Below are 72,089 nucleotides of genomic sequence, written 5' to 3'. Positions count from 1 at the left end.
TGTTCTCTCTGGACATTGGGCTAAGATGCTTCTTCCTCCATGTAGAACCCCCTGAATTGACTGATGTTGAAGTCAAGCTCTGTTACATGGAGCACTTCCTTTCTGTGAAAAGATTTCTCTTTCAGATCTCCTGTTTCCTCTTCTGGGGAAGCTCATTCTCTGATCTACACTTGAATATGTGTTGACCTCTAGGTCTCATAGGTGGACCTACCTCCATTTGCTGTTAGTTTTCTTCTGGTATGATGTTGCTTTTATCACATTTTCAGAAAAAGATCAGTTTTTCATCTTCCTTTTCTCTACTGAATGTGTCAGATCCTAGAAATATTTCCCTGAAGCGGTGTTACTGAGACCTCTGGTGCCACCATCTCATCTTGAATGTCCATAGAAAGTAAATGTTTCTTTTTGTCTACAAGAGTTGAATTAAGTTACTTTAACAGTAACATATGAACTTGTTGAAAAATATTATGTCAACTGAAGAACAAGTAAAACAGAGAGCACACCATAAATATCTATGGTCAGAGAGAGCAACATATGGTCCTATAATTCTGGAGAAACAGCCAGAAATAACAGCCTCAGAACATTTAGATATATGCCAATAAGAGGTCTTCTATTTAGGGGGTATAGCAATGTCACCACGGATTAAATATACTGATGATATCTCATAAAACCTATCAATGAAACCACTTCTCCTCTTCTGAGCTATTTCCAGAAATCATTTGAAGAAGCCATTGTATCATATGAAAGATGTGTTTTTGCTTTTTACTTGTTCACAAAGTAAAATATTTCACTCATGATAAAACCAGTACAAGTAGCTTGACCAAAATTAGACAAAATAACCAAAAAGTCCTCTATGTTCCTTTGTTTTCTAACTTGGACCTCAGTTCTACTTCCTAAAAATTTCTTCCTCTGAATATTTTCTCCTTTACTTCCTTCATCCAATCAGTTGCAAGCATTGCTAATTTAATCTCCAAAATCTATTTCTTCTGTTCTCACTGCCTTTTTTTTTTTTTTTTTTAGAAAATTACCAATAAATCTGAAAAGCAGTTAGAAGATGTATTGGTATGGATTAACAATATTATCTGAAAGTTATGAAAGATATGATATATCATGCCATTTAGACAAAATTTAAAGTGTGAAAAGGAATAAGAAAACAATTTACCCAAAGCTTGTATCATAGAGGTTAAATTATCAGGTGATGATAAGAGTAGCTATATAAGCCTTCATTTTTCCCTTGTCTTTTCTGTCAGGGAGAATTATATTGAGGGGCACCTGGGTGGCTCAGTGGGCTAAGCCTCTTCCTTCAGTTTGGGTCATGATCTCGAGGTCCTGGAATCGAGCCCCACATTGGGCGCTTTGCTCAGTAGAGAGCCTGCTGCCCCCCCACCTGCCTCTCTGCCTACTTGTGATCTCTATCTGCCAAATAAATAAATAAGATCTTTAACAAAAAAAAAAAAAGAAAGAAAGAAAGAAAAAGAAAAAGAAAGAAAGAAAAAAGAAAAAGAAAAAGAATTATATTCAGTTAGAACTATCTTTCAAAAGGGAAGTGAAAGTAAACCTATGCGAGTCATAGAATGAGTGCACATAGCTTTTCTAAAGACAGCCTCCCCAGGCAAAATATGTCTTACTGTATGGAATTCATAGATTAGGTGAGCGATGCTTGGTCATTAACTTCTGAGGAATCTTTGAGAGTCAAAACATCTTCTCCCTGCAGTTCCTATTTGTCATTAACTTCACCATCTTACTCATCAGCCAAAGTCAAAAACCTGAGTATTATTCTGGGTACTATCCTCTACTTACCTATTTTCCTCTACATACCCAACCAAATTTAGTTGTTAAATTTGCTCTGATAATTCCACTACTTAACATTTTTTACACAAGTTTGTTTTCTGCTTTCTTTTAGTAACAATAGCCTTACTAGTCAGGAGCACAATATTGTGATACATATTTAAGTATTTATTATGTGTCTACTAATATGCCAGGCACTGTCCTAGTGCTGTACGTATAGTAACAAAAAAAAAAAAAAAAGAAGAAGAAGAATCAAGAATCTTTTAAAGAATTTCTTGTCTTAAGCTTCATATCTTTTAATATGCCTTACATTCTATAGGCAGTTATCATTGCCCACCTTAAAACCAACTTAGTATGTAGTTCAATAATCCTTTAGGACACTGACTCTTGGTTATGAGGATTCGAAATAATGTGAGAAACTCTATGTTCAAGTAAATACAAACGAACACCTTCCCCCAACCAAACAATTACAGTATTTGGCTCATACATAACCCTTAGGGTAAAAATGATGATCATGATGGAAACTACAATATGTTCTTTATTAATATCTTCAAATACATTTACTGCGAGGATTCTACAAACACTTTGATTAAACCTTTCTAGAAATATCATAAGAAGTTGTTTTCAGGTTCTTTATATTCTGCCATGTAATTGTCTATCACAATATTCCCTGCTAACTCCCAATAGACTCTCTCTGTGTTTCCACAGCTCCCTAGACATACGTTAATGCAGAATATATTATGCTTTAATATAATTTTTTAAAGATTTTATTTATTTGAGAGAGAGAGATGAGAGAGAAAGAAAGGAGGAAGGTCAGAGGGAGAAGCAGACTCCCTACTGAGCAGGAAGCCTGATGCGGGACTCCAGGATCATGATCTGAGCGGAAGGCAGGCACTCAACCAACTAAGCCACCCAGGCTCCTCATTTTAATATAAATTTTATTTATATCAGTCTTACTCAGAAATTTGTAGTCTTTGAATGGAGGAATAATATCTTCTTCATTAGTGCATGGTCAACCCTTAAGCTGTATAAATGTATGATATTGCATAGATGTATAATAAATTTTCGTTTAAGAAATGAATCAGTGAGTAAATTCAACCAGTAAATTCTCACTATATTTTTCTTTTGTCCTAGAAATAGACACTTCTTGTTAAATTTTTCAAGCTTGGGCGCCTGGGTGGCTCAGTGGGTTAAGCCGCTGCCTTCGGCTCAGGTCATGATCTCAGGGTCCTGGGATCGAGTTCCGCATCGGGCTCTCTGCTTGGCAGGGAGCCTGCTTCCTCCTCTTTCTCTCTGCCTTCCTCTCTGCCTACTTGTGATCTCTCTCTGTAAAATAAATAAATAATAAAAATCTTAAAAAAATTTTTTTTCAAGCTTACTGGGGTCAATTTATTAAGATGAATCATTTACAAACATACTACTTCTGAGTGCTTAATTCTAATTCCTAAGGGGGCACCTGGGTGGCTCAGTGGATTAAAGCCTCTGCTTTTGGCTCAGGTCATGATCCCAGGGTCCTGAGATCAAGCCCCACATTGGGTTCTCTGCTTAGCAGGGAGCCTGCTCCCCACCCGTCTCTGCCTGTCTCTCTGACTACTTGTGATCTCTGTCAAATAAATAAATAAAATCTTAAAAAAAAAAAAAAAACCTCTAATTCCTAAGCACAAAATACCATGTTGAATAAACACTTTCTTCAGTTCATATGGTGGCAATAGATAAGTAAAATAAAAACTATTTAGGTTAGAAAATGGCAAGATTCATTGATTCTTCCCACTTTACAAGAAGTTGTGGAATCTCAGAGTCAAAACTTCTTTTTCATATATATTAAAGACTTTAATAAGACAAGTTTAATAAGTTTAATAAGACAAATTCCTTGTCTTTTTAGATACCAATGTAAGAAAAGCAATCCACAGCACTTACTTAACATCTTGCTCACAATAAAAGATCAGAAATAATTTTGACTTACATGACAAATTCTTCAAGAAATTAGAGAAATAAAACCCTTTACAGTTTATTTTTATTACTGTATTTTAATGATAGGCTCATCTTTGAGGTGAACTCAATCATACATTTATTTCAGGTCTAACTATTCAAATTTTTGCCTCATATTATCCAAATTTTATTTAGAAATGCCATTTATAAAATGTATGTAAGAAGACTTTCCATTAAAGCATTATACTTCTCATTTAGAAATAATTAAAAATTGTTGTGAATATTCTACTTTGTTAAGAAAGTGGTTTCCTGTTTTAGCAATTTCAGGTTGTTAAGTGTTGTGAGGGTAGTTCAACTTAAAGCTGTTACTTATATAATTAATCACCACTGAAACTCAATTTGCTGTATAGTTAAATAACTTCTTTAAAGGCAAACAGTCTATAGAAAACAAAACAAATATCATTTAAAAAATAACCTAGGCATTAGGTTGTATTATATCAACATATGTATGTGTGGTTTCTCTAAGTAAATAGATAGATAGATAGATAGATAGATAGATAGATGATAGATAGATAAATAATGAAGGGAATGTGAGGAGTAATTACTTCAGTAAGATTCCTTACTTAACATGAGTTAAGGATGGCATTTTCAAATTCAAATTGTTTCCAAAGACTGAGCAAACTAAATCTGCAATAAGAGCATAATGATAACTGATATTTTTGGTTCAGTAATAAGCATGGGATTCACCTGAGTTATAGATAATCCTGGAGAGAATTAACTTTCATTCATTAAATTATGAAGTGATAGTGTAAAATACAGAAACTATCTCTACCCTTTGAGAAGGGTGAGGCTGTTCCTTTTTGGAGGCATATTAATTCATATAATCCACAAGGGACCCATGTAACTACTGTGAAATATAATAAGTACAGTTAAAATAGGATAGCTTGATCCATTATAACCTCCCTTCACTCCATTCCAATAATTACCTGAGGTATTTGGGGTTGGTACTTCATATGGAAATAATTCTCTACCAGTTACTTGTCCAAAGTGCTATGCTACAAAGCCCATTCGAATAAAATCATAGTAGAAATTTAAATGCAAAAACCATGTAGGGGAAAATATTTTTAGAGTCATAAATAAAAAGAGATGAGGGGTATGTGTGTGTGTGTGTGTGTGTCTGTGTGTGTGTGTCTGTGTGTGTGTGTGTGTGTGTAACCTGATAAAATGGTGGCCAAAGACATATAACAAGAGGTTTACCTTTACCATGGGTAAGGGTGATGTAAGAAGCCAGCAAGCAATATTCTGTCTTAAAATATCTATAATTGATATTTCTACTCTCTCAGTTAAATTTTATGTGCTCAGATTAGCAAAATAGTCCTGATTATTAAAGAAACATGTTGGGAGAAAGATGAGGATAGAGATCTTTCTAAAGTTTCAGAATCGAGCTTTAGACTCTGAAGATGGAAATGTATTACATTTCTAATATAAAACACAAAGAATAAGATTCTTTAGTCATAATAGTTTTCATGGGTACAGTTAAACATTAAGTATTGTTCTTGCCATTTTCTGCTTCCAGGCTTTGTATCTGCTGTTTTATATATAAAAATCTTTTTATTGCATTTCATTATGCAATTAAGAAAATGTTAGCCACTGAAATCAAATTTGTATTGTTCGGTGTTTCGATTTAAAGATATTGAAACTGACTTTGCTCAAACATTTCTGTAAAGGAAATTTGTAATCTTTTCTCTATATTTTGAAGTCCACAGACACCTGCACAAATGACACAGAATTGAGAACTTAATAAAATTTAATATGAATGCAGAAATTACTGATTCAATATAACAAAGGTTCTAAGTATAATTAATTGGTGGTAATAGTGACCCATAGATCTTACCTACTGAATCAAATGGTCAAGTTATGAATGTGTATGTGATTTCCTTAGGTCATTTTTTAATAATTCTACTCTATTAAAGATGGTCTTGATACTAACCAAGAATACCTGCTTTTTATATCAGTATTTAGCTTGATAATTTCATTTTTCGCAATAAGAGGTGGAGAAAGAGAATATACAGAAATCAAATTCCAGCTCAGATCCCATATTTATCTTTATGCTGTGATTATTTATTAAAGGCTATGCAAAAAATGAAAAGAATAAAGACAATGAAAAATTGAAAGGTAAAAATTATAAAATGAGCAAGACCTTCAGAAATCCTTTTTTTCAAAGTAAAAAAAGGTTAATTTTCATTCAGAAAATTAGAAAATCAAGGTAAACCAGTTAAGAGATTATGTTGCAAATTTAAACAACTAGAGAAAACACAAAAAGCTGAAAATGAGAAATATTCTCTGGCAGCATGATTTCAGTACTATAATTTCTTTTTTCATCTAAGTAAGATAATAGTGGTATTATATTTACCAGGTTAGTACTGGAATGACAAAATTCTATGAAAAAAATTATTCAGATCCGTCAAAAACACTAGATTTTAAATAATATGTCTTCCTTTTCCTTTCCTACCACTTTTTCTTTCTATGTTGAACACCTTTTCCCTATCATTTTTCCTTTGAACTTCTCCGATTTTGTCCTGATGGCTTACTTCACTTGCATAATCTCCACTTAACCTTTAATACTGCACATCCCAAATGAAATCAAATCACTCAATTTGTCCAAGAGAACAAAGGGAAGATGGAGCAGAAAACATGCTGAGGAAATGTGTGTTAAGAATATGATAATTGAACAGATGTTAAACTACATCAGAAAAGATCAAAATGTATTAATAAATCAACCAAACAGAAATCATCCAGACAGAAAGTTAAAAGGTGTTGTTTCTACTGAGTAAACATGTCTTTCCCCCCTCATTTTTCATTCCTACTCTTAAACATTAGCAGTTCCTTAAAATGTTGTATGAATTTCCTAAGCAATATATATAAAACTACAATCTGAGACTCTATTGCTGATATCTAAAGTGATGAATGCTAGAAATAACCAGCTGAATTTAAAAAAAAAAAAAAATACCTAAGCCTGTATAATCAGTGATTGTGATCAACAAAGTTTGCACCAATTCTTAAAACATTCAAATATTTCCATACTGATTGATTTGCATAGGGTTGGCCACTGTGGCAGTTACTGGGTCCTGGCAAAGAGGCTGTGAGTGGTCACCTAGTGGCACAGGTGAAAGAATGCATGTGCTGTGTTCACCCACGTTTCCAAAAGAGCTCAACTTCCTGGAGACAGTGAAGCAGGTGACAAAACAGGCAACATTTTTGTAAGCTTTATCAAGAGTCACAAAGGTCTTTCTGAGACCAGTTATTGTGGGAAGTACTGACGTAAAGTAGGTACCATCTAGGACAGGTGGCAGAGCAACTGAGTGCCCTCTGGCTGCACAAAGTGCCAGAAGCTGGAAAATGAGAGGATAAGTACTTATTATGCAATTCACAATTCCTTTTGTCAGACTAGAGACCAGATAAGAGCTTGCTTTACCTAGTGATGTTGCTTCATACAATTTTGAAAAATCAACAAATGATTTAGAAATTATTAGAAGGATTTGATGAGTGATTTTGACTGTAACGGGTATCTTGGATAATCAGATTTCCAATATATGTGGTTCAGTTTTTAAAAGTGTATTGTCTCATAGGGACGGTACCGATAACATATGGTGATTTCAATTCCAATTTAAATTAATTAAAGTGAAATAAAATTAAAATTCATTTCCTCAGACACACTAGCTACATTTCAAATGTTCAATAGCCCCCATGTGGTTAGTGGCTACCATATTGTACGGTGCAGAAACATTTTTATCATTGCAAACAATTCTCTCAGCAATGATTTAAAGATTAAAATGGAATATATTTGTATGTAATAACATATATCAATCTATATTATTGTCACAATTGTTAAAAATTTAGTATATCCTTGTTATATAATTAGCAAATCACTGCTGGAAATGATACTACTTCACAGTAAAGAATCTTCTAATATACATGATGTGATGAGCACTGAGTATTGCATGCAACTAATGAATCGTTGAACACTATATTAAAAACTAATGATGTACTATATGTTGGCTAACCGAATGTAATGAAAAAAAGAATCACCTAGATATTTTTAAAACAAAAATAAAGAGTGCCTGTGTGGCTCAGTGGGTTAAGCCTCTGACTTTGGCTCAGGTCATGATCTCAGGGTCCTGGGATCTAGATCCGCATCGGACTCTCTGCTCAGCAGGGAGCCTGCTTCCCTTCTCTCTCTCTCTGCCTGCCTCTTTGCCTACTTGTGATCTCTGTCTGTCAAATAAATTTTAAAAATCTTAAAAAAAAAAGCAATAATAAGAAGAAAACATTTTCAAAAGTTGCTTTGTTATGCTGTGTAAATATATCTACAAAATAACTGTATTCATTAGCAGAACTCAGAATCTATCACATCATACTTTGGAAATATTAAAAATTCTCTCTCTGAAAAACAGAAGTCCTCAAAAACTTCTCAAAAACTTTCTTTTTCACCGTTCAAATTACGGCCTCTGTGTTAAAAACTGTTGATCTTTATGACAGTCTAAATTAAAAAAAAATAAAGTCTTTTAGCTATTTCTACATGATAAAAGCCAGTTGAAGAATGTTTTAACCCTCACTAAAATACTTCGTAGCTTTATTAGAGAAATGTAACATCTGAGCTCTTTTCCTACTTCCCCACTATAGATTTATTTTCTAGTTCCCACTTACAAGCATAACAATATGCATGTATTGTTATTTGAACATTAGTTATTATCTTACATATACTAATAAGTGATATTGTATCTCCTAAAATCCTAATCATACGTTTTTTTAAAATATTTTGTTTATTTATTTGACAGACAGAGATCACAAGTAGGCAGAGAGGCAGGCAGAGAGAGAGAGGAAGGGAAGCAGGCTCCCTGCTGAGCAGAGAGCCCAATGCAGGGCTTGATCCCAGGACCCTGGGATCATGACCTGAGCTGAAGGCAGAGGCTTTAACCCACTGAACCACCCAGGCGCCCCCTAATCATACTATTTTTGATATAATAACAATAATCTATTAAATGTCACAGGGCTAATAATCATTATCCAGATAGCCAAACTTTCATTTCCATAAAAATTATTCTTTGAAGTAATCCTGATTATAAATAATTTTCCTTTTTAGAGTTTAAAGGTGTATTTGTTTTTGCCATTCCTGTGTTCAGCACAAAAGAAAATAGATATTTAATAAATTAACATTCTAACATGATATTTTTAAATCTTATTTTTAAAATCAGTGCTTTATTTTTATCAAATTCTGGTTTTGAAAATTTTCTATTTTCCCATGTATTTAATTTTTTTTCTTGATTCAATTTTTACCTCCTTTAGCCATAGATTATGAACCCTTTTATACAGAGTTTTTCAAAGTCATAATCACCAGGGATACAGGCAATAATGAATTACTCGTTGGAGAGATAATCTAGAAGGAGAAATATCCATTCCTTTTTATGTTCTCTTTTTCTCTCCACCTTGATTTTCACCTTTATTGGTTTTGCACTGAAAGATTAGCAGGGCAAAAATGGAGACAGAATTCTAACTACTTTTTGCAACCTATATCAGAATTTCAATTTGGTGGGAAACATTAGTAGCAAAATATGCAATATTTTATATGCTTCCACGTGCCAGACTCTGTCAACTTTACATAAATTGTGTGGAATTCTTACAAAGGCACTGTAAAATAGTTTCATTCCAGCTATATATATTAGAACACTGAAACTCAAAAAAAGATGTTAGGTCCTGTACCCAGGTTGACACAGCAAGTATAGAAGAACCAAATATTCACTTGAAAACCTGTCTTCATTTCTATAAGAGGGAATCCTTAACATATATCTACAAATTTCATTTTTAATATAAAATTCTTCAAATGCATTTGAAATGATTGCCGGATTTGTCCACAGACAACTGTTCGTTTTCATCAGAAAATCCAGCATATTGTGTTGTCAAAAAAAATAAAACATACAAGCGCTAATTACTATATTTGAGGACCCTATAGTATAATAGCAGGAAGTTAAATAGGACACATCCTTGGCTTAGTTCAGGCTGAAAGAATAAGGACAGTGCAGTCTATATTTTAAAGAAGACTACCTTTCATTGGGATGCCTGGGCAGCTCCATTAGTTAAGCATCTGTCTTCAGCTCAGGTCATGATCCCAGGGTCCTGAGATTGAGCCCTGCATTGAGCTTCCTGCTCAGTGGGGAGCCTGCTTCTCCCTCTCCCTCTGCCTGACACTCTGCCTACTTATACTCTTGTCAAATAAATATATAAAATCTTTTAAAAAAATAAATAAAACTACCTTTCAAAATGCACTAATGGGTGTCCGGGTGGCTCGGTCAGTTGAGCGCCTGCCTTGGCTCAGGTCATGATCCTGGTATATCCTGCATCTAAATCCCTGCTCAGTGGAGAGCCTGTTTCTCCCTCTCACCCTTCCCCCTTTCTTGCTCACGCTCTCTCTCTCTCTGTCTCTCTCACTCTCCCTCAAATAAATAAATATTTTTTTTTAAAATGCACTAATGGAAGGAGCTGAGAGTCAGTCTTAATCCCCTTCCTCATATTGAAGCCAAAGAGGAGATGGGATGTTGTAAAACAGAGGATTTGTAAGGATTCCTTTGCAGAAAGTTCCTGTGATTCCACTCCACTATGTGGGAGAGAAGATAAGTGTTTTTCCTTCACCTCATGTTAGAAGAGAAAGGCCTTAAGGAGAGGACAGGGTTTAGTATGTTCCCCATTGAGTTTCAGAAGCAGAGGCACCTGGTTTCTATCTTTTGCTTGAGAAATCTAAGGAGAAGATGTGCTGCTGGGTCGATGTTGGGAGAGGAGTCAAGGAGAAGTGGCCCAGTGGGATCTGCTTGTATCCTGAAACTTGGCTACATCAAAGGTTTTGTGACTGTTCATCAATCAAACATGTGCTACACTTAAGAACATCCCAGCATGGGTTCACCTTAGGAACTGTATAACAGAACTAACTGAAACGGTTATACAACTCATAGAAGTTAAAGTCAATTTCAACTTTTCTAGTTGCTGTAGGAGGAGAAAAGCAACCTGTTGAATTAAGAGGGCATTTTCTATGGATGCAGCTAAGACATCTCTAGAAATGATGTATCTATGAAAAATTCCCCATCCTCATACACAGGAAAGTGCCACTCAAGATAAATTCAGCTTTAACTACTCGTAGGACCTGGCAATTATGAAACTGCTGATAAAGCAAAATATTTGCTGCTTCTCTTACTTTGTTTTTTCTCCCCCCAGCTTCAACTTTGGAGAAATAAAGCAGTTGAAAATTTTAGAAGTGAATAACACAAAAAGCAGTAAGTAACTATTTCCCTTTTCTGGACATCATTTGGCTATGTTCAGTGTTTTTTACATGAGGGGAGGATATGTACGTATAAAGTTGGACACACAGACTGTTACAGAAGACTGAATATTTCAAATAGGGGACTCAAATTGTCGTTTGTAACCTCATGCTTATTTTTATTAATTCTTATTAACCTTAAGATTTTGGCCTAATGATAGGGGAAGGAAAAAAAATTGAATTCCTAAGTTTTTAATCCAGAGGCAAAGGGATATTGGAAGACAAAGTGAAATTGCTTTATGGTTGAATTCTATGAGCCATATTTTTTCAAAATATGTTACAGTAGAGTTGGGTGAAAAGAGCATAGTCTAATCTGTTATATTCTATATTTCAATATTATCTACTTCTAAAACAACGTTGGATTAAAAGAGAGGTAATAAAAACATAGAGCTCATTCCTATCCTCTAACAGCTTATTTGGTTTTCTTTCTTTGTTTTTCCCCTGGCATGTGAACCAACCCATTTCAAATCAGGCTGCCAAGCAAATTCTCATTGTTTTGAAACAACTCTACTTTCTGTAAATATTTTCATGTTTCTGCCTGGTCAGGACTGAATGATTAAATTGTAAGCATGATTTGGAAGTTAGAGATCCGTGTTGCTCTGGAGTCATTTGCTAACATTTCAGGGAAGAGACATTTTCTATCCTCAGAGAGGATCTGTTTACATTCCAGAGCAAATCTCTCTTTCAATCTCTCTCTCTCTCTCTCTCTTTCTCTCTGGGAGACGGGCAAGAGTCGCTGTGCCAGCCACCCTGTATATGCTCTGAGTCTCCCGATGTTATGATTCCTCTCCAGTGGTACAACTCCCATTTGCTCATAGAGGTGACATCTAGGTCTCATTGTCTGGCCCCTTGAGAAACTGGATCATGAGGATTCAGTGCTATAAGATTAGTCTGTCAGCAAACACAAAGTCTGTTCTCTGATGCAGAGGTCTGGGGTTCTTCTACATGTACGTGTACAAGTGTGAGAATGTGTGTGTTTGAGAGAGAGATAAAAAGAAAGAGGGAGAGATAGAGACAGAGAAGAGATGACAGGCTAACTGGTTAGCTTGAAAATAGGATAATATCTCAAACTCTTCACAGCTTTGCACTTAATACTCTTACTCTAATATTTATAGCCGTCTCTTTCAGTCAGTTTTCCAGGCAAACCTAGCTAAGTACTTATTTTGATTCTATCTGTTATAAACCTGAAACCATTTAATCTGTTATATTCACTCCCTTAATCCTCAAACTACTTTTTGCTTTCCTGTAATTTCAACCCATGCTGTGTCCAAGTGTACCAGCCCCTACATGTTGAATGTTCTCCCGGTATCTACCATCTATAAAAAAGATGAACACAGTTCAAAATGGTGGCTGCCATTTTAAGGGATAAACATATCACCTTGAGTGTTGCATGAGAAAAGAGAAGTAGATTTGATTTCCTTCTAAAGGAGATGAGGGGGATAAGAGTTGATTACATGCATCACAATTTGAGCATAATTTTAAATGCTGGCTATTTCTCCCATATTTCAGTTCCCCTTTTGATGGTAATCCTGAAACAGCTTGGATACCAAGGCACAGGGGCTGGATAAATGGTAAAATCAGCTCAGTCTGCACAGACTTCAGGACATTCAGTTCTAATCCACTCATGGATTAGTTTACATTGTTTTATATTCTGAGCATTAGTCAGATTGAGAATCTTCAGCAGGGTGCCTGCTTTTTTGCTTCTACTTGTAAAAGCTACAGCATGAGAATCAACCACTTCTATTTTGCTTTTGTTTCTACATTCCCCCAATAATGTAGCTCTTGCTGCATGGCATGTACCATAAATCCAGTCAGAGGGAGGGCTCATAAATGGCCACTTCAATAAGCAGTTACTTTGGCCATTGCTTCGCCACTTATTAATAAGGCAGAATTCTAACACCACATACTCTGATGCCAAACATTCTTCACAGGGCTTATCTTTTTTTTTTTTTTTTTTTTTTTTTTTTTTTAAGATTTTATCTATTTATTTGACAGAGAGAGAGATCACAAGTAGGCAGAGGCAGGCAGAGAGAGAGGGAATCAGGCTCCCTGCTGAGCAGAGAGCCTGATGCAGGGCTCGATCCCATGACCCTGAGATCATGACCTGAGCTGAAGGCAGAGGTCACCCAGGTTCCCCAGGGCTTATCTTTTTGAAAGCAAAAGGGAATACTAATAATATTTCTTAAATTACTTCATGTTGACCTTGAAACACCTTACGTTTCAAAGATTGGTGAATCACACAAGTTGTCATTTGGCCCAGTTTTGCTACTTTGCTGCCAACTCACAATGGCTGTTTCCATCAGCAACTTCGCAGTTCTGTTTCTTTGTTTATCAAAGGAGGTGTTTGGAGATGATGAGGCTGTTCCATAATCTAACTTAATACGACCATGTTTTTAGCTTTTTTTAGTTTTCTATTTAAGAAAAAAAACATGTATCTATACTACCCAAGATTAGATACTTGCAGATTTTGGGGTTTTGTGTATTATTCTTGTGGTTTTTACTCTGACATTACTCCTGAGAATTATATTAATCAACTTGTGAAGAATCATGCTATTTTCTCTAGAAGATCTATAGGGTCTTAGTTGGTTACTGATCTTTTATGCTATCCTTTTTTTTTTTTTTAAATCATGTCATGGATTGTTAATGAGTTTCTTATTTGTCACTCTAAGAACTCAGTAATAAGGAGAAAAAACAGATCTAGGAACATTAAACACAATTCCTTCAGTGAACAAATTCATAACACTCCTCCAACTTGGTCTATATCTTAATTCTTAATTTTTAATTCTGTGTTCTCCAGGCTATATCTTTCCCACAATTGCAGAGATGATCAGCTTATCGACATTGTTCTGTTATCTGTGAAGCAAAATACTGCTTTCTGTACTTCTCATTTAGAGAGATCAGAAGCTGACGTGCAGCAAATGCCTGACATGTGATCTTTCCTACTCCATTTACATATACCCATCTGTGTCTCTTAAGCCACGTAAGTATTAATGCAGATTTTCCAGATGCTTACAGTGGATGAAAGGTTAGTGAAGCAGCAAAGCAGAAGGCGTTGTAAGCTGATTCCTCTCTAGGCAGCAGCCTCAGGATACTTCTGCTTTGGGACTTTCATACAGGGCGAAAAATACCAAAAGAAAAAGAAATTAGAGAAATAAGGAAGAAAAAAAAAATAATCCCACCTGTCTGTAGTCAGCACGGATTCTATACATATAGAGCCATTCTTTTTTTTTTTTTTTTTAAGTTTATATTTTCTTATTTAAATTATAAAAAAAAAACTTCTATAATTTCTAGGAATTTATTGTGTAATTGTATAGTCCAGAAATATTCCACTCCCACTCTTTCCCCTATGCTGTTAAGCAAACACAATTGGTCTGATATGTCTCTTGTGCCGATGGCTTTCCAATCCAATGTGGTAGGTCAAGCCTACAATGCCTCCTTCTCTCTATGCACAGCACAGAGTTTAGGCTAGGACCAAGTTGAGAGCTCCAAAAAATAGAAAACAAAATTATTGTTCTAGAAAACAAAATTATTTTTAAAGTATTATTATGTCATAAAAATACAGTTCTGTCTTTAACTTCTTTCAAAGCATTTCCATAATTCTCAAAAAAAAAAAAAAAGAGAGAGAGAGAGACTGGATTTCTTCAAAATCACTGCTGGTTAAAGCGAAGGAGGCTTAAAGTAGCTGCCATTATCCTTGCAGTAGGAGACAGACTAACCCTATGTTCACTTGGATTAGGTTACTGGGTAGATTAGCAAAGAAGATAAACTTCAAACACCAAACTGTGTTTTTTTTTGCAAAGAATGAACAAGTAAGTTATTCTTTTTATTTTTTAGAATTTCAAATGGGTCTGAAAATGAGTCTTTAGGCAATACAAACTGAATATCAAGTTTACACTTTAGTTACAAAGACACAGTTTATGAACTCTGGCAAAATGCATACAAATAACTGATATATAAATAAATATATATAAATATATAAATGAATGCAAACCTGTTTGGTAACAATTCAAATGAGCTTAATCTATTTTTTGGTAAAGATGTGATAGTGAAGATATGTTTTCAGCAATTGTTATAGAAAAATGTGTACAGTTTAATGTTTTACTATTCAGTCCTTTAATTATATAATTTTAAGTGGTATCTATAGCTTTAAAATAATAATGGCTTGTGAATTTTATTTTTAAAAGCATATTTATGTTATATTTTGCTATTCAGTTGCTATTCTGTTCTATATATATATATATATATATATATATATATATATATATCAATATAAATATGTTAGGGAAAATATCTCTTTCTAGTTAGATTCTCTAAATGTCACACTGCATATGGCATATTGCTTACCTAACTTTCGTTTAGACATTGAAATGAAATTGTTAGTATCTATGCAAAATGGCAAAAATAATTTGTGAACATCAAATATCAAAAATCAAAACCTGAATATGTGAATATTCAAAACCTGAATTGTGAATATCAAATATCAAAACCTCAAATATCGTTGTTTTTTAAAGATTTATTTATTTATTTATTTGTTTGTTTGTTTATTTATTTATCTGTTTATTTGAGAGAGAGCATGAGAGAGAGAGAGACAGGAGAGGCAGGCAGAGGAGAGAGAGAAGCAGACACCCTCTGAGAAGAGAGCCTGTCAAGCGGCTCAATCTCAGGACCCCGAGATCATGGCCTGAGCTGAACGCGGACACTTAACTCACTGAGCCACCCAGGCACCCCTCAAATGTCATTGCTAATTAAAAGTAAATTATATAAGCAAGCTAGAAAAGTTATCTGCCAGGAAATTTAAGAAAGCTGGATTGTTTATACTTACTTTAAAAGTGAATGTTAAATTTTAAACTGTGGAGTTTTTGCCTGTACTTATAAAAAAATAAAAGACCAGGGACACTGACAGACACTGAGATGGAATTAAATATTCTATTCTGTGATTCAGTCTTTATATCTGTAAAATTTAGACTATATTACTTGAACACTAAAATTCTTTTAAGATGTAGATATTTAAGGATCTCTATACTTAGGATATATCTTGATTAGACTTCATTGAATCATCACTATAAAACAAAGAATATTCTCCTAATCAGATACAACAAATGTTACATCATTTTCATTATAAATTAGTGCTCAGGATGAATAAGTTATGTAAAGACATTTCTCTAGGATTATGCCATGGGTCCAAGTTACCATAAGAAGCAGTAAAGTGTAAGGGGTATACTAAAGTCTCACCAACTCAGTGCTCACATTCTCAGTTTTCAATCCCAGGTCTGAGCTTCCAGGCTGAGTTATAAGAGGATTAAACTAGAGTTCAGAAGTAAAATGCTAAACATGGCATCAACACTTAGGGTTTAAAACAAACAAACAAACAACAACAACAACAACAACAAAAAACAGGAAGGAAGGAAGGAATAGAATAAAAGTTTAATTTCCCCCTTTTTCTGTTTCTCTGCCCCTGCACATTATTTCCTAGTTTTCACCATGAGATTATCTTCTATGACCAACTATAATTACAGCTCTTGATGTAATGGTTTTTTTTTTTATTTTTCTCTCCTTGTCAGCATTTGCTTTAAGGAATGAGTCAGTTGAAACAACAATTATTGACCTGATGATAACAACCTCAGTCTGGCCACTATGTCCACATTTTTAATCCTGTCGATATTCTCAAGATCTGGAATTTATTAACAAAATATTAGACAGTTAATACTGAATAGAGTTGGAATAAGAGAGAAAGAGAGGATGAATTAACCCACATATTGACATCTTCATGGATTGCAACCTAATCATCTCTTAAGGATATTTCTCAAAACAAAATCAACACTATGATGTGCCATATTATTCTAAAATTTTCATCTAACATTAGTCCAATTTATTTTCTCATATTTTGAAAGCATATTTATCATAAACTAGTGCTATAATTTTAGTGTTGTAATTTTCTTATAAATATCATTTTACTATAATTTAATTTACAAATATTTATGCTTTGTTGAAGACAAGCTCTTTATAATTGTTTCCCTTTTTTGGACTACATCAAATAATATTGCCACAAATATTTTTCAAATAGTTTCTGATTATGCCCTTTATATGTAGCAATAGGAAAAAAAAATCAAGTGGAAGGGTATGGACATTTCTAAATCTCTTTACAAATATAGACAAATGGCTATCCATAACTTATATACTGGTATAAAGTCACCTACAGATTAGTACAAGTAGTTTTATCATTTTCTCCTGTGAGTGTATATTATGTTGCCATTTCTTAATTCAGGTGGGGCATAAATTTTAAGTAACTCTACAAAACCTTTGCATTTCTTATGTAATTTGTTAAGTGGGAAATCTCTTTACCTTTCTCTCAATTTTGCTGAGAACCCAAAACTTTCAATTCCATCACAGAATTTTCCCTGTCTTAGTGATTAGAGTTTATGTACTTTTATTTATGTATGTTTCAAATATCTATTTCTAATTTACCATTAGTGATTTAGATTAATTTTAATGTTTAATATTTAATATTAAGACAAGTGAAATACAGTATTTAGGCAAATACTTTTCAAGCCTTTATGTATCTTTCTTTTGTGTTTTTGCCTCATATTAATACTTCAATCTGAAACTCTGCAAAACAAATACCCCAAGTCACTATAGCAAATTAAATTTGTCTTGGTCACCACAAATTTAGTGATCATATCTTCAATATTAAAATTCAAAGATAAGATAGAAATTTATTTCATTTTGACTTTGAAATTTTTTGCTTCTTAAGTTTATTAACAAAAATGTTTTTTTAAAGTACCAAGGTCAGCTTTAGATAATATAGAGGTAACTTCTTACACTCTTCTTCACTTTCCCTCTTCAGTATCTTTCTTGACATCTCCTAAACTGATACCGACTACTCATTTTTTCAGAATTTATTATTTTATTTTAAGATTTTATTAGCCTATTTGTCAGAGAGAGAGACAGAGCACAAGTGGGGGGAGCAGACTTCCTGTTGAGCAGGAAGCCTCAACTGGGACTCAATCTCAGGACTCTGGGACCATGAACAGAGCCAAAGGTAGAGGGTTAACCAACTGAGCCACACAGGTGCCCCAAGAATTTATTATTTTAGGAAAAGTTTTGGGTTCTCAGCAAAATTGAGAGAAAGGTAAAGAGATTTCCCACGCACCCTGGCTCTAGGACATGCTTACCTCTCTTTTACCATCATTCCTACCAGGTGGTATGATTATTACAATTGATGAAACCTACACTGACAGATCGTAATCACCAGAGTCCATAGTTTATGTAAGAGTTCACTTTTAGTATTGTACATTCTATGGGTTTAGACAAATGTACAATGGTGTGTATCCATTATTATGATATACAGAGTATGTTCCCTGCTCTAAAAATCTTCAGTGTTCTATCTATCCATGCCTTCTCTGCCTATCCCCAAAGTCTTGTCAACTTTTTTATCTTTTATTATCTTATAGAATATTGCCCAGAGTGTTCATGCAGTTGGACTCAGATACTGTGTAGCCTTTTCAGATTGTCTTCTTTCACTTTCTAGTGTGCATTTCTGTAGTTTGAAAGTTATATGCCTAGATGTAGGATTTATGTCTCTTTCTTTCTTCCTTCTTTCTTTCTTTTTTTGGGTTTTTTTTTTTATAGTTTTTTGATATTATCCTGGTTAGTGTTCTCTGAGTTTCTTTGATCTATAGATTGGTATCTGATATAATATGGCAAAATTTTCAGTCACAATTGCTTCTAATATTTCTTCTGTGCTTTCTTTTTATTTCCCTTCAATTATTCCCATTATGTGTGGTACACCTTTTATAATTGTCCCTTAGATGATCTCTCTCTCTTTCTTTTTTTGTTTTTGTTTTTGTTTTGGTCTTTCTTTTTATTACTTTTTTTAATTTTTATTTTTTTAAGATTTTATTATTTATTTGACAGACAGAGACCACAAGCAGGCAGAGAGAGAGAGAGGAGGAAGCAGGCTCCCCGCCGAGCAGAGAACACAACGCAGGGCTCGATCCCAGGACCCTGGGATCATGACCTGAGCTGAAGGCAGAGGCCCAACCCACTGAACCCCCCAGGTGCCCCTCTCTTCATTACTTTTAAGTTTGGGAGGTTTCTTTCCATATATCCTCAAGCTCAAAGATTCTTTCTTCAGCCATATCTAATCCACTAATAAACCCATCAAAACCATACATCATTTCTGCCATAGTGTTTTGATCACTACCGTTTATTTTTTCTTAGAATTTCTAAATCTCTGCTTACATATTCCATATTCATATATGCTTTCTACTTTTTTCCCCCAATTAGATCACTTAAGATATTAATCATAGTTGTTTTATACACCCAGTCTGTATTTCCAACATTTCTGAGGTGTTTAATTCTGATTCTAGCTCTGTCTCTTCAAACTATGTTATCATTTACCATGCTCGCTGATTTTTTTTTCTTGATAGCTAGACAAGGTGTACTGAGTAAAAGGAACTGCTGTGAATAGTCTTTTGTAAGGTGGTAGTGACATGTGGGACATGTGGAAATGTTCTACAGTCCTATGATTAAGTCTCAGTATTTTAGTGAGCTTATGAATTCACTGGACTATGAACTTCACAAACGTTTCTCAGTTTTTTCTGTTTTGTTTTGTTTTGGTTTAGTTTTCCCCCCAACTTATATGGGACAGGATGACTACAATGGGTTAGAGTTGGGTATTTCTCTCTCCCTCTATCAGTTAGGCTGTGAAAATACCCCAGCAAATTAGGCTTTGGTTAACTAATTTCCCCTGAGGGCAGGTTTTGTTAGGATGATCAGAGTGTTCTTTCATACTTCACTGTGGTTTTTTTTTTTTTTTTTTTTTCCCCTTCCCTTGCTGGAAGCCGGAAGGGATTTTTTTCCAATATTGATTGTGAGAACCTGGTTGAGCTCCTAGACATAAAACACACAAAAGTTTGAAGGCAGCCCTATGATCTGATCCCCTTAGAGTTCTTAACTCTCAGATTTGCCTGCACTGAGCCTCCATCAGTTTGTCTATTACAGTTCAGGTTTTCCCCTGACACTGGTTCCCCTGGTGACTTCTGCTTATGAGCCTCTGCTCAAGTTTAGCCTTGACTCCCTATAGTCGCCTGCTTGTCTCTCCAGTCTCAAGGGCAGCAGATTGTCTTGTATCCTCACCCTTCTTATGGACTCAAAAATAGTTGTTTACTTTTCTGTCTGTTCAGCTTTTTACTCGTTCGGAAGGAGTAGTTATTTCCAAGCCACTTTTATGTGGAAATAAGAACTAGAAGTCTATATTGTCCCTTTGTGAGCACAGAGTCAGTCAAAATCTTCATGTCCTGGGACAAATGGAGTGTATAGTTAGCTTACATCTTGTGTCTTTTGACTAATACATGTCTTTGCAAAATCATCTGAAACCACTTTCTACCTATGGAATTGAATGTTCAAATTGAATAAATTTGTATTTATTTACAAATAAATACATACCATATTTTCTTTAATTATAGAAATAAAATACATATATAGATTTGGGGAAAATATATACTTAACAATGCAAAAATAATATCTGTATAGCTGTACACTTAGACAATTTCTTCTCAAAACCAAGAGTAGTCACATAATCACTTAGAGATTTTTTTCCTTTGTTCTTTTTTCCTTCCCAAAATCCATCTTTCTATTTGAAAAAGTAATAATAATTTGTATTTATTTTTGCACATGATATTTTTAGAGATTTTGTTCATTTATATCCAAGTGGTCAAAAAAATGTACCCTGGCACCTTTTATTCAAAAGTTGTCTGTCGAGAGTGGTTTAATTCTAAATCTTATCACATAATATGAGCTATATCTAATATCCCTTTTCAGAGATTTTTACTTGTGAAACTTATCCTTTTTTAAAAAATTAATTTCAGGTGTGCAACACGGTGATTTGATAAGTCTGTATGCTATACTATGCTCATCACAAATGTAACTACCATGTGCCAATTTATAATGCTATTATAATACCACCGATTTGGGGGCTCCTGGGTGGCTTACCATTAAGTGTCTGCTTTCGGCTCAGGCCATGATCCCAGGGTCCTGAATTTGAGACCTACATTGGGCTCCCTGCTCAGTGGGGAATCTCCTTCTCCTTTTCCCACTCCCCCTACTCGTGCTCCCTCTCTTGCTATCTCTCTGTCAAATGAATAAATAAAATCTTTTTTCTAAAAGTACCATTGATTTTATTCCTTATGCTGTACTTTTTATCCCCATGATTTACTTATTCCACAACTTAAAGCTTATAATTCCCATTCTCCCTTCATCCCTTTTTGCCCCATCCCCTTCATCCTTTTCTGTTTCTTTTTTTAAAATTTTAATTCAAGTATAGTTAACATGGAGTGTTGTACTAGTTTCAGGTGTACAATATAATGATTAAGTGCATCACAAGTGCACTTGCTAATCAACATCACCTATATCACTCACCTCCTCCTTTTCTTTAAAAAAAAATTATTATTTTTAAAAATTTTTTAATTTATTATTTTTTTAATGAACATATAATGTATTCTTATCCCCAGGGGTACAGGTCTGTGAATCGCCAGGTTTACACACCACAGCACTCACCATAGCACATACCCTCCCCAATGTCCATAACCCCACCCCCCTCCCCCCAGCAACCCTCAATTTGTTTTGTGAGATTGAGAGTCACTTATGGTTTGTCTTCCTCCCGGTTCCCATCTTGTTTCATTTATTTTTTTTTAAGATTTTATTTATTTATTTGACAGAGAGAGATCACAAGTAGGAAGAGCAGCAGGCTGAGAGAGCAGGGGAAGCAGGCTCCCCACTGAGCAGAGAGCCAGACGTGGGGCTCTATCCCAGGACCCTGAGATCATGACCTGAGCTGAAGGCAGAGGCTTAACCCACTGAGTCACCCAGGTGCCCTGACCTCATCCTTTTCTTATAGAAGTTCATAAGTCAGTCATCTTTAAATGAGTTATATATCAATTATATAGAACAAGTGTCTCATGTCTTCAATTTTTTTAGCTGTTTCTCCCTATTAACTTTAGATTACTATTTTTTAGTTAAAATATATTGCTATATTTTTCAAAGTATTCATTTATTTTGTTGAAGGATTTTTATGTTATCCGTTTGTTGAATTCTGGTTAGAAATTTATCCACACAATTCTGGTTGGTAAAATAATTGGCAAATTTTCACTTTATTGTGTTCATTATGAGGGTTTCTAAATATTGCATTGATTCTTGGGTGTTGATTCATTGTTAGGTCTTACATTATAAAATTTAGTTTGCTTTATCATTATTTTTCCCCAAGATTCAAGAATTGTATTAAAATTATATTCTGTGCTATTTCTCTTTCCTTCATTCCTTAAAATTATTTTTTATTAGCCTGGTAGTTTTATTCAGTATTAAGCTTTATAAAATATTTTCTTTAGAACTATGTCTATTTCACTATATTAAAATATTTTTGTGTTCTGCAACAATTTTTGTTTTAAATTCCTCTAGTATTACTCTTTCATCTTTAACTTTATGCCTGTATGTATTTGTTTTACTTTTGACTTTTTTTTTAAATTTTTTATTTTTTATAAAGATGTATTTTTATCCCCAGGGGTACAGGTCTGTGAATCAGCACTCACCAAAGCATATACCCTCCCCAATGTCCATAACGCCACCCCCCTTCTCCCCCCCCAACAACCCCCTCCCCCCAGCAACCCTCAGTTTGTTTTGTAAGATTAAGAGTCACTTATGGTTTGTCTCTCTCCCAATCCCATCTTGTTTTATTGATTCTTCTCCTGAATGGATCAAGAAGATGTGGTATATTTACTTTCGACTTTTAAAAACTTTCTGTGCCCCTTCAGTTTAGATCTATCTTTTGATAGCATCATATTTTCCTATTTTTTTTATTTTCTTGGTCAATAAATAGTAGAACATTGAAAATGGGCTTTCAGGAATTCTGGAAAACCACAGGCATAGATATTTTTGAAAAACAACTAGTCATGGATTCTATTTCTTCCTGTGGGAAGATAATGTGAACTTATTATGTCTGAAATTCTTTCAGGGAATAGGACATAACCATATTTATAAGCAATCCCTTAAAGGAAAGCATTTAGGTGTTTAGTATAAATTCTTCCAGAATCATAATTTAAGTACCAAGCGGTATGATAACAATGAAGATTTCTAGGAGTGTGAAAACTACAGGTCGTTGGTCACACTTAGGGACTACAAACCAAAGGAAACCACCCAGATTATGTTACATCTACTCTTACTGTTTGTGAGCAAACTGTTTCTCAACTGATACTATATTATTATATTATATCATTTTTGAATTGGAAACTATATGAACATGCAATGGTTGGATATAAATGGTTTCTTCCTGCAAATCAGGAAACTGCAAACATTTTGAATTATTTGCATTTACTCAGATTACTTATATGATTTGGTTTTATTTTATCATGTTATCCTTTCTTGATATTTCTTGGACTGTATAGATATTTTTATTTGGCCTTGTCTTCTTCTTCTCCTTTCCTCCTCCTCCCACTCCCCTTCCCATCCCCTTCCTTCTCCTTCATGTCTTCTGCTTCTACAATTCCAGGAGACACTACTACCATTTTAATTTTAATAGCAGGCATGTGTAATTATTTGTATTAAAATTATGAATCAATAATAGTATTGGGTCCCATAAGGGCATTACATTACTAAGAAGTCTAAAATTATAGACTCCAATAAGGCAAGAACTCATATTGTAACTTCCACTATAACAACTAAAATAAATAAACAACAACAAAAATAAATAACCCAATTAAAAAATGGACAAAGGACTTGCATAGACATTTCTCCAAAAAGATACATAAATAAATGGCCATTGAGCACATGGAAAGAAGGTCCACCTAACTTATCATTAGAAAAATGTAAATCAAACTATAATGATATATCAGTTCATACTCATTATGATGGCTATTCTCAAAAACAAAACAAAACAAACAAAATCCAGGAAACAACAGGTGTTGTTGGAGATGTGGAGAAATCGGAATCCTCTACATACTGCACGTAGGAATAGATAATGGTGCAGCTGCTGTAGAAAATGGCACGGTGGTTCCCAAAAATATAAACATAGAATTGCCACATAACCCAACAATTCCATTTCTAGATATGTACTCAAAAAAACTGAAAGCAGAGAATCAAAGAGATATCTGTGCATCATTGTTCATTGCTGCATTACTCACAATAGCTCAAAGGCAGAAGCAATCCGGGTGTCTGTCTCTGACAAATGTGTATGTGAAATATAGTATATATACATACAGCAGAATATTATTCAGGCTTGGAATGAAAACATTCTAATATATGCAATAGTATAGATGAACCTGTTATGTTATCTGATTACACTTATATTGATACACTTATATGATAAACTTATATAATACACTTATATTTGATTTTAGAGAGACAAGGCTGAGTGAAGGTGGCCAGGGAGGAGGGGAGAATGGGCGTTATTATTTCATGGATAGAGTTTCAGTTTGGAGAGATGAAAAAGTAAAGATGGATGGCGGTGATAGTTGTACAAATGTGAATGTATTTAATGCCACAAAACTGTACACTCAAAAATAGTTTAAAAGATACATTTTATGTTATGTATATGTTTTCATTATGTTATGTGTATATATATATATATATGTTTTCACAATAATATATAAATATATATAACATACATAAATATATGTTATATAACATATATTTATGTATGTTATATATTTAAGAATGTATATATATATATCACTTGGTATTTAGGTAGAATTAAATATATGATCATAGGCTCTAGTCAAATTTCTGGTTTCTGACAAAAAACCTGTTTATTCTGACTTATGGACAGAAGAAGGAATTCTTGGTACTTCCTTATTCTCTTGAGAAAATACGGTGGAAAAATCAATATTTAAGTAGTCTTTAATCAATTCCTTATTGAAAAAAAATCATGACTAAAATGTGTCAACCACACAATGCTTGATTTCTGTGGCTTTTCCTGACCCAACCAATTCCTTTTCCTAACTTTGCAACAATGGATGCTTTGTGCTCTTATTTTTTCCTGCTGCTAAAAGGTATGTGGCATTTATGATAATTATAGTGGTAAAATGAATATTTAAAAGGAAAAATGGAGGGCATTGGGGGTCAAAATGCTCTTAGCCACCTTAAAAGTAGTTTTCAGTTTTTTATTGGTAAAGACTGTATCAGAAGTAAATGTGAATATGATTTTATTGTTCCCCTTAGTGTCCTTCCAGCCGTAGTTCTAGCTCTTCATCAAGGCTAAAGGGTGAATCCTTATCAGCTACAATGGACTTATAAGATAATAGCTTAATTTAGGGCAAAGTTACGGTATTTTTCTAACACATTGTATTTCACAGTGGGAAGTTGTGAAGAGCTGAGCTAGAAAGCTTATATAAATTTATTTCTTTCCTGATGCATTTTATCTGAATAGATCCTTATTTTAAAATAAAACTAGAAGGAACTACCTGCTTGACATGATTTTTAAAATAACAAAAAATCAACAGTATTTTGCTATAATAACTTATTCTTAGAACTTTTGATATTTACCAATTATTTACCTTTAATCTTGTTTTCAAAATTCATGTTATATGTCAGTATATTGGGAAGGATTGTTGAAAGTAAGTCAATTCCTGGGCTTAGAAAAAGATGAACACTTTGTATCTGTATATAGAGGTACTGCATTTATGGCATAATCTTCCAACTTGACTATTGACCCTTGAAAAAAACTCTGAGCTAAGATTTTCTGTAGGGACACCCTCACATTTGGAATTTTTAAGCCATATTTAAAGATTAATGATTTTCTAAAAACAGAATAAGGTTCTATATACCCAAATAATTAAGGTGGGACTGCCACATATATAATTTATCCATGAAAATATGCCTTCTTCACATCACTCCTCTTGTCACCAATATGACGCTGTATGTGGGACATGAACTGATCCTTCTCTCTATTCATATATGCATACTTTGCCTTCTTTTCCTTTTGAACAGGCATTGTAATACACTAATCCATGGCTAAACTGAAAAATGTAACAATAGATTATTTGCTATCCTTTAGTGGGTCACATTTTAATCAATCCTGTAGCAGGATTCATCAGTTCATGCGTTCATCAGTTAAGGCATCAGTTCATGCGTTCATCAGTTAAGGCAAAACCCCTTGTCCTGTAGAACTGGGAGAATGGGCATCCCTTGATTCATAGCACATGGGGAGCTGCCACAGTCTAGCTTCCCACTCTGAAGCTGCCTTTTGAAAAGGAGAAACATTAATATTCTCGTGGAACAATAATTATCACCTTCTGCCAATACAAATACAAATGTGCTGTCCTGCTATTCTGAGTCTGTAACAATACCTTGGACACTTGTAAGACAGCTCACCTTCCCACACGGAGGAATGAATCAGATTCACTGTATAGAGGTGATTATCCTTTTCTATATTTTGCTCTACTATCATTTAAGTCTAAGGTTATCACATATCCTCCCTGTCATTTTTATGTAGGAAATCCTCAGTGATAAGTTGACAAAGTTTGACAACACATTTACCTCCGTGGTTACTATCATTCATTCTACTGAATGCTCTGTCTTTATTGTGGAGATATATAGGTAATTGCCTCCTTCTGGAAGATTTTGCAAGATAATCTTGCAGATATTGGACAAAAAATCACAAATGAGATTTCCTCGTCCGAACCACCTGCTCTCTCAATGTTACTTTAGAATCATCCCTTATATAAATATGACACTTTTTTAATATGTTACAGAATACAAACTGGTAGATGAAATCTTCACAAAAATTGGAAGCAGCATATTTGAAACAGTTGTAGTTATAGATTTTTAAAAATACACATAAAATAATCATTAGGTTGAAAAAGAACACAAAATATTAATTTCATCCTTATCATTTCTGAATATGTTTACTTTATTAACAAACTTATAAGTTTTTAATAAAGCAGTAATTTTGAAAACTTCCTTAACTTCTCTTACTGTTAAAGCATTTAGCAACATAAGAGTTGAATGAAATGTAGTTACTCTAAATAGCACATCATTTCAAATATGGCTATTTGTTATCTAAACAGACTTCTTCAAGTAGCTTCAAGGTAAATGTTAGAACATATGTATTTCTAACCTTAGCTCTTTATTTTATTTCACACATTGTATTTTACCTACTATAAAACAATCATAACATATATTCTAGCTCTTGGAATCTCAGAGTTGCATTTTAAACTCAGACTAATATTTCTATCCTTTGTGATCAAAATAATTAGATGGACCAGTTCTTTGTTTGCCTGAATTTTTTGATGATTTAGGATAATTGAGTGTCAAAATAATTAAGTCAGTTGTGTTAAAAGCTAAATCCCATTATTAATGTAACTGGTAAATAAACTGAGAAAAAAATTTCTCACTTGTTGAGAGAAACTGAGTTCATAAGGTTCATTTTGGGCATTAGATCTCAAAAAGTTTTTTTGTCTTTCTTTCTCAGCATGGAAAAAAACTAAATAGCACATCATTTCAAATATGGCTATTTATACATACATATGTGTATATATATATATATATACACATATATATATACACATATGTATGTATATTTATAAACATATGTATATATATATTTATAATATTGGTGGGAGTATGTGTGTTTTATTATATTTTTTAGTTCAGTTTCATGAATGGAATGTTATTATAAAGTTATAATAAACTTCTCTTAGCTTTCTCACTCAAATGACATCCCCTTGAGACTTGTCTGCCACCTGATAAAATTGGCCCTAATCTCCATATTTATAGAATAAACACAACCATTTGTTTTTTTCCACCCCACACCTATCACCCAACCAGAACTGATAGGGTAGGGACCAAAATCAATATAAGCCAATCAGATTGTCTTTCCAAGTAAATCAGAATTAGAATCCTGCTACTTAATGCCAAGTCCCATGACTGAGAGATCAGAAGGTAAAAGTAATCTGGGTTAAAATGATATTGAAAAGAGAGTCAAAAGTTAAGCAGAAGTAAATTGAGAACCGTCACTATGAGACCATGTGATGGAAAAGAAAAAGTAATTGGATCCAGATTCTCTGGCTCCTGTTTCCTAGATGTATTTCCATCCCTTTTCATTTCCTCTTGTTCTCTCTTGTGCAAAAATGTAAGTTTATTTATTGCTTTATAATAATTGAACTGCTCATATTTTTTTAATAATGGCACAGATCATAGTCATGACAATTGTGATATATTTTATCACTTTTTGCTTAAATTTCCATTTTTGTTGAGTAACCATTCAGAAGAATTTTTTTCTTTCATATTTCTCAACCTTCTACCTGACAGTGATTAAATGTCAAAGGTTCCTGACATGTTGCTTGGTATTGAAAATGAAGCCTATGAAGCTGATGGTTATTCCAGTTATTTAAAAGATTTCCACTTGTGAGATTTTCACATAATCCAGTCAGGTAACTTGTCTTACAAATTTCTGCATTTTTTTTTTCTCACTAGAAAGTTCCTGGGTTAATCTTGACATCCAGGTTTAGGGCTGTTGGTCATCCATACAATGCTTTGGGACTTTTCTCACAGAGTCTGGATATTACAAATCCAAAGTAGTTTGGCTTTCAAGGCTCTTAATTCTGCTATGATTTTCAAAAGATTATCTGACATTTTATCCCTACCAACACCAGTCTCCTCTTGAAAGCAATGCTTAGAGAATTCTGTGGTTACTCTCAGAAGCATTGATGAAGTGTTGGTGTTGTGGAAGGACTCAGGGAATGGAGAATAAATATCATCTCAAGAAGTTATCTTCAGGGCGCCTGGGTGGCTCAGTGGGTTAAGCCTCTGCCTTCCGCTCATGCCATGATCTCAGGGTCCTGGGATCGAGTCCAGCATCGGGCTCTCTGCTCGGCAGGGAACCTGCTTCCTCTTCTCTCTCTCTCAGCTTGCCTCTCTGCCTACTTGTGATCTCTGTCAAATAAATAAATAAAATATTAAAAAAAAAAAAAAAGAAGTTGTCCTCAAGTATCTTCTAGTGGATGTATATCATTATAAATTTGTTCAGACCCATAGAATGTACAACATCAAGAGTGAATTATGTAAACTGTGGACTCTGGGTGATAACGATGTGCCAGTGTAGGTTCACATGCGAGTCTGGTGGGATATGTTGATAATGTGAGATGCTAAGCATGTGTGGAGGCAAGCGTTATTTATATGTGAGTTTCACTACTTTCCATTCGATTTTGCTATGAATCAAAACTGCTTTAAAAGTAAAGTATAGTAAAAATTTAATAGACTTAATCTTATCACTAAAATTAAATGCACTCATCATAAAGCACAGAGCCTGGCACACAGTAGTTATTCATTCAATGTCTGGTGGTAGGCTAGAGGCATAAACAAATTGATGGATAAATTAAAGTATAAATAAAGATCAGACAAACACAGGAATAGGTTCAAGAAACAGTCAATATTTTAGTAATGAAATAAAAAATTAAGTATTTTATTTGTAAAAAGTAAATGGACAGACCACAATAAAAAAAGAAAAGAAAAAATGATAGGGTGAAGTAGAAGGAAGATGATTCAGTATAGCATCTTTCCTGGTGAAGATGTTTAAATCTGTTTCCCAAAGCCAAAAAATAGTAGGTGACATTAATCTGTATAGATGTATTCCACTCAAATAATTTATATCATTAAATCTAATTCCCAAATTGCATGAGTTCAGAGATTTTCATTTTATATTTAACACAAAGTAGAACATTCTGAACACAAACACACACACAAAAAGTAAATGGACAGAGTAGAAAAAAAGCGCTCTCAATAATTTCTAAAACATTATTTCATTTAAAAATGTGTTATTTGATCCAAATGGTCTTCAAGTCCCTTTCCAACTTCAACAGTTTGTTATCGAATTATACTTAAGTTTGGGTAAACAGCAGAAAATTGTAAAACAGATGTAAGTCTTACTCTCTTGAATTTTTAATTTTGTAAAATATTTTAATTTTTTAATGCATTCAGTATTACAGAATTAAGTTTTACTCAGTGGATATAGAATACATGAAGATGAGTATGGAGAGAACTAGTGCTGGCAATGAAGATGGGACAGAGAGCTGAGTTACATCATTGTTTCCTTTTGACATACCTTGGTAACTTGCTATAAAAAGAACAAATAAACTATTACCTTCTTTTCATAAAATCACCATTGAGGAAGCCCTTTCCATAACGCATTTCTTCTTCCCTATCATCCCAGCAGCATGATGCTTTAGAAGATCCAAAAGCAATTATGTCACGTTGGCAAGAGTATCAAGACCATTCCACCTTTAAGGAGAGGAGGACAAACACATTGTGAACCTATGGTTGAGCAACCAGTGGTCATTGCCACTGGAAACAGCAATGAAAATGTTGTTAACAGCCAGTATCAAACACTGTGAAGCCGGTGTTGTTTTATATGCATACACTAGTATTGAGTTCAAGTCTTTTTTTTTTTTAATTTGTTTATTTCTTATATTTAGAAATATGCCTTACAAACTTCTACATGACTGGATAAGGAATACTCTATCTGCAACTTGTAATATACCTCAGGGCTTTTTCTGATTTTCAATCACAAAATATTGTTTTCTTAGAATTTTTTATATTGAGATTAATGCATTCTGAGACTGAATTGACAAACAAAAAATTGACCATTATAGTTCCAAAGGGTAACTATTAATTTAACTATTATTGTTCATCAACTGAAGCCAAATTGAAGCATTTGCTCTTCAGTAAAAAAAGGCATCCACGTCCTAGTTTGCCACACTATACCTCAAAATTCAGGAAGGTTTGTTTATCTCTTAATTTTATAGCTTTACCCTGAATATTCTACCCCATTTTCAACTCTTTTTATTCATCAGCTTTTCTCAGAATATTTTGGTGTATCACATTCTTTACAAACATTTATTTTTAGATCCTAATTTTTTCAGAGCTTGTCTATTTTCACATAACTCCTAAATTTATCTTTCTTCTGTCATATTTTTGGCCTTTTCTATTCAGTTCAAAATATTGAGCTGCAATACAACATGTCAGTAAGGCAATAGCTTGAACATCTTTTCTCTTTTCTATCATTTATTATCTTTCTTCCTAAAAAAATTAATTTTACTCTATCCTTAACCTTAAAATCTACTCCTTTATAAAGCAAATTTAAAAATATATGACTTTTTCCTTATCTCCCAATATATAATTTCCTTCAGTAATTTGGACAGTTTCAACTCTGCTTGCCATCTGGCTGTCTTTCCTCTGTATTTTGGAATAGTTAAACAAAGTTTGTAGGATGTAGATTGCAGTATAATGAGCAACCATATTCTACAGTTCAGGATAATACAATTCTGTATTCAACTATTTTATAAAGAAATTTAGTTACTGAAAAAACTCTGCCCATACATTAATAGACACAAGAATCTTGTGATTCTAGAATGAATCAGAAGATGATTTTATGAGTGGACATGGTGTTTATCCCCAATCATTAAATAAGAAACTTTTGTCCTTTTATCTTTCTCTTAATTAGATTATGTTTACCCCACTAACCGTAGCTATAAATATGTATATAAATAGAATATCTACTTCTTTGTGATAAAGCATTAAATTAGCATATTCTTATAAAAAGAAATAAAATTACAGTGCTTAGAACTGCTACAATAGTCTCAGACTCCCACTCAGCTCCTCCAAGCTAATAAATGATAATATTCTTTTTTAAGTTGGTTCAAGCTACTGCTACGACTTTCAAAGTGTGATATATCATATTTTAGAGGTAATAGGAATTTTTTTGTTATTACAAACTTAAAGCATTTATAAAGAATGTCATTCTGTCCCTCTGCAAAGCTTATTGGTTACATTCTTGCTATTATTGAAAAACAATGGTTATACTCTTTTACATTTATTTTGATCCCACTGAGCTACCTGTTTGAACAATAATGCTTTCTTGAATCTCATTATTAGATGATGTGATTGTGATACTGGATTTCACTGAGATAATCAACATAAACATTGCTGGAATTTATGCATAGTTTATACTCCTGCTGTTTTTAAAATGTCATAAAAATAAAAATTTTGCTTATAGTATGATGTTATATCTAAAAATAAGCCAATACCAAGCACTTTTAAAACTTTTATTAAATAATTTAAGAATATTTTTTTCTTCTCTTCACAATCCCTAGATAAGGTGTCTAGATAAACAAAATTATATGAGATATACTATGCTCTATATTACTGTTCGTTAAATTCATGTATAAATCATGATAGCAAATCCCAGGTAAAAATTAACTAAATATGTCATTTTATTTTTCTCATGTGTCAAGTTAAGCATTTATATATTTAGACATGTGTATGCTCTTGACTTCTATTTCCCTCTTCTCAGCTATTTCTTACAGAAAGTGCAAAGATGTATAGGTTATAAAATCATAGGTGTCTGTCCATTAAATTTAACATTTTTTTCCATTTTGAATTTCCTCTATCCTAATGAAGGGCATCAAGCAAACAATCTGAAGTAACTTCATACTTCTAAATTTGTTGTCTAGGCATCTAGAAATAATCTCTAGAATTTTTAATAGGAATGTGCTTTGCACTCCCTTGAAAAAAATGGTGGAACATGCTTAACATGGTAGTCATGTTCATTTTCATGCCACAGGTTTACCCTACAAGTATATAGTTTGATTGTAAAGAAAGGACATTAGGAAACTTTCCTCTACTGGCTTGCAGAGTTCCTTCTCTTGCTGAGAGAGGGAAAAGGGGAAGGGAAAGAGAAGGAGTGGTAAGCACAGCATGAAACTGGTGTCAGAAAGGTTAGAACTGTACAACATCCAGTTATAAGTGCCCACTAGAAAAACCTGTAAATATTCTGTTATTAACAATGGAGCCACAAGTGTGGATAGCCATATGGGATTTGTATGGGATTTGGTGGTGAGCAGTCTGTCAAAGTGACTAATGAACTCAGTTCACTGAGTGTTCCTTAAGTTTCTAATAACCCCAGGACTGCAGGAGGCCTTCCCACTGTTTTGTCCCTGATGCTGCCTAGCTATATCCCTGTGTCAACCTAGTTTTGAAACAGCTGCCTCTCCACAAGAAATTCAATTACCTCAAGACTTTTGTAGGAACACTGAAGATTTTGGAAACAGTGGGGAGGAATCCCTGGTGTAGCAATCAGCATTATATCATCTGGCTGCCCCTCCAATGCTCTTTCTTAAACCCCTACCGGCCCCATGCCCCAGGTCCTAATTCTTCTCATTGTATTATGCAGAGTTCCTTCTATCTTGCCTGGCATCCTGGCAGTCAGCCACTCTTAGTTCTATATTTCAACCTACAGGCCAAGGAAGGTTATTAAGGCTTAGTCTCCATATTGGCAGGTGCCTCCGTAAGAGAAATTATCAGGGCAGCTCATCAGAAAAATAACGTTGTTCAATTCTTTATATAAATAAACATTTGATTCAAAATATATCTAGAATCTGATCTCTTCTTACAATTTCCACATCGCATTTGTAATATTGTGATTTATAACAGGAAATATGTATTTGGTCTTCCTACGTGTTCCTGGCACAGAGCTCATAAAACTCTTGAAATTTCCTAAGTGATAAGAGAAATAAAGGCACCTTTGTTGGATTAACAAGGTGACTCAGGAAGTTCCTGAGTAACCTAAATGGGGCTGGCTGACAAAGAGAAACAAATTGATGAATAGAGGGTTGGAACTTTCAGTTTTACCCCTTCCTAAGGTAGGAGAGAGGTTGTGGAGGGCCTGAGGTTCAGTTCAAACATCAACGGCCAACAATTTAATTCATCATGCCTAGGTGATGAAGCCTCCATAATCACCCAAAAGATGAGGTCTGGAGAGCTTCTGAGTTGGTTAACACATAGAGATTTGGGGAGAGGAGCATGCTGAGAGGGCATAGAAATTCTCCTACCTTGTTGTATACATCTCTTTGATCTGGCTACTCTTGAGTTATAACCTTTCATAATCCTCCAGAAATCTACTAAGTAAAATGTTTCTCTAACTTGCAAGCTGCTCTATTAAAGTAATCCAACCCAAGGACGACATTGTTGGAATCTCTAATCTATAGCCAGATGGTCAGAAGCACAAATAGTAATGTGGACTTGCAATTGATTTCTGAAGTGGGAGTAGAGAGTGGGAGCATCTTGCAGGACTGAGTCCTAAATCTATGGGATCTGATGCTATCACCAGGTAGACAGTGTCAAAACTGAGTTGAATTGTAACACTTAACTGATGTTTGAGAACTGTTTGGGGTGGGGGGAAAAATATCACACAACAGAACTGGTGTCAGAATCCTAACACTGATCCAAGCTGCCATCTATCTTTCCTGAAAAGTGATAAGCATCTTCTGATTGCTTTGCTTGCTTCTACTTTTGCCCCTGAACCACACACAGCAACCTGAGAGTCCCTTATAAAGCAGAAGACAGGCTATGTCCCTGCTGTGTTCAAAATGTCACTTATCGTCCATCTCACATAGAATAAAAGAAACTGTCTTCACTGTTCTCATTCTCTTCACCCTAGCTCATGCCTATGTAGCAACTTTTAGCACCATCAAACATATCAACCCATCAGGGTCTTTGGATTGCCTAGAATGTTTTTCTTCAACACATCTGCATAAGTCACACACTCACTCTTTAACTTGTTTCATGCCTCAGCTCTGTGTCACCTTAACAAAGAGAACTCCAAAAAACAGCAAGCAATTTCTCACCCCTTATCAGCAAATACACTTAAGAGTACACACACATGCTCATATTCCAATCTCCCTTAATGTTTTCTTTTTCTCCATAACATTTATCATCTATCCATTATTTCTGGCATCTTAACATTGTACTGACTTAAATCTCAGATTTATTTCTTTTGCATATAGGACATAAAACATTCTGCAAAGCATGCAACTTATATTTTATTTATTCCTTTACTTTTCCAATTTCTTAATTTCTGTTTGCCTCAGTTTATTCAAATGTAAAATAGTAAAAAAATTAGCAACTGCCAATTATAGTGTTCTAGATGATATAAATTCAGAAGGTATATTTATGTAATTGGCTTAGTGCGTAGAATTGAGATAATTACTAATCAATATTACCTATTGATATTATAATTTTCTTAAGAACAGTTAATTATATAAAGACTAAAATATAGAAATAATAATATATTTCGCTGCTTCTATTAGTAGGTATTTTTAGGTCTTAAGAAGCAGAGACCGAGATGGGTATTCCTATTGAGGAAATTAACTGGAGGAAATCTCTCAGGAGAAAGAGTGAGGAAAGTAGGACAAAGTATATGTGGGTGTGTGTTGGAGGGGTTGTTAAGTAATGTGTTATCTGCTCAGCTATAGCTGAGTTCCCACAGGAACCTCTGATCTAAAAATTACACCACAGAGTTCTATCTAGATGCAAGGTGGCCAAATATTTTTACCTCATGACAGGCAAGCATGACCAGAGGAGACACAGGGTGGGATGGGGTTGGGGGTGCAGGGGAGCTCAAAGGGAATGTTTCTTGGCAAGGAGGCCCACCTTCACAACACTTGTGAGTTTTTAGTGACCAACATTCACAACTCCTAAGGGATGGATGTACCCCTGTTAATGGGGTCTCGGTAAGGTTTTTTTTGGGGGGGGGACAGTAACTGTAATATTTAATTGAAAAACAAACATACGATTTTGGATTTGATGCAAATTGTGCCATAAGCAGACTTTCTTTAAGTGGCTAAACAAAGTTTAAAAAACAAGAAACAATGAAAGAGAATGTTTCTGGTATCAGAGCAACATACAAAAAATAGTATCTAGTGGATAGTATACCCATTTTGCAATAGTGTAGCTTATAAGTAAATATTGTTGACTGTCTATAGTGCACAACGTTATACTTCAATCCCATGCTGATCGTCCGTAAGGAAGCTACTTAAAACTTAGATGTTCCCTCATTTAACTAACTCAGTCTTGGTCTGGTGAAGTAGGGTTTAGATATGTCCATCGCAAGCCACAGGCAACATGTTATTTGACCAATTTTCTAAAATAAGTTTTCAGGACAATCCCAGTAAGATAAGGAAAGAAACATCCACTGCAACGTCCAAAAACTTATCATAATTTCAGATATTCAAAATAACTGGCTGCAGAGTTTGAAATTCACTCACAAATGGGACTCCATATATGTTTCAGTAGTGATAATGCATGTCCTTTCTATTCTCTTCCTACCTTGTAATTGAACTCCAATTTTAGATTGGTGATCACACTCAATTTTGTGGCCTCCCAGGAATCCCTGAAACTCATAGAGCATGCTGTGGGATGGTGATTGATTTCTTTCAGTTTGTTTATCTGAAATTTCAAGGAGATTAACAGATGGAATGTCAGATTCAAATGAAGCTTTATTGCTTCAAGCAAAGGAGCAGCAATTAGATTGTTGTCTAAGTAGATTAACACTCTGAACCCCTACCTGCTCCAAATACTTACCACTAGGACAGCAACTATAGATTCTAGGCAGCCGAAACAGCAGCCAAAACATCTTCAGTCATTGATAAAACTTTTTATCCTTGAATTATACTTTCTGTTGAATCCACCTGCCAATAATAATAGCTCTTCTTATACTTATTGCCCAAATAGATGCTGAATAGAATAAATTTTAAAGATTTTGATGCCCCATGTTAAAATATGATAAACTAAGAAACATTTAATGATTAAAGTGCCAACAAATGCAATGCAGACCATAAAGCACCTGATGTAGCAAATAAATAATAGGAATAGTCCCTGGGTTATTGAGAGCTCAGACTATTTTTTAAAAAGGTACATCTTAAATAATTAAAAATCCACTAGATTTAGTATCTCATGAACCTCTTCCTGACTCAAGCTTAGTTCTTCAGTCTTACAGAAATGGATGTAGTGAAAAGGGTTTTAACAGCCAAACATACAATAGTTTGTAGTCCTGTGTATTTTAAATCACTTCTACATAGACAACCATTCTTTCTGTGATATACAGACCAGCAATTCACGCTGAAGAAACCTATGACACCTTCCTCTCAGACAGGCATACTCAAGCACTAGGAGAAGAGGAAACAACATAAAATACCTGAGAATAATTATTTTTATACACTTGATAGAATTATATACTTGCTAAGTACTGAATTCAAAGTGGCTAACAATATACAGTGTATTTTAGCACTGTTTCTCAACCTTGGCACTATTGATATTTTTGGTCAGATAATTCTTTGTTGTGGGAGGTTGTACTGTCTGTGCATTTTAGGGTATTTTGCAACATATCTGACCTCTACCCTCTAGATACTAATGGGAGAACCCATCTTTCCAAGTTGTGACAACAGAAAGCACCTCCAGATATTGCTAAATGTCCCATGGGGGCAAAATCTCCATTTGAGGACAATTGCCTTATAATGTGCTGTATTTGACAACAGATATAAAATCATGTTAATTATTGAGGACACAAAAGAGACAAATCACGAACTCATCAGTACTCAGCCATATTAGTGTTACCACAAGGCTACGCGAGACTCTTTGCAGCTGAAAGTGTAGTATTAGGCAAACCGAACAAAGAAAACTGGGTTGTAGAGAAGGCACATGATAAGAAGGTTAAGCTATTTTCCGGTCATGAATACATGAAAATACCCATATTCATATATTTGCTGTGAGTAAGAGAGTCCTTTATCTCTGACCCAGGAATGGTATGTATTTCTTTCAGCATACAACCTTAATGCTGCTTTTCTACACACGTTCTTTCTCAGGTATTCAAGTGAAGTGACCACTGTCCCAGACTTTCCATTTTAGCTCTGAAAATTCCACATGTAAGGAGGTTCTAGAGAAAACAGAACAGTTATTCACACTACAACACATATGAAAATGTATTTTTTTGTTTGTTTTCTTTCTTGTCCTTCTCTCTGCTTTCCTTTCCTTTCTCTTCTTTCTTTCTTTCTTTCTTTCTTTCTTTCTTTCTTTCTTTCTTTCTTCCTTTTTTCTTCCTTTTTTCCCTTTTCTATCCTTTCTACTCTTTCATCTATCTCTCTATTTTTATATCTTTCTTTCCTACTTTCCTTTCTTTCTTTCATTCTACCATTGTTCAATTAGGACTTTAAAGATTATAAAAAGAAGGCACCAAAGAATCAGTTTCAAATGTCAGGCATCAATAGGACATGTTTTTAGAATGATAACAGCAGGTTTCATAATTAATTAGAAAACTGATAGAAGCAAATTACTGATATTTTAATTATTTTAATGTTTATTACATGACTATATGCACATAATTTTTTCATATATGTTCATTATAGGTTCTAAAATTGATTCTGTAACTCTTCTCAAATATTTTGCTACCCAAATTTGTAGAAGGGTCCAATCCCTTATGCCAGTCATCAAGTCTAGACATGATATTTGGATGCTTCTTTCTGTGGGGGATTTTACTTCCTACTTCATTAAAATCAGAAATATCTCTGTTGTTTACTTCAGACAAGTAAATGTAAGAAGAATATCACACAGCCCTTCCAAGGAGAACTTTTAAGAACCAGAAAATAATTCCATCATTGCCATTTGTTCCCAGATTGGCAATGTGTCCCATAGGACCATCCAAAATCTGAATCAGGTTCTCTGTCTTTCCTGTGCATTGGTGCAATCACACAGGCCAATAAAGCCATCTTCTCTTTTTGCTAATGTCTTTCTCATTTTCTGGCCATTTCAGCTTAGGAAAGAAAATGATTAGCCACAAGGAAAAGTTAGAACTATTGGTGATTAGTTGCCATAGGTCACTAACATAAAACCAGGAAAGTCTCTAAACTGATAAAAATGTATTTCTATATAGAATCCATATATATATATATATATTTTTTTTCAGGACTACTCTATGAATTTAAGGAAACGTAGTCTCTCAGTCATACAGAAAATAAAAAAAAAAACAGAGAAGTGTGAAATTTTAAATGAAACTATTAAAAAAGAATCTTGGCAGGACTATTATCTATAAGAAATTATGATTATTTATGAAGAAAATAACATAATGGTGGGGAACTATATATACACAAAGAGGGCATAAATTACTAATATCAGAAATGAGAGGGGACATCATTACAGATCTCATGAACATTTAAAGGATAATAAAGGAATGCTATGAACAACTTTATGCTCATAAATTTTATAACCTCAGTGAAATGGAAGGATTCCATGAAAGAAATAATCTGCCAAAGCTAACATAGGAATAAGTAGACAATCTGAATAGACCTATATTTATTAAAGAAATTGAACTGACAATTAATAACCTTATAAAAGAGCAAGTACCCAGCCCAGGTGGGCTCACTGGTGAATTCTAACAAATACTTAAAAAAAATTATATCAATTCCCTACATTTTCTTTCAGAATATAAAAGCAGATGGATTACTTCTTAACTCATTCTATGAACCAGTATTACCCTATCCTAAAACCAAACAAAAACTTTATAAGTAAAAGCATCTACATATCAATATCTCCCATGAACATAGATGCAAACATTCTTGACAAATATTATCAAATCAAATCCAACAATATGGAAAAAGAACTATATACCACCACCACATAAGATTTAGTCCAGTCATGTATCACTCATTCAACATTTGAAAATCAATTAATATAATCTATAACATCAGCATGCTAAAAAAGAAAAAATAATAATCATAACAATAGATGTAGAAAAGCATTTGGCAAAAACCCAAAATCCATTTGTAAAATAAACTCTCAGTAAACTCAGGAGAGAACTTCAGCTTGGTAAGAATATTTCTACAAAACAAACAGTGCTCTCCCTTCAGAATATTAGCTTTTGTGAAGTAACTTTCCTCTTTTATGAGGAAAATATATATTTTACAACATCATATTCTGATAAATACGGGTTATGCCACTTTTCTCTAAAATCTTTGAATGTTTTCATTTACTTAATATATATTGCAATTGCTCAGTGCATTTATGCAAATATACAGTTTTAGGGCTGTTTTTAATAACATTACTGTTTGACCAGTGTAGAAAGATTAAGTACAGACCGAATATTGTTCCTTATAGATAAGTGTGGACATGCTTCCATGCAGAGTTCAAACTCTCTTTTGCCATTGTTTAGAATCAAGTGAAAAGGTAAGAATTCAATAGTATGCATCATTTGTCATTTCTGAAGGAACATAGTTGTCATGAGTCACCATTTGAGTCAATACTAAGTAAGTCTCAAATTACCAGCTTTTTAAATGGCATGCTGGCTCTCCATGGGGCATAAAAATAGGCTATATAAATGTGAAGTCAATTCAACTTGTACTTCATATGCTGTGAATCATTCTCATTGTAAAAGAAATTTGCATATAAATCAGGGTACCTTTAGTTCCTTCTCCAGATCATAGATGGCTAAAGACTCCAAATGAGGTGTTTCTCCAAAGATTCACTAGTAGGAGAATTTCATTCTGATATTGAAGCTGGAAAGATTCAACATAAATTAATGAGATTGGCCATCTGCAGAAGTGACCCATTCTAACAGATGGTTCCTAAATGTGAGAATAATTACACAAGGGTGCTTCTCAAATCTCATTAAAAAGACTAAAATAAAGCCAATGTAGAATAAACTATGACCTAATTAATTGTAACTTCTTCTAGTAATGTCAGCAGAAGGCTAAGCCATGCCTGAAGTCTAGGGGAAGAAAAGGAGAGAGCCAAAAGGCCACAATTTGTTACTCGCATCCATTTAGGCAACATTTATTGAGTGCCTACTTATGGGCTAAACATTATGTAATATGTTGGCTCTTACTTTGAAAATAGGAATCACAACACTGAAGATAAATATTTGTATTTGATTGGCAAGCATTTCTTTTGGTGTAGACAGTTGGATTAAATTACTAGATTTTAGTAATGCTACTAATTAAAATTCTCCAAATTCCTCCAGTCAAATCTTTTAATAAATTTGTGAACTGATTAACTGGTATAACTATTTTGTTTGCCTGTTTGTTTGTTTTTTTTTTTTTAATGTCAGCATATGTAATAAAATTATTTTACTGAGAATATATTAAGTGTAAGAAATTTTGAATAAAACTATGAAGGATATGATAATAAATATGGCTTGATGCTTTATTTACTCTCTTTAAAGTATATAATCATAGGGTAAATAAAATGTGAAATAAAATAAGAGCTACAATACTAAGTAAAAGGATCTAGAAAAGAGATAATTCTGGGATGCCCAGGTGACTCAACTGGTTAAGCTGCTGCTTTAGGCTCAGTTCATGATCCCAGGGTCCTGGGATCAAGCCCCACATCGGGCTCCTTGTTCAGTGGGGAGCCTGCTTCTCTCTTTGCCTCTGCCTGCCACTCTGTCTGCTTGTGCTCTCGCTCTCGCTCTTGCTCTCACTCTTGCTCCCTCTCTCTTTCTCTCTGACAAATAAATAAATAAATAAAATCTTAAAAAAAAAAAAAAAAGAAAAGAGGTAATTCTTCATTTGGCATTTGGAAGCTGTGGGTAGAATAGGAGAAACTTTTGTAAAGGAGATACCATGAGCTGAATTTGAAAAGATTTGAAAAGCTCTAGAAAGGACAAATAGTGCAAATACCTTTTGGAGGGTATAGTTAACATACAAAATCAGGAAAAGGTAAAGCTGGTACCAGGTAAGAGGAAGCGTAATAGCAGATGAGGTTAGAAATACATTTGGAATAAAGTCCCTGAGTCCTATGTGCCAAGATAAATATAATAAACTAACTCTATAATGCAGGAAACTACTGAGATATTGTTAGGATATAAGTGGAGATCATGGTTAAACATTTTAATGACTCCATGAACAATTATAAAATTGTTTTCTGACTTCTAAGTTAATTTATTGTTATTTGGATGAATAAGATAGCCCGTGAACCTTCCCTAGATAGACTGATTAGATCAATATCCAGATTATAAAACACTGAGAACCAGAGTCTGGTTCCATGAAATAAATATTTCATGAAGTCATAAGATAACAAAAAAAAAAAAAAAGAGAGAGAGAGAGAGAGAGAGATTTCTATTCATTCTCTTTCCTCCAGACTATGATAAAGTCCAAATTTTAAAAGCTGAATTATCACTGAATGAGAAGCTAGTCAAACTATGATTCATTTAGCAAAATAATAAGTCTTTATTAAAAGAAAAACTTTTCCCCTCAAATCTACTAATATTAGATAATTACATTGTTGCACATGTATTCTCCTTAGAACTTGAAATTTCACGTACTTTGAGATTGGAACATTGTTTCAGCTATCTTCTAATGAAAAACCCAGAGGTTGAGAATAAGTTTTTAAAGTATATTTTAATGTAGAGTTTTTATGTCGGGGATAATAGTTTTAAAGCACTTTTCTATTTAAGTTTTCATCAATGAAGATTTATGAACAATGTTGACATTAGTAATTTCTACTTAGCTGCTTCTCTTTTTCAATGTACCCCTGAATTAGAGACCAAAGTGTCAAGATATGTGCTCCTAGAGACCATTTTTAAAAAGACTATCATAAATATTGAAAAAAGAAAAATGACCACTTTTTTTTAAGTAACTTTGATGTAAATGGAATCTTTATTCTCTTCAGTTCCTTTAATTACTTGAGTCAATAAGAAATTCCTGCTTAATATCACAGATTTCAATAAAATGAAACAGAAAATAATTCATTCTTACATATTTCTTTGTTCTACATATTATCAAAAATATATTTGTATAGAAGTACTTTTTAATTTTAAATTTCCTAATGAAAGGATATAAGTGTATTACTCTTTTCTCCTAGATAAGCTCTAGCACCATAGAGATTCTCATAGAATAAATAATAAGAAGCAAAAATAGAAAATTAAAAATCAAAAAGTACTTCCATACCACCAAAGAAATGGGAGAAATAGGATTTCATCATAAATCATGTATTAGTATGTTGCCAGATGGTGCTAATCCTAGATTTTGGTTAACTCTTACCCATATCAGATTTAGGATTAATTCAGTATTTATGTCCTCCAGTGATCCATTGTGATACCTTCGGTTGAGCTACATGTATAGACTTAAGTGGCTCTCTCCCATTTCTTTCTTTCTTTCCTTTTTTTTTATGGTTTTATTTATTTATTTGTCAGACAGAGTGAGAGCGCGCACATACAAGCAGGCAGAGGGAGAAACAGGTTCCCTGTTAAATAACGAGCCCTATGTGGAACTCGATCCCAAGACCCTAGGATCATGACCATGATGTTTAACTGACTGAGCCACCCAGGCATTCCTCTCCCATTTAATTCTGACCATGCTGCCACCACCCTTCTGCAATACCCAAAAGCAATGGGGTAGTAGTAGACATCTTTTACCCTATTTGTGGCCCATCATTAGCATCAAGGGCAATTATGCCACATCTTCTGCAAGCTCCTGGGCAGACATTAGCCAGTCTTCCAAGCATAGTATTCTAGGTTGAATTGTGTTCCCCCAAAAGATGGTGAAGTCCTAATGCCTGGTATCTGTGCTCATGACTTATTTGGAAACAGAAGCTTTGCAGATAATCAAATCAAGATCAAATCATTAGGATGGAGACCAATCCAATAAGCTTGTGTTCTTCTAATAAGGCAAAACTGAAGACAGAGACAAAGAGACAGAGACACTGAAAAAATGCCATGTGAAAAATTGGTATTATTCTGTCACAAGCTCAGGAACACCAAAGACTGCCTGAAAACTACCAGGAAGCAGGAAACAGGCATGGGTTTCTCTTTACCATTCTTGGAAAGAAAAAATCCCAGTCTCTACAATGGTAAGAAATAATGGTTCATTGTTTAAGCTACATAGTCTGCTCAAAGATGAAACATTCTCTACCTCTGAGGAGTTTTTGTTTGTTTTCTTGGGGATTTTCCTGTTTTATTTTGTTTGGTGGGTCAAATGGTAGTGGAGCACATCCTTCTAAGTTAATGTGTTTTCACAGAACATTAGGTTGTTGCCTCTAGCACCCTAGGGTTTCACAGACTTCTCCTTTAAAATTCAGTGGTTTCATGATATATTTTTGCAGATCTGTATCACAATTCTTTAATTCAGCAGTTGAAGTCCCTCATAAATAATGACTGGCATGGGCTGGAGAATATCTGTTCCATATTAAAATGATCTCAATTTCAGTTCTTTGAAAAATTGCTGATTACTTGGTGATCTTGACTAGAATCTGAAGGTTCATTTCTCCAGCATACTTCCTATAAATGGTCTGGTTATAATGACAAGACTTTTTTTCATTATAAATCAATGCATACATGGGATGTTTTCCTGTGTCAATAGTCAGTAGCTATTAGGCATACTTTACCTTTAAGAACTTCAGAGAACAGTCATTCTGTCTTGTCTTTATCCTCTAAGAGAAAACTGTGACCAAAACTAACTCTCAACAACTTAAGGTTTTTCATGGTGCAGAGAGGCCATTTGCAGGAGTCACAGAGATATAAACTGCTCTGATATCATTGAATCCTGTAAGAAACTAGCCCTAGAGCCTGAGATGGACATTCTCACATATATCTTCCCAATGATTTTTTTAAAGATTGTATATATCTACGTATGTATGTATAGCACGTGCAAGTAGATGGGAGGGGCAGAGGGAGAGAGAGACTCTTAAGCAGGATCCACACCTAGTGTGAAGCCAGCTATAGGGGTCAATCTCATTACCCTGAGATCATGAACTGAGCTGAAATCATGAGTCAGGCAGTTAACTGACTATGCCACTTGGGAGCCGCATCTTCCCAATATTTCTTTTTTCTGCTTCTGAGAATTCAACTAATCTATTAGACAAGTGCTAATTGAGCTCCAGCAAATGCAAAACTGGGTTTAGCAATGTAGGGAATACAAGAGAAAGATCAGGTTCAACTCTAGCCTTTACAGAGTCTATGAGAGTTCTCTCAGCTGATTCCCTCACTCTTTTACCATTTGTTTAGACAAGATTATTTCAGGGAAACACAAGACTACATGTTTAGATTATTATTTCTCTCCTAAATTTGCAAATCCTGAAGTTCCAGTTTCAGGCAGATACTCATAACAAATTTAGGTGCATTCTTAATTTTTAAAGTTGAGAGCAGTTTGCAGAATGTATCTGAATACTGCCAAGTTTCTGGTCACAGATACTTGCTTTTAATCACTTTGTTACCACTATACAATCTAACCTTACAATTTAAAATAATGGATCTCATCATAAATATCCAAGAAACATAAGAGACTATGATTTCCAAAGTTGCTTAAAGAATAAGACTTTATAGGTACAGTCTTGTGGAATTTTTACCAGTCAAAGAGAACAAACATTGAAAGTAATTGACACATTTTTAATGAAATGTACATTATCCAGGGAATTTAAGGGTTTTAATTAATTAATTTCTTTTCAAGGATTTTCTTTCTTTCTTTCTTTCTTTCTTTCTTTCTTTCTTTCTTTCTTTCTTGAGATAGAAAGAGTAAGAGAGAGAGTGAGAGAATAGGAACACTGGGGAGGGGAAAAGGGAGAGGGAGAAACAGGCTTTCCACTGAGTAGGGAGCCCAACATGCAGGTGACCAGGATCCAAGGATCATGACCTGAGTCAAAGGCCAGATGTTTAACTGACTGAGCCACCCAGACACCACAAGGAATTTAGGTTTTATGTCTGCTTTTACAGTAATTGATTGTGGAGTTCTACAATTTTCTTGGAACTCTTTTCTCCATGATGAGGTATTAAATTAGATAACATTTCAGATTTCTTACTGATTTTATATATATAGCATTTGGTTGGGGGCAGATAGTAGTTTATGTCTAAAGTGATGGAAGCTCAGTCAGCCAAGAAGATCTCAAATAATAACAGAAACCACTGGAAATGGTCATAATTAAGCAGCTATAGTTCAGCCTTGGCTTTTCTAAACATTTTCCTTATTTTCAGCTATTATTTGAAATAATTCCCATTTATATTTTTATCCCCAATTAGATAAAAGTTATGCCACAACAGACACATTTGTTGATTATTTATGATACCTAATTGAAGGAATATCCCATAGTGATTAGTTATGATGTCCCTGGATACTGAATGATGACATCAAACCAGGTACATGATTATAGGGCAGAATAATGACCATAGAATTATTCCCCTATTCTAATCCCTGGAAACTACTGTTACCTTGCATGACAGAAGGGACTTTGCATATGTGATTAAAGAGCTTTGAAGAAAAAAATCCTGGAGCCTGAATTATTCATGTGGTCCCAATGTAATCACAAGAATCCCTCTAAGGTAAAGAAGGGGCCACTAGACTCAGAAAAGGAAATGTGACAGGCAAGCAGATGTTGGGTGGATATACCATGAACCAAGGAAGGTAAGAAGCCTCTAGAAACTGGAAAGGCAAGAAATAGATTATTCTCTAGCATCTCCAGGAAGAAATTAGTGATGCTGAGACTCTGATTTTAGCTCCATAAGACTCATTCTCAGATTTCTAACCTCCAAACTATAAGCCAGTATTTGTGCTGTAAACCATAAGTCTGTGGTGATTTCTTGTAGCAATAACAGGAAACTAATGCAATCTTGGAGTTTAAAAATCATGCTAGAAAATTTAGTTCAAGATGGCAGAAAAAACAACTTTATCTGCCTTCCAGTTCCACCTAACTCTTACTGCAATGAAGTACAAATTGTTAAAATTTGTAATAGTGAGGAGTACAGCATTCATAACAGAAATGGGTCAGAAACAGACAAACAGATTTAAAATATTTTCAGCAGGTTGAAAATTGAGACATATATATTAAGAAATTACTCAGAATAGAAGAAACTACAGTCTAGCATATAAACATAAGAAGTCAAGAAGAGAGATGGGAGGAAATTTTTTAAAAGCCTGAGACTTTGGGACAAATAAGCTTTGAGAATGGAAGTAGTGAGACAAAAAACAAGTTGATCAATTTAAAGGTCTTCTGTATTCAAAGTTGCTAGGTCATCTGGCCCTACTTATTCTCCATCCTCCAACTAATCTTATGCGGGGATTTAGCCCCTGGTATTTTTGTCAAGGGAAAAAACTGGAGCTCTGTTTCTAGAAATTGCATGCCTAGGAGAAAATGAAGTTTTCTAATACAATGTTAAGACTTCAGAGTGTTTCATCTCATCTAAGATTTGCAAGGGAGGGGTGGGAGCAACAGTGTGCCTCTGTCTGGTCTCCACATAAATTTACCAAAACTTGCCTGTAAAGTCTCATAGCTCTCCCACAAACCTTCAACAGTCAGTCAGCTTTATGATCAAGGAAAGAAGACCTTTGAGAAAGTGAACCTCATTCCATATTGACAGGGGAAACCCAAGACATCTACATATATTGATGAACATGCAAATGCTATTAAAGTATTTCTGACTGATAGAAAAGCAAGGCATACATATTGAGAAACTAATCTAAATTAAAGAAGCTGTGATCCCAACTAACTCTGTTCGTCGGTATTTTTTTTTAATTTTTTTTTTTAAGGATTTTATTTATTTATTTGACAGAGATCACAAGTAGGCAGAGAGGCAGGCAGAGAGAGAGGAAGGGAAGCAGGCTCCCCGTTGAGTAGAGAGCCCGACGTGGGGCTCGATCCCAGGACCCTGGGATCATGACCTGAGCTGAAGGCAGAGGCTTTAACCCACTGAGCCACCCAGGCACCCCTCGTCGGTATTTTTTTTTTAAGAGAAAGTCAAGGTCACTGGAATTTTGAGAAAGTAATATTTCAGATAATAAGGAGAAAATTGGAGAAATTTTTACATATCTTAAATTTATGACTTAGAGTTGTTTAATAAGTTATTGAGCTCATAAAATATAAAAAAGAAAAGTTTGCTGAAGAAAAGAATTGCAGAGAGCACAAAAGAAATTTGCAAATTTTGAAAATATAATTTATAACTTTAATAATGCAATGCAGTCCTTTGGAGATGGCAAAGAAAAAAGCTTGTGAAAAAAAAATAGTTTAAAAAAAAAAAAAAAAGAGGGGACTTGGTGGGGGAGATAATATTAAACTACTGGAAGAATCTTCCAAATTGAACAGGAATACCAAATGCCCAGAGAGGTGAAGAAAAGACTTAAGCCTGGATACAGTCTTAATGATACATCATAAAACCAAAGAGAAGACCCTAAAAGCTCTTAGATCGAGAACAACAAAAAAGAAGAGATTCTAACTTGTATCCAATATTTCCGTAACTTGCTGACAAGAAATTTTAAAATGGTTATTTATAAAAATTATGAACTTATAGTTGGAAATAACTTTTGGTAACACTTAAATAAGTTCATTTTCTAAGCAATTATTAGTATACTGCAGCTAAACACCTCTCCCTCACACTTGGCTCTGTCTTTCCTCACTTCTTTGCAATTTGTCTCAGCTGCAGGCTTGTTCTCAACTAAAATGCTGCTCTTGTTTACCATCTAGCTCTGTCCTCTGGACTTGGCATGCAGGTTGGTTTACTCAGCAGGTTCTTGGTTCCCCTCAAGGATTCTGGCTCAGTTTCACACACTGACCTTCCCTACAGTGAATCACTACTGAGAGCACACGGCCTCTCATATCCTGCCAACCCAATAACCAACCAGAAAATCCTCTATAAGGAGAACACAAAAGTCTTATGTTTTTTGCTTGAAATGGCCAAACTCATTTTAATCCATCAGGTGGATGTGACAATTTTTTTGTTGTTGTTGTTGGGAAGCAGGTTCTTATTGTTCCTGTTGTTTTTATTTTAATTTATTCCCTCAGTTATGAAAATGATATACAATTTCTCCTCCTGGTATGTCTGTCAATTTTCTTTCAGTTATCCAAAGTTTGCTCACTGTAAAGTATGTTTCTGAGCCATCTGCAGCTACAATTCACAGCCCATTTATGTCCAGATCAGCAAAATGTATTTCAGTAGACATAAGTTGAATGATGATGGATTCAGAAGTGACATTAATGGAAATGCTCAAAATATAAGATTTGTTGCCTGTTGTGTAAGCCAAAAATTATAGCCATATTGAAAATTAGATATGCATACCACACAAGACCTCAAAGCCTGAAGAGGTTTTTCATCCTCAGATGGATACTAAGAAAATGCTACGTGATTTAAAAATGCAGTCATTCAAAAATGTAGGCCAGAAATTGACCTCACAACTATTGTGTGCAGTTTTATGTGTTACCATGGCAGTCACTCCTTCCTGTAGGAATGAGGTGGTAGAGACCTCCCCAAGAATAATTCCTAAATGGACCAGAAGCCTAAAATCAATGTTTACCCATGTTTTTAATAGCACTTTGCTTTCAACATTGATTGAGTTTATTGAATGCTCCCACTGGCCATTTAAGTATCATGTTAAATGGAAAGTTCCCAAAGGTGTTACTGAAACCTACAACTAACAGGCACCCTTGGTTTTTCAGAGAGCCAATGGCCCTGAGTATCATCGGTTACTTAAACCTGTGGCAAGAAGCCACAGGATTTCTGAAATTAGCTGCTTTTCTGGCTTGTTTTCATTGAATTAAAAAAAAAAAAAGCTTTACAGAAAGTAATTACAAAGTCTTTACATTAATTCTAGTAATTAAATGTGACTGCACCTATTATTATTAGTTTCTGTTCTTTTCTGCATTACTAGAGGCAAGGAGAGCTCAACACAAAAGTTTATGCCTAGCTGGGCATGAATTATTTAAATCAAGTAAATGGACATATTACAAATGTACTCTACTTGAACAACTAGGAAAAAAATGAAAATTTTTGCTTTGAGTGCAAAGAAGCACTAATTTCATAATGAAAGCAAAATTGTATGACCAGGTCAAAGAACAATGAAATGACCAAATCCTTTTTCTCCACTCAAGTATTTTTTTTTTTTTTTAAGACAAAACTAACATTGGAAATAGCAAGAATTAAGAGTCCAGTAGAACTGGATTCTCTTTCCTATATCATCACTACCTAAATTTGGAAAAATGCACTCTGGAGAAAAAACCTGAGTGTCTTCTCTTTGCTTTCTCTATATGGTGTTTATGTCATTTTGATTAATACCCAGGTATTTAAGAACATCATGCATCAATTACCAGTGTAGTGTAAGAATGACTGGAAAGAAGATTAGGAAAACCTCTTTATATGGTTCTTTTACAATAACTGTATTAAATTAATATCTAGAAAGTGATTGTCTCTTTCTATAACATCTGTGAGTCCAATGTGGAGAAGCATGAACAAATTATTTAATATTTTAATAATTATTTATATATTGTTTATCCCCTTTGGTCTTTGAGCTATTTAAAATTACAGGGTTTACCATAGTATTCTCATTGGGAGACAGTAGAAGGTTAGTATTTGCAGTGGATATATGTTTGTTTTCTCCTAAGCTCCTGCTGTTACTGTCTGCTCTTTACTATTGTTCCTAGTTTCTACCTGTTATTTGAGGGAACGTAACCTAACTCTCATCTAGGAAAGTAAGCATGAATCCTTGACTACACCAGTCTTCATAGTCCATCCCCTGGCGACAGAATTTTCTTCAGAATATGATTATGTTGGTTCAATCAAAGTGAAGCATAGAACCTCTGCTCCAAATTCTGACATAAACTCTCTCCAAGCAAGATGCTATATTGGAAAATGACACTACAACCATTTTGCTATTAAATGGATGCCAATCTGAAGGTGAGCTAATACATGAAGGAGGCAGAGTCTTGGAGACTCATGGAGAAACAGAGATGTAGCCAAGATTAAGCCAAGCCTGGATCCCATTATTTTTGTGGACTTGTGTGTGTGTGTGTCTTTTGAACTGTTGAATCAATGAGTTGGATTATGTCTTTGTAACCAAGTGTCTTGACTGTTAAAATAACAGGAGGTAATAAGGAAATAAGTTACCTTTGAAATTAACAAAACATTTTTAAGCCAAAAGAATCCCATCTTAAATATTCGATGTTATGGTAGTTCTCGATTGCAGCACTATGGCACAGTGATGAACTCCAAGCTCTCTAGTCATATCAATAAATTTTTGTTAATACATAATATGTATCTTTGTAAACAGAGTATATTCATTTGTTTTGATGATACTTAAACTCTACTAATGCACTAGATAAATTATACTACACTTCAGTTTAGTCAGCTGCCCTAATCAGGAATTTGAACTTTAAGAGTGTTCAGTTATAATTAAACTTAGGAAATCTAAACTGGGAGTAATTGTTAAAAGCACTTCTACTATCCACATGTCAATCAATACGAGGCCTTTTCCAAATAGCATAATGAACCTTAGAATTATGTTTCTACTGGTGAAATTAATGGCTTGTTCATCATCATCCTGAATATTAGCAATGGGTTCTCAGTAAAATTAATAGTATTCAAAATATGTAAATTGACTAAAATAATTAAAAATCACTCCTCAACTTTACATAATGAGAGGATAAAATTATCACAAAACTTGATCATGAAATGATCTGTGTCCAGTCATTAGATTCAAAATTTCTAAATTTCTATATCAACTAAAGGAATATAGAATCCCCTCTCTGTATTATTAGCATGTCTGCCTCATATGAACATCTTATTCAAGGTGTGGCTGAAGCATCAAAAGATCAGAGACCTTTTGAACTTACAAAGCAAGTGGCATGAACTATTTCATGTCTACTTCTTAATGGTTGCTTAATAAATTTCTATATATATAGCTAGAATTGACCTACAATTTTCTTTCTTTTCAAGTTTGTAGCAAGACTATAGGGTAGAGCTAATTCTCACCTACCTCAGAATTCTCCAGGGGCTATCATTATCCAACAAAAAAGGAACCTGTGCATTATGCATAACCAAAATGACTAAGAGTATTTTATAATGCCAATTATTAAAGCAGTGTTTCTCAGAAATAACATTGTAATACATGTGTTTGAAGACATAGTTTAGAGAGGGACATAACGTGTTTCAAGATAGAAATAAAAATTATAATTCTGACAAAGATGATCTAGACCTGAAAAGTTATATTCCAATGTTGACACAAAGTTAGATGGTAACAAAATGAATGTGATTGTCTCTTTTTAGAACATCTGTGAGTCCAATGTGGAGAAGTATGAACAAGTTATTTAATATTTTAATAATTATTTATTTATTATTTATCCCCTCTGGTCTTTAAGCTATTTAAAACTAGAGGGTTTACCATAGCATTCTCATTGGGAGACAGTAGAAGGTTAATAGAGTGGATATATGTTTGTTTTCTCCTGCTCCTGCTATTACTGTTTGCTTTTTACTATTGTTCCTAGTTTCTACCTGTTATTCAAGGAAGCATAACCTAAATGAAGGACATTAGTCCCAGGATTATATTTTTTCTTCTTAAATCTATTATTGTATTTATTTTAAACTGATTTTTAAATTAAGGTTTTATAAATAATATATATACACATTTTTGTAGAAAAAATTAAAACATTGTACATAAGAATATAGTCACTACAAATATTGCTACCAAAAAAAATTTTGGTTCAAATACCAATCTGAATCTTCTTGTTAGTAAGTAACTGTTGTGGGTCTCTCAGAATTTTTTTCTATGTATTTATACACATGCGTACATGTACAGTCATGGGAAATATATATAGATACATATATTTAGGAGAAATGAAAAAAGTTACAAAATTATTTATTTTTTATATTTAGTATTGTCCTAGCAAAGTAGTGTACTTGATTCCAACTTCTTGTTTTTAGCTTAGTTATATTAAGTGATATCTACGTGCCTTTTTTTTTTCTTTTGCAAACAATGCTATGGTCAATATTATTAGTTTTTCTTATGTTGATATGAGAAGATTTCTTCTCATTTTCATATAGGAGAATCCCCCTAACTTAAATTCTAAGAATTCAAAGAAGAATTGCTGAGTCATAGAGAAAGTACATATAAAAATTTAATGGATATTGCCAATTGTCTTTTAGGTGCTTCTCCATCAGATGAGAGAAGACCTGTTTCTTTATACTGACTTCTTTGTCAACACTTGATATTATCATATGTTAATTGTTTGCTGATCTCATGGAAGAAATCACTAACCCATTCATGTTTTAATTAACATTCTCTGGGGGCGCCTGGGTGGCTCAGTGGTTTAGGCTGCTGCCTTCGGCTCAGGTCATGATCTCAGGGTCCTGGGATCGAGTCCCGCATCGGGCTCTCTGCTCAGCAGGGAGCCTGCTTCCCTCTCTCTCTCTCTGCCTGCCTCTCCATCTACTTGTGATTTCTCTCTGTCAAATAAATGAATAAAATCTTTAAAAAAAAAAAAAAAAAAAAAAAAATAATTAACATTCTCTGATTTCTAAAAACAAACAAACAAAAAACAATTCTCTGATTTCTTACAAGGTTAAAAACTGTTTCACAAATATATTAGTGATTAGACTCTCCTCTTCTATGAATGTCCTGTTCATATTTTTAGCCTAGAATACTTTCATAGATAATTATAATCATTGCTATACTGCATCAGTAATTAATAATGAATTCCAATGTGCTTGGTGTTTTGACACTCTTAATCCCTTAACTGTATCACATATCAAAACAATCTAGTGTTTTAAAGGTAAGCAAAAAAAAAATATTGTGAATCATTGCAAAATTTAATAAATATTTATGTAAATTCATTTATCTATAATAAAATTTGTGCAACCAGGGAGACTGGGTGGCTCAGTCAGTTATGTGGCTGCCTTCAGCTTGGGTCCTGATCCCAGGACCCCAGAATCAAGCCCCACATGGGGCTCCCTGCTTGGCTGGGAAGCCTGTTTCAACCTCTCTCTCTGCCACTCCCTCTGCTTCTGCTTGCTCTCTCTCTGTTAAATAATAAATAAAATCTTTAAAAAAAAAAAAAAAAGTGTGCAACCTCCCTGAAGAAGGATTTATGACAGGCAATCACTATCATTATTTTTAACTATTTTCCCATTTTATATTCAAAGGCACAAAAGAGAGCACTTATTTTTTCCTAAATTCCAAACAACAAATCACAGATATAGGAGGTTTATTTTTCAGGAAAATATAATAAATAAAACACAGACATTTCTCATTTGATTGTCAAAAGAACATTTAAAAAGAAAAATAGGACTCTTAAACAATAAAAATGAATTTCATTTCGCCCATAGTACAGTAGTATCAAAATATGACTATCTAGCATTGGATAAGAACTATTTAAGTATTTGGAGTCTTAATTAATTTTAAATTTTCTTTCATGGCTTAAGCAAATAGTTTAACCTCTCTGGTTTTCATTGTCTTTGTTTACAAAGTGGGAAAATATTTAGCACATGTTTTTCTTTTAAATTGTACTAAATTATTGATGCAAACAACTTAAAAACTACAGATATGATTTGAGTAAATCAGAGGCAAAAACCCTCCTTATTATATTAAAGAGGGTTAAGGAAAAATATAAGTAAGTATATCTTAGGGAAAAACCAAAAGAACATATTCTCCCTTGATTTTTTTTATCTTCCATAAAATTCTAGATAACAATTGTTTTTAAAAGATTTAGACTTTTAAAAATGATGACTTTTAGGTTTATTCTAGCAAATTTTATCCTAGCACATACTTAAGACATTTATCTTTTAGTTTGCTCCAAATATTTCACAAAAGGGACACTCCAGTTACTGAAGTGTCTTATAGATTTTTATAATAGGAATTTAAAGTTAGGGCTTAATTGAAAAACTTTCAACAAGTTTCACGTGTCTCAGTGTTTTCTCCTCATTTTATGAACAATGTTATTTTCTACGAAAAAAAAAAAAGTCCAATTCCTTCATTATCCAACACAAAAGTATTCAATTTCAGGGTCGCCTGTGTGGCTCAGTGGGTTGAAGCCTCTGCCTTCAGCTCAGGTCATTATCTCAGGGTCCTGGGATCGAGCGCCACATTGGACTCTCTGCTCAGCGGGGAGCCTGCTTCCCCCTCTCTCTCTCTGCCTGCCTCTCTGTCTACTTGTGATCTCTCTCTGTCAAATAAATAAAATCTTAAAAAGAAAAAAAAAGTATTCAATTTCAACTTATTGCTTTTGTGGTTTCCTAAAGGCATTGTCTTCCTATCAGTTTACATTACCTAATGAAGTACTATGGTAATTAAGAAACATGCTGTTTTCTTTTCAAAGTAGTTTGTTGAGAGTTTTAGCTTGTAAGTCATTCCCCCACCTCTGTTGCAATATTTTTATGTGCCCCATTCAGTAGGATTTCTGATTATTAGAATGAATGGTAATATCATAGTTTGTTTGAAGAGCATTGATTTATCAATCATGCAACCATTGCTTATGATGAGTCTCTCTGACTGTTCAGAGTGATTTCCAAGGAAAGTCATTGTTTTAGAACTGTTTTAAACAACATAAATAAAAATTCCACACTATCTACCAAGATACCAAGCTGATATCTCTATAGATTTGCAGGAAAAGATTGAGGGATTTGTGAAAGCAATTTAAGTTATACCTCCTCCTCCATGTATTTTGTCTAACTTTCAATAATACATCTAGCTGGAAAATCTTTGACTGTGCCAAGAACTTACAAAACAACTAGGAAAGTTAAAGAAACAGATTTAGAATTGGACATGGAAAATATAGTTATGAATTAACTGATTACCCTTTATTTTAACTTAATTAAATGCAAAGTTAATACCAGTGGGAAAACTAAACCCTCATTTGTACCACAAATTAATATCAAATTATTAGAGGAAAATTTCAAAGATACAATGATGTCTTTATTCTTCGCTGACAGAATGTTCTTCATTGAGAAGTTTTGTTTTTTTGGCAAGGTGCTTCAGATCCAGGAATGATGATGCATGAATTCTGGAGATTGACATTATTAAGCAACAAGATTTCAGAAAATATTACAACATCACAACAAAATATTCAATTAAGGATGAATGTCTATTTTAGTATTTTAGACAAAGGAAGTAATACTCTCAAATGTTATATGTAAATTACTTTTTTCATAAATTTAGTTCCTATGTAGGATGTTCTTGAAAAATGAGTAAAAAATATACAATCATTATGCTCTACATAAATGACTTTTTAAAAGCACATTATATTTTCCCATAATGTGTGTGGCTGTTTTCTTTCAGATTTTTTCTAAATTCTTAAATTAAACTTTATTTACTTCTATTTTATTTTATTTATTTATTTTTATAGAAAACAGAAGGAACCTGGGGAAATGTGCATATACTGTAACTAACATGTTTGCCACAATCATTTGTGTCATTTAGAAATAAAGATGGCATATTATTTTTCAGATATTTTCCATGCTAGATGTCAAATTATAGCACTGATGGCAGCAATCCATATATATATATATATATATATATATATATATATATATACACTTATTCTTAATAGGTCATAGTAGTAATAAAATATAAATAGAAACTACATGAAAATATATATATATATGTATATATTTGTACCAATCTGTGTAATTTCAGAAAGGAAACAAAAGATTAATGCAAGCTTTTGGTATAAATTATATACTTCTGACTTATGTCTCTTGTTTAAATTCAGAAAAGTGATAATAATGTAGATAAGCCTAAAGGGATGCTAGATCTCAAATAAGACCAGAAGACAAACAACTTCAAATTAAAATGGCATTATCATGATTTCAGTTCAGTAAGACTTCTCTTAGAGGTTTCCTACAAGAATTATATTTTTCTGGGAGGACGCAGGATGGCAGAGGAGTAGGAGACTGAAATAGCATTAGGTCCCAGGAGTTCAGCTAGATAGTTATCAAACCATTCCAAACACCTACAGACTCAACAGGAGATAGAAGAGAAGATGAGCAGCAATTCAAGGAAAATTGACCACTCTTTGGAAGGTAGGACAGGTGGAGAAGTGACTCCAAAGTGACAGGATTAGAGACCACAGGGGGAGGGGCCAGCTCCTGGCAAGCAGTGGAGCAGTGGAGCACAAAATCAGAACTTTTAGAAGTCTGTTACACTGAGGGACGTTGCTCCTGAGGCTAAGCAGTGGGTAGAGCTCTCATGGGGACAGTAAGGTATCAGGACCCATGGGGTCAAAGAAAGACCGATAATGTCTGAGTACAGCAGAGCTACAAGGTTTGGACCAAGGAACCTGACTACAGAGACAGAGCCAAGGAGTGAGATGTCAGTTCAGGGTTAGATTAAACAGTGATCCAAGGCATGGTCAGGCCACTGCTCTTTGAGCATGGATCCCACAAGTGGTACATCTAGAAAGACCCCCTTCTTCTTTCTCCAGGATGAGTGGTACAGAAGTACATGGCAGAAATCTGCTGGGTTTGGAGACTCCAAGTGGGGCTGTGCACCAGAGATAGCTCAGTCAAGGGCTGGATGAGCACAGAGTGTGGCCAGGGACCAAAGTGGAGGGATTGACTGCTTTTCAGTCAATCAGGAGTGGGGCCCCAAACTCATGGCTCCTCCAGGCCTGAGATTGGGAGGCTGCCATTTTCATTCTCATTCTCCAAAGCTGTATGCAAAGAGGTCAGGGAACCAAAGCTACTGAAACTCCAACAGATTACTTAGCCTGGCCCCTGGCAAGGGTGGTGCAAAGCCACCTTGGACAAAGACATTTGAGAATCACTGCAACAGACCCCTCCCCCAGAAGATCAGCAAGAACATCCAGTCAAGAAAAGTTCACCAATTAATGAGAACTGCAGTATTCCAGAACTAGGGGAAAGCAATACACAGTATTCATGGTTTTTTCCCCATGATCCTTTAGTGTTGTGAAGTTGATTTTTTCTAATTTTCTTTTTTCTTATTCTATTTTTAACTTTTCCTCTTTCCTCTTTTAACATTTCTTAACTATTTTATCTTATTAATATCTATTTTAAAATTTTTTATATTTTCATTGTTATAGTCATATTTTATCCCTTCATTGTATTTACCTTATTTTTTGCATACATATAGGATTTTTTTTTAATTTTGGGATACAATTTCTTCTAATATATCAAAATGTGCCCTAAATCTTGCTCCAGCCTGATGACATACTCTTCTCCTTTTTTTTTCATTTTCCAAACAACTTATCTTATCAATTCCTTTTTTTAGAATATATTTTCATATTTATCTTTATAATCATATTCCATCCCTTCATCATGTTTAACTTTTTTTAAAATAATTTTTAATTTCTTTAAAATTTTGGGAGGTAGTTTATTCTAAGAGGCCAGAATACACCCCAAATCAAGTGGGTTGCTCTGTTCTATTCACCAGTCTTATATATATATATATGTATATATATATATATACATATATATATGAATTATATGTATTATATATAATTACTTATATAATTATATATAATTTATATAATTATATGTAAGAATTTTATATACATATATATATATATTTTTTAATTTTTCTTCTCCCTTTCTTCTCCACCTTGTTTTAGGTCTCTTCTGATTTGGTTACTGCATATTTTTCTGGGGTCTTTGCCCCTCTTTTAATATTTTGTTCTCCTGTCCATGTATTCTTATCTGGATAAAATGACAAGGCAGAAAAACTAAAAAAAAAAAAAAAAGAGCAAGAGACAGTACTGATGGCTAGGGATCTAATAAATTAGGACATTGTTAATGCATTAAAACTAGAGTTCGGAATGACAATTGTAAAGGTACCAGCTGGGCTCGTAAAAAGCATAGAAGATATTAAAGCATCCTTATATGGAGAAATAAGAGCCCTTTCTGGAGAAATTAAAAGAAAAAAAACCTAAAATCTGACAAAGTTGAAATCAAAAAAGCTATTAATGAGGTACAAGAAAAAATGGAGGCTCTTACTGCTAGGATAAATGAGGCAGAAGAGAGAATTAGTGATATAGATGACCAAATGAAAGAGAATAAAGAAGCTGAGCAAAAGACAGACAAGAAATTACTGGACCATGAGGGGAAAATTTGAGAGATAAGTGACACCATAAGACGAAGCAATATTAGAATAATTGGGAACTGAGAAAAAGAAGAGAGAGGGGCAGAAGGTATATCAGAGCAAATTATAGTAGAGAATTTCTCTAATATGCCAATGGAAACAAGCATCAAAATCAGGGAGGCACAGAGAACACCCCTCAAAATCAATTAAAATTGGTCCACACTTTATCAGCTAATAGTAAAACTTACAAGTCTTAGTGACAAAGAGAAAATCCTGAAAGTAGCTCAGAAAAAGAGGTCTGTAACATACAATGGTAGAAATACTAGATTGGCAGCAGACTTATCCATGGAGACCTAGCAGGATAGGAAGGACTGACATGATATATTCAGAGCACTAAATTAGAAAAATATGCAGCCAAGAATACTATATCCAACTAGGCTGTCATTGAAAATAGAAGGAGAGATAAAAAGTTCCTAGGACAAACAAAAATTAAAAGAATCTGAAAACACCAAACCAGCCCTATGGGAAATATTGAAAGGAGTCCTGTAAGCAAAGGGAGAGCCTAAAGGTAAGATTGACCACAAAAGAACAGAGATAATATACAGTAATAGTCACCTTACAGGCAATACAGTGGAACTAAATTCATATCTTTCCATAGTGATCCTGAATGTAAATGAGCTAAATGCCCCAATCAAAACACATAGGATATCAAAATATATTAAACAAACAAACAAACAACAACAAAAAAAAACAAGACTCGTCAATATGCTGCCTGCAAGAAACTCATTTTAGACCAAAAGACACCTCCAGATTTAAAGTGAGGGGGTGGGAAAAAATTTACCATGCTAGTGGACATCAAAAGAAAGTTTGGTTGGCAATCCTTATATTAGATCAATTATATTTTAAGCCAAGGTTTATAATAAGAGATGAGGAAGGACACTATATCATACTTAAAGGGTCTGTCCAACAAGAAGATCTAGCAATTTTAAATATCTATGCCCCAACATGGGAGCAACCAATTATATAGATGAATTAATAACAAAATCAAAGAAACACATTGATAATAATACAATAATAGTAGGGGAGTTTAACACCCCTATCACTGAAATGGACAGAAAATTTAAGCAATAGATAAGGAAATAAAGGCTTGGAGTGACATACTGGACCAGATGGACATAACAGATATTATCAGAACATTCCATTCCAAAGCAACAAAATATACACTTTTCTCTAATGTACATGGTACATTCTCCAGAATAGATCACATCCTGGGTCACAAATCAGGTCCCAAACAGTACCAAAAGATTGGGATCATTCCCTGCATATTTTCAGACCAAAATGCTCTGAAGTTATAACTTAATCACATGAGGAAATATGGAAAGAACTCAAATACATGGAGGCTAAAGAACATCCTACTAAGGAATGAATGGGTCACCCAGGAAATTAAATAAGGATTCAAAAAATTCATGGAAACAAATGAAAATGAAAACACAACTGTTCAAAATCTTTGGGATGCAGCAAAGGCACCCCTGAGAGGAAAGTATATAGTAATATAAGCTTTTCTCAAGTAACAAGAAAGGTCTCAAGTACACAACCAATCCCTACACCTAAAGGAGCTAGAGAAAGAACAGAAAATAAATACGAAACCCAGCAGGAAAAGAGAAATAATAATCAGATCAGAAATCAAAGAAATAGAAACAAAAAACAAACAAACAAACAAACAAAAGATAGTAGAACAGTGAAATTGGGAGCTGTTTCCTTGAAAGAACTTATAAGATTTTTAAACCCTGGCCAGACTTATCCAAAATAAAAGAGAAAGGACACAAATTAATAAAATCATGAATGAAAGAGGGGAACTCCCAAACAACACCAAAGAAACACAAACAATTACACGAACATATTATGAGCAAGTATACATCAGCAAATTTGACAATCTGGAAGAAATTAATGCATTCCTAGCGGCATATAAACTACCAAAACTAAACCAGGAAGAACAGAAAACCTGAACAGACACATAACCAATAAGGAGATTGAAGCAGTCATTAAAACTCTCCCAAAAAAACAAGAGCCCAGGGCCAGACAGATTCCCAGGGGAATTTGACCAAACATTTAAAGAATTAATACCTATTCTCCTGAAACTATTCCAAAAATCAGAAAAGAAAGGATAACTTCCAAACTCATTTTATGAAGTCAGCATTACCTTGATCCCAAAACCAGACAAAGACCCCATCAAAAAGGAGAATTATAGACCAATATCTTTGATGAACACAGATGCAAAAATTCTTACCAAAATCCTAGCCAATAGGATCCACCAGTACATTAAAAAGATTATTCACCACAGCCAAGGTGAATTTTATTAGTCAGCTGCAAGGTTGGTTCAACATCCAGAAATCAATCCATGTGATAGAATACATTAATAAAAAAAAGAACAAGAACCATAGGATACTCTCAATAGATACTGAAAAAGTATTTGACAAAGTACAGCATCCTTATTTGATCAAAACTCTTTGAAGTATAGTGATAGAAGGTACATACCTCAACACCATCAAAGCCATCTATGAAAAACCAAGTGAATATCATTCTCATTGGAGAAAAACTGAAAGCTTTTCCACTAAAGTCAGGAAAACAGATGGAATGTCTATTATCACCACTGCTATTCAACATAGTACTAGAAGTCCTAACCTCACCAATCAGACAACAAAAGAAAATAAAAGGCTTCCATATCGGCAAAGAAGTCGAATTTTAACTATTAGCAGATGATATGATATTTATGTGGAAAACTTAAATGACTCCACTCCAAAGCTGCTAGAACTCATACAGGAATTCAGTAAAGTGTCAGGATATAAAATCAATGCACAAAAATCAGTTGTATTTCTATATACATACAGCAAGACAGAAGAAAGAGAAACTAAGGAGTCAAACACATTTACAATTGCCCCCCAAACCATAAGATGCCTAAGAATAAACCTAACCAAAGAGGCAAAGAATCTGTACTCAGAAAACTGTAAAGTACTCATGAAAGAAATTGAGGAAGACACAAACAAATGGAAAAATGTTCCATGCTCATGGATTGAAAGGACAAATATTGTGTAAAAGTCTATGCTACCTAAAGCAATCTACACATTTAATGCAATCCCTATCAAAATCCCATCTATTTTTTTGAAGAAATGGAATAAAGAGTCCTAAAATTTATATGGAACCAGAAAAGATCCCAAATAGCCAGAGGAATGTTGAAAAAGAAAGCCAGAGTTGGTGGCATCACAATTCCAGACTTCAAGCTCTATTACAAAGCTGTCATCATCAAGACACTATGGTACTGGAACAAAAACAGACACATGCATCATTGGAACAGAATAGAGAGCCCAGAAATAGACCCTCAACTCTATGGTCAACTATTCTTGCAGAGCAGAAAAGAATGTCCAATGGAAAAAAGAGAGTCTCTTCAACAGCTAGTGTTGGGAAAATTAGACAGCCACATGCAGAAGAATGTAACTAGGCCATTTTCTTATACCACACATAAAAATAGACTCAAAATAATGAAAGACCTCAATCTGAGACAGGAATCCATCAAAATCTGTGAGGAGAACACAGGCAGCAACCGCTTCGACCTCAGCCACAGCAACTTCTTCCTAGAAACATTGCCAAAGGCAAGGGAAGCAAGGGCAAAAATGAACTATTGGGACTTCATCAAGATCAAAAGCTTTTGCACAACAAAGGAAACAGTCAACAAACCAAAAGACAACTGACAAAATGGGAGAAGATATTTGCAAACAACATATCAGATAAAAGCTAGTATCCAAAATCTATAAAGAACTTATCAAATTCAATACCCAAAGAACAAATAATCCAATCAAGAAATGGGTAGAAGACATGAATAGACATTTCTGCAAAGAAGATATCCAGGTGGCCAACAGATACATGAAAAAGTGCTCCACATCACTCAGCATCAGGGAAATACAAATCAAGACCACAGTGAGATACCACCTCACACCAGTCAGAATGGCTAAAGTTAACAAGTCAAGAAATGACAAATGTTGGCAAGGATGCAGAAAAAGGGGAACCCTCCTACACTGTTGGTGGGAATACAAGCTGTTACAGCCACTCTGGAAAAAGCATTGAGGTTCCTTGAAAAGTTGAAAATAGAGCTACCCTACAATCCAGCAATTGCACTACTGGGTATTTACCCTAAATATACAAATATAGTGATCCGAAGGGACACGTGCACCCAAATGTTTATAGCAGCAATATCCACAATAGCATGGATAAATATATATATATATAATGGATATATATATATATATATATATATATATATATAATGCAGCCATCAAAAATGACATCTTGCCATTTGCAAGGATGTGGTTGGAACTAGAGGTTATTATGTTGAGTGAAATAAGTCAATCAGAGAAAGAAAATTATATGATCTCTCTGATAGGAATTAGAGAGGAAGTACAGGGGAGGTCATGGGAAGTAGGGAAGGGAAAAATGAAACAAGATGGGATTAGAAGGGAGAGAAACTATAAGAGACTCTTAATCTCACAAAACAAACTGTGGGTTGCTGGGGGTAGGGAGGTAGGAATAAAATGATTGGGTTATGCACATTGGGGAGGGTATGAGCTACAGTGTGTGCTGTGAAATGTGTAAGCCTGATGAATCACAGATCTGTACCCCTAGGGCAAATAATACGTATATGTTAATAAAAATAATTTTTAGAAATGAATTATATTTTTCTGGTATGCTTTTTTCTATTTTTGGGCTGTACTCAGACAAAAAAGATTTTGGGCCAGAAAGTATTATTCAATATACATCTATTTTTATCCCAGGAGTCTTATGCTAAATTATGAAGAAACAAAGCAATTAGTATGAGCCTAGTCTAATGCAGACACCATATGAAAAAGGAGAAAGGTTTATAAGCAATTAGCTATACAATACAATACAAGTGCAAACCTAACACTGTGACTGAAGTAGATATATAATCATAGGGAAAAACATACATTAATATCTCAGTGGAAAGAGTGAGATTGTTAAGAGTTCATAGAAGAAAGAATATATGCACTGGGGTTTGAAGGATCACCAGCAATTTGTCAGGTGGAGAAAGCATAGAAGTGTGTTCTAAGCATTAGTAAAGATATCTAGATGCATAGGGCGTTTAGGGCCACAGGTCCAATGGGAGAAGTTATAAAAAATGAAACCAGATTATGAATGGTAATGAAATCATCTGGGCTATGATTAGTCACAAAAGAAATGACACACTATGATAAATTATCATAATTAATGTGGATATTGGAGAAGAAGAAGGACTGGAAAAAAGGATGCCATTAGAAGGCCGCTGAAATTATATGAACAAGAAATGATAACAACTGGATGAAGACAAGTAGAATTAGAATGACAATGGATTTTTAGACGCATTTTAGACATTGATTTACAGGGTCTAGGGTAAAATTCCTTCTAGAGAGTGAAGAAAATGACTCAGATATCATAGGATTATCTTTTGGGTTCAGGTACAGGTACATTATCTGAAATAAGTAATCTAGGAGAGGGCATTTGTGAAGGTGAGGAAAAGAGAATATACTGAATGGTTGAACTTGGTACACCTGATGGGTCTATGCATACCCAGATGAAGATAGCAAGTGTCAGTTGCAAATACACATCTGGACTCAACAAAAATATTTGATTCTTCAGCTACTGCTTTGAAAATCATTGGCATACTGACAAAGTAGAAAAGGGCTAAAATTAAATACTGTTATTTAAGATTAGGAATAAAAAAATATCAGCTGAAAGTTTGGGGGCTTTACCAGACACCCTCTTCCTTTACATACCACGTATTCCCAATTTTCTCCCAACACTGGGAGATTGCTGAAATCTTTGGTTAGCTCCTGAGCCTCCTGATGGCTGCTTTTGGTCTTTCTTGGAGTCTTGCCCCAAATGATGTGTAGCACTGGATTCAGATTATTAACTCTGCCAGTGTTGATTGTTTTGGTAGCCTTAAATCATATATATATATATATATATATATATATATATATATATGATTTAATCCTATATATATATATATTTTTTTCCCCTATTCAGATCAGTGAAATGCCACAAACTTGGGGTTGTTACTGCCTCTTTGTCTCTTTAGGTGAATAAACAAAATCCTTGACAGGGAAAGTCTATAGAAAAATTTAGCTCATCTTAACACATTTTCTTTTCTTTTTTTTTTTTTTAAAGATTTTATTTATTTATTTGACAGAGAGAAATCACAAGTAGATGGAGAGGCAGGCAGAGAGAGAGAGAGGGAAGCAGGCTCCCTGCTGAGCAGAGAGCCCGATGTGGGACTCGATCCCAGGACCCTGAGATCATGACCTGAGCCGAAGGCAGCGGCTTAACCCACTGAGCCACCCAGGCGCCCATCTTAACACATTTTCTTTCTCTCTGAAATATTTACTGACTGCTAAATTCTTGACTTTTTTTTCCCCTCTGATTTCAGTCTTAATAAAAAACACTATATCCAGATTCTATAGTTTGTCATGGTCAGAGGATTAACCTGGTAACAAGGACTTTATGACAGGCAGATGTGAAATTCTCCTCCAGAGCATCTTGTATCTAATTCTACTAGAACACTTACTGCAGTGTGTTTTAATTATAGATATACTCTTTCCTCCCATTTGACCTAAGAATAGTGAATTATTACAGTCATATGTAATATATGACATATATTATATATATTATACCTAATACTTATTATCTGGCATCAATAAATGATGCTTGGATAAATAATGAGCTTTTAAAGAGCATGCAAAATGCAAAATTTCCTCAGAGCTATAAGGGAAGATCATCTATCTGTGAAGAAAAAATTAAAAAAAAAAGGATATGTCTTTACATCTCCCTTTGTGGAATATATTTGACTCCCTCACACATTACCTTCCCATCATTCTGAATCTGATGGCTTCTACCACTCCATTCCATGCTGCATTGCCCCTCCTTGTCTTCTAACTACATTTCATTAGTATGAAATAATTTGTCTTGCTTTTTTTTAATCTCTCTGTGAAACTCCCTTCCTCCCTCAAAATCTAATTAAGCAGCATCTCCTCAGTTAAGAATTTCTCAATTCCTTTCTGTGTTACTCTGATATTCTGCATTTTTACTCTTACTCTTATTGTTTGCTTACACACCTGCTTCTTTTGTGAAAATAACTGAACATGGAATCTACCTTTAACAAGTTTTTCCAAACTGCTGTGTGCTGATTATTATCAGCCAATCTCCATGGGGGGCTTGCAGGCTATGGATAAGAGATTTGCTTGCTTCAAACACACACACACACACACACACACACACACACACACACACACTATCATGTTGGTATTATTAGTTCATTTTATATATGAAAAAGACTGAGGTTTTGAGAAGTTAGGATAATTATCCAAATCCATAAAGACAGTAAGCAACATAACAGACCAAATAGTCCATATGGTCTCAAAGCTTTTTTTCTATTCTTGCCACCCATAGCAATGTCTGGAACAAGGCAGACACTATATAAATCTCGTGGAACAGAATATAATTATCATATCATATTACATTATATTATAGTTATATTATATCATATTGTATTGAATTATACTGTAATGAGATATAATGTCAGGATTATTTTATCATCAAGATTAGCTATTTATAGATTAATCACCCAGCAGTAAATCTGATTTGTTTTCAGTTATTTCAGGCAAAACAATAAAAAAGACAGCACTGAATCATTTAATCCAAAAAAATGTGAAAGTGAGAACATTTTTTTGGAAAACATAAAATGCATTTATTTGACAACTCTGATTAAAAGGATTTTAAAATAATTAATTAAAGTATATTTTTTTAATTTATTTTTTATTTACTTTCAGCATAACAGTATTCATTGTTTTTGTACCACACCCAGTGCTCCATGCAATCCATGCCCTCTCTAATACCCACCACTTGGTTCCCCTAACCTCCCACCCCCCCATCACTTAAAACCCCTCAGATTGTTTTTCAAAGTCCATAGTCTCTCATGCTTCACCTCCCCTTCCAATTTCCCCCAACTCCCTTCTCCTAACTCCCCATGTCCACCATGCTATTTGTTATGCTCCACAAATAAGTGAAACCATATGATAATTGACTCTCTCTGCTTGACTTATTTCACTCAGCATAATCTCCTCCAGTCCCGTCCATGTTGCTACAAAGTTGGGTATTCATCCTTTCTGATGGAGGCATAATACTCCATAGTGTATATGGACCACATATACACTATGATTATCATTATCCATTCGTCCGTTGAAGGGCATCTTGGTTCTTTCCACAGTTTGGCAACTGTGGCCATTGCTGCTATAAGCATTGGGGTACAGATGGCCCTTCTTTTCACTAAATCTGTATCTTTGGGGTAAATACCCAGGAGTGCAATTGCAGGGTCATAGGGAAGTTCTATTTTTAATTTCTTGAGGAATCTCCACACTGTTCTCCAAAAAGGCTGCATCAACTTGTGTTCCCACCAACAGTGTAAGAGGGTTCCCCTTTCTCCACATCCCCTCCAACACATGTTGTTTCCTGTCTTGCTAATTTTGGTCATTCTAACTGGTGTAAGGTGATATCTCAATGTGGTTTTAATTTGAATCTCCCTGATGGCTAGTGATGATGAACATTTTTTCATGCGTCTGATAGCCATTTGTATGTCTTCATTGGAGAAGTCTCTGTTCATATCTTCTGCCCATTTTTTGATATGATTATCTGTTTTGTGTATGTTGAGTTTGAGGAGTTCTTTATAGATGGATAAAAGACCTCAACGTGAGATAGGAATCCATCAGAATCCTAGAGGAGAACATAGGCAGTAATCTTTTTGATATCAGCCACAGCAACTTCTTTCAAGATATGTTTCCAAAGGCAAAGGAAACAAAAGCCAAAATAAACTTCTGGGACTTCATCAAAATCAAAAGCTTCTGCACAGCAAGGGAAACAGTCAAGAAAACAAAGAGGCAAGCCACGGAATGGGAGAAGATATTTGCAAATGACAGTACAGACAAAAGGTTGATATCCAGGATCTATAAAGTGAGAACATTTTAATAAGAAAAGCTATATCAGTCTGTGTTTTTCTTAAAATTAAAGACTTTCCAGTGTTAATAAAATGCTTCACTTCAACAATTTGGTAATCTGTATAAAGGAAGTTAAAGGCTGACCTCATTTATAGCTCTGCAGAGGTTCCATTGTTGAAATAACCAAAGAGATGACTACCTGTGATAATATACATATGTAGACAAGAGAGTGGGGCTTAGGTTATAGCACTGCATCCTGATTTTTATTAGACTTTGTGCCTTTTACATCATGTTAGCCATTTGCATTGTGGCTACTGAAGGAACACTTCATATTAAAAAAAAAAAAAAACAACAGAATTGTTTCTTGAGAAATAATCAAAGCTAGACAGAGGAAAAATTTCCTTCCCTGTGGACTAGAATAAGAGATACATTATCATGAGCTCAACAGAAAGAATCAATTCAGAGAGTAGTGAATTATTACCTTCATGAAAATCTACTGTATCTAATCATGTATTATGTATTAAAATACAATTTAAGTACATAATACAAAGGGTGCTAAAGAGAAATAGTATTCCCAGAATCACTTTTTATGCCATCATACTTTGAGTCACATAGAAAAAAGAGTAGTAATACATGGTACTTCAGGATCAAAATTAAAGCACATGTAGTCAATAGAATTATACACACACACACATACACACACATACACACACACACACAGTCAAGTCCTTACAACCAATGAGCAGATTCTGTGGTTGTGATAGATGGTATTTCAGTTCTCTTTTGCACTGTAATCTAACATTTTATCAGGCTGCCTTATTCCATACCTATTTTGTGGATATTGAAGTAATTCAAAGTAATTTTAGTCATTCAATCAATTTAATCATACTCAAGTAGATTTTAATTTTTTTCTAAGTAGAAATAGTCTTATTATTGAACCCCTTATTTTTATTCTTAACAATAAACCCATAATTTCACTTTATGAAGAGATTAGCTTCAGGTCAGCACTGTTAGTGGTAGATTTCAGTTTTACACAAGTCAGTCATAGGCTTACTTTTTTAAAAAGATTTTATTTATTTATTAGAGAGAGAGAGAGGGAGAGAGCATGAGCAGGTGGAGAAAGGGAGAAGCAGGCTTCCTGCTGAGCAGGGAGCCTGATGTGGTCCTCCATCCCAGGACCCTGATATTATGACCTGAGCTAAAAGCAGATGCCTAACCAAATGCCACCCAGACACCCCTCAGGTTTACTTTCAGAGACAACATACTAGGTTGAATGGGGCCATTATGGAAGCTTAAAAAGAAAGTTCAAGGAAATAACACATAGATACAGATTTTGAAAGTGTTTTTACTTCTTGCACAGTTGGATTGCAAACATGTATATAATAGTCACCAGGTCAGGCCAGTTATAATAGGACATGTTAATCTGGGGTAATTCTTAAACAATGGAACCTGTTAAATAGAAATTTAATGTCCATAATCTATTCAGTTCAGCCAAACTTCATGAAAGTTCAAAGATACTCAGACATTTATTATGATAGATGCTGAAAGAAAATAACAATATTCTGAAACAAAACTGGGTTTTTCAATACTGCAAATTTTTTATATTTAAAATGTATGAAAAGTGCTTTTTAAATCAACTATATATATACATATATACATATATGTACATATACATATACATATGTACAAATACATATACATATATACAAATATGTACATATATGTATATGTAAATACCTTCTGGTGCACAGTGATTTTATGTTGTTTTACCTTTATTTATAATATATACACACATATATATTGTATAAATAGTCAACAATTTTCTGTGCAGTGACTTTTAATCTCTTCTTTAGAATTATTTATTTATTTATTTAGAGGATGGAGATGAAGGGAGGAGAGTGGCAGAGCAAGGGAGTTTCCTAAACAGACTCCATGCTGAGTGTGGAAGGGGACACAGGACTGCATCTCAGGACTCTGAGATGAGGAACTGAGCCAAAACCAAGAGTCAGATCCTCATCCAACCATGCCAGCCAGGCACCCCTGACTTTTCTTTCTAAGTTAGTGTTATCAATGTGGTAACACTGACTAAACCAGCATAGGGAGCTAGCTAATAAACATATCCCCAAACCACTCCTGGTAAGTGTTTCCTTGCAATAAATACAACAGTATCATAATATTTAGTAAGGAATTATATACACAAATGTTATTTTCTCCCTACTTCAACCTCCAATGGGAAGAGAATTCCTGTTTGCATCAGAAATTTAATAATGTAACCTTATTGGTTCCCTTTCCTGAATATCATCGCTAGGATAAGGCTAGGAGCAAATATGTGAACCCCAATATAAAGAAACTAATCTAGCACAAGGAATGTGGTAATCAAAAGACCTTTCTTATTTTTAACACTACTTTCTCAACCAGTACAGGCTGGAGTGATGAAGTTTTGACTGATGGTGAATTCCTCTTTGTTTTGGAAGGTGAAGCAAGACTAGGGTATGATACAAGTTCTAACAGAGGCATCTCAGGTACAGATTTGAAGGAGGGAAGTCAAGTAGGACATTACAAGGCTTCCATGATATCAATTACATGAGGTTGGAATAGGAAAGTAATTAGAATTCAGCAAATTACTCGACTTTTTTAAAAAGTACATTTTAAAAGGAAAAAGATTTCTTTTTCCTTAGTTCTCAGTTACTTAATGGTAACATTGGAAGAGTTACAGAAAACAGTGAAATAGAGGAATTCTGGAGCCTAGAAACCCTAGACATTACATCAGTTTCCTAAAAATAATTAACAGCAATTTATTAACTTTGAAATACATAGTAGTTAAATTTGTCACAGAAATATCATGTCTTCAAGGTATACAAACTTTACAGAGGCCCTATATATACAAATATTTCTCAAATACAAAGTAACATCTCTGGAATTGATGTGTAGTCTTCATGCTGCTAATGACTCTGATTGTAAACAAAATAAGATATTTACAAGCTCAAGATATTAACTCATGCAATGAGGTTATGTTAGAATAGAACATATGGTAAGACACAGAAGTAGAAATTCCTTATTATTGCTGTAAATTGTCACAACTGCTTAAATATGTTTTTCTATTTTTTTGTATTTATGGAAACTCATTCTTCATTCCTTTTTGTATTTTGTATTTCATAGTGTTAATATTTAATATAATCACAAGAATAACTTAATAAAGGTCAAGATTATCTTTGCTCCTAAACTTTTTAAAAGCACACTTTTTGTAACTCTAAAACAGCAAAATGATAGAGACATCTTTATTAGCTGTATTTAGTGATTACTTACTGCATATGACCCATATACTATGTTGCTTATTCTATATATAATGACTCTTTGAAACCTCATAACAACCCCATGGGACAGAAAATATTATATTTTCATTTTATAAAGTATCTTGTCTAAATTCTTATAACCAGAGAATATAACAATCTGGTTATAAAGTCTGTTCTCTTAAGTGTTACTCTAAAAAGCCTACATTAATAACTACTTGTTATATAATACATACTACACAGACATGTATGTTTATCATTTTTATTTCCCTTTTATTTTTCATATTATCCCAGTTCAGCAAATTTAGATTTGAGGGTTAGAGACTTCAAGTTCAAGTGATCTATTCACAAGTTAGAGTGACTATCCCAGTTCCTGGCAACTGGAAGTTTTTTAGTTTTTGTTTTTAAGTTTACAATCACATGAATCAATGTCTTTGCATTTTTAAAAACTCATTTACTTAAAAAATATATTTGTCTGGGCACCTGGGTGGCTCAGTGGGTTAAAGCCTCTGCTTTCAGCTCAGGTCATGATCCGAGGGTCCTAGGATCGAGCCCCACATCGGGCTCTCTGCTCAGCAGGGAGCCTGCTTCCTCCTCTCTCGCTGTCTGCCTCTCTGCCTACTTGTGATCTCTGTCTGTCAAATAAATAAATAAATCTTTAAAAATATATATATATATTTGTCATGAAAAGGGTTTTTTTTTTAAATGTTAAATTGTTAAACCAAATTCTGCAGTCTTTTTCTTTCTACTCTGAGAAGTCCACATAAACCATTGCAGAACAATGACCATGGAAAACAGTGAGAACATGTCAACATGCTGTGGGAATGATACATGAGAGTTATTTCAGAGATCTGGACTGCTACATAGACTGTATTTTAATAAAACTGGGTGCATTGAAGTGTCTTAGGGCAAGGATATCCACCTGAATTCAATAGTAAGGGCATACCTTGGCAGGCAGACAGACAAAATCCTAACTTAGAATGCAAGTATCATGAATCATAATTTAAATGCTGGTAGATTTCACCAGTGCTAAATTGCTAAAGACATTGTGCTGGGGAGGCAGGCGACTGTGAGGAAGAACTAATTTTATGTTAAAATGAGT

Source organism: Mustela nivalis (genome assembly GCF_964662115.1).
Source record: "Mustela nivalis genome assembly, chromosome: 1".
Classification (NCBI taxonomy): Eukaryota; Metazoa; Chordata; class Mammalia; order Carnivora; family Mustelidae; genus Mustela; species Mustela nivalis.
The sequence above is the reverse complement of the archived record's forward strand: the minus strand, read 5'-3'. Positions refer to the sequence as shown.